This window comes from Haemorhous mexicanus, chromosome 5, assembly GCF_027477595.1.
Source record: "Haemorhous mexicanus isolate bHaeMex1 chromosome 5, bHaeMex1.pri, whole genome shotgun sequence".
Classification (NCBI taxonomy): Eukaryota; Metazoa; Chordata; class Aves; order Passeriformes; family Fringillidae; genus Haemorhous; species Haemorhous mexicanus.
Window position 1 is genome coordinate 32,469,878 of NC_082345.1, and position 72,089 is coordinate 32,541,966.

The 72,089-nt window shown below is 40.9% G+C and overlaps 1 protein-coding gene across 1 annotated transcript; it reads right to left on the reverse strand.

Moving 5' to 3' along the window:
- Positions 1-647: 647 nt before the first annotated feature.
- On the reverse strand, positions 648-30,101 carry PLEKHG7 (pleckstrin homology and RhoGEF domain containing G7). The gene is made up of 16 exons (XM_059847923.1): positions 29,298-30,101; positions 28,185-28,207; positions 22,748-22,875; positions 21,433-21,473; positions 19,769-19,864; positions 18,596-18,745; positions 16,554-16,649; positions 14,198-14,293; positions 12,803-12,916; positions 10,980-11,154; positions 9,475-9,590; positions 8,611-8,704; positions 8,065-8,144; positions 6,634-6,793; positions 2,661-2,758; positions 648-1,141 (listed from the first exon to the last, which is right to left on the reverse strand). Exons 1-16 carry the CDS (start codon positions 30,066-30,068, stop codon positions 1,034-1,036), a joined length of 2,346 nt encoding a protein of 781 aa, XP_059703906.1. The 5' UTR covers positions 30,069-30,101; the 3' UTR covers positions 648-1,033.
- Between the last annotated feature and the right edge of the window lie 41,988 nt (positions 30,102-72,089).

Here is a 72,089-nt window from a genome sequence, read left to right on the forward strand (position 1 = left end):
TACTTCCTTCCCCTGGCCTGTCCTCCTTGGAGACATGCTGGCCAGGAATGACTGCTTGTCTGGTAACATGAGTAGACCTGGCTAAAGGTTGTTCTGTTAAAAAGTATGCAAAGTGAAATACCCTCTCCCTTCTGCCAGCACACAAAGCACACACCTTAGTCTGTCAGGTGTGACTCCTCTGGGCCTGAAATAACTCTGTCCTGTCAGCACTGGTTTCAGGATGCTGTGAGGTTCTGGTGAGCCCTCGGTGTGATGCAGTGTGCAGCTGAGCATGGGATCAGGGAGATGGAGCACAGCTGTGTCAGCCAAGTTGTGGCAAGGCATTGGCAGCTCGTGTGATGCTCTGGTGCAGGTCTGTCTGCACTCTGCTCTGCCCTCCTGCTTCACACATTCAGCACTTGGCATGGAGCCTGATGGCTGTTCCTTTCCCAGGAAAAAAAAAAACTTGCCCATGATAGACACAGGGGAAGAGCAGGAATTTGTGTATCACAGTGACCAGGCTGTATCTGGAGAGCACTGGACCAGGTAAGTGCATACGTATGTGTACATATATACACACACTCAGTATTAATGCAAAAACCATCTTGGGATGGTTTTATAGGCTAGTGGATAGAGACACATAAATATCAGAAGCTATGCCTACACAATTTTAATTTAATGAAATTTATTAAAACAGTTTGAATGATGCAATAACCCTTCTAAACTTCTCTGGTGAATGAGTTGTCCTTACCAACATAGGGGTTTTTCTCCTGTCATGCTTTCTAGGAAATGACAAGCTCTATTAAAGCTTCCCTGGGTGGCAAGAACCTTCCCTAGGTGAAGCAAAGGAGCATCTAGGAGTGATACATTTGTTGCACAGCTTATTCCCCACCTCCAATTTATTCCTACGTGGTGTGGTCTATGCGCCAATTCTTTTGTCAAGTCAGAAATCTGTTAACTTCAGAGACCTAAGGTATTATATTTATATTATAAAATAACTATATTATCACCACAATAGTCTTCCACTGGCTCTGTCAGTGCAGTGCTGACATTATTAAATTTTAGAGGATTCAACAGGAAAGCAGAAGGCAGTGCTTTTCTTGGTTTCATGTTGTGTGGTGTAATTGGAGATTGCTGTTTCTATCTGTGACATCCATGCTTTCTGTAACAAAAAAAAATATTTGTAAACCAACACAACCAAAAACCTTTCCAGTAAGTTAGATGCATAAACATCCAGAGCCTTTAGTTTTATGTAGCCTCTCTTCAGGCTTGTGCTCATAATTGCTGAAGGAAACATGAATTATCCCACATCTGAGACTCTCCCAGTTGTTCAGGCCACTGCATGCTGATGGAATCTGTGTCTGGGGCCAGGGATTTCCAGCAAATGTTTCCTATTTTGATTGGAATGTAGGATTTTAATGCTCTGTTTGTAATGGTCAAGTTTGTTGCAGGCTATTTCACCCCTATCTGTGTGATGTTTATTCATTAGCTTAATGCTGTCCCTGCAGTTTGGGTTCCTCATTTTTCTGATTAAGGCAGCTCCAGTCCCATCAGCATCACAAGTTCTGTCCCCTCCAAGATCTGCCATGTGTTGCCAACTGAATTTCAGTTTCTGTTATCATGCTGACAGCATTCAGGTCTATGTTTGCTGTCATCCAGGTATGAGGACAGGGAGTGATGGAGAGATAATTTCAAATATGTAACTTCTTTCTCTCTGCTAGTCCAGATAGTCTGGTGCCAGAAGCTGACTTGTCTCTGAATTGCTATGATTAGACATTGGACTAACCCTAAGAGGATTTATCCTTTGGACTAAAACCTTTAAAGGTCCCTTTCAACCCAAACTATTCTATGATTCTATAATATTGAGAAGATGATAGCCCTGGTATGAAGGCAGTTTTGGAAAAGAAAGGTCATATTTCAGTAACAGGAGAAAGCAATGACTTTGTGAGTGGTTAGCTATTCAAAGTACCAGCCAGTGACTAGAAAATGGAAAGAATTCTCTCAGTGTTTCTATTAGAACAAGTCTACCACTATTTACTTGTAAGTATTAGTATTTGTGGTGATCAGATTTCTGTGCATTAAGTATTAGAGAGGGAAATTCAGCTTACATGAGAAATCAAAATACTGCGAAGTGCCTGACACACTTTCAGATGTTATACAGAGTGCTGTTACTAGGAATGTGACATGGTGTGAAAATGAGGGGTAAATTTATGTAACAGTGGAATTAATCATACCATCTGTTCAGTCTGAAATTGCAAAATGCATGTTTTGAATAGATGAGCATGAGACAGTTTTCTGATCTGAGTGAGTACTACTGCATGTGAGTTGGCTGTAGGGGGGGTTGTTTTGGTGTTGACTGCTCTGGAGGGGCTGACCATCTTCTGTGACACAAGAAATGGACATTTATTTTTTTTTTGCAATCAGAATTGAAAATGTTTCTCAACAAGAATCTGACCTGATAACCACCCTGATAGAAAATTGGAACGTGTTCAGCAGCAAAAATTCTCTAACAAATATGTGAGCCAGAGCACTGCGGTCTTATTTTGTTTTGTTTTAGTTCTGGTCAAGTATTACAACTGTAAGAGATTCTTATCACAGCATGACCACTTTTAGGCTGCCACCCTCCTTTAGGGAAGGCATAGTTGTGTAATTAGGGAAGAAAAAAAAGATCTGTTACCTACCTTGGCAGTCTCTGTCTGAGCTTGTAGCAAGAAGAGTGCTATGCACTGCCGATACCTGTTCTCATGCTGAATTAGAAAAGCATTTCGCAGGCTGAAGACTGTGGAAAAATGTAAAAAAGTGATATAAATGCACCTCATACAACTGTCAGTCCAATTTTATATCACATTGATTGTGGTCAAAGAAATCTTTTCCAATTTCTAAAAGGACAATTGCACCCTCATAGGGTGAGTTAATTTTTTTGTCTAGGAAGCTTTCTTATTTCAAAACTTTAATTCTACTTGCATTTGTTTTATTTTAATTGCTTCATCATGGTGCAGCTAAGATGCTTTTGAATCTGACTGAGGATCATTAAGAAATATTTCCCTTCAAAGTGGCCTAAATAATAACTGAAGTTAGAGAAAAACAAATATCCAAAATTAAAAAGAGAGGTCCAATTTTATTTAATTAAGTCTGTATGATGGCTGGCAGGTGGGGAAGTGGCTGCACTCAGGCTGGTGCTGGCTTTGGGTTCTCCCTGGGCATGTGCCTGAGCTGGTGCTCCTGGGCATGCCCTGGCTGGCTGCCAGCAGCCAGGCATGTTGCCTCCATTTCCTGCCAGAATTTTGTTCCTGAGGGTGACTGTGGGTATCATGTAGTGTGTTTCTCTGCAAGGGGACAAAGTGACACCAATGTCACACATCTGGAATAAAGGGGGAGCTTAAATGGGCTAGTGATTTTCTCAACAGAAAGTATGTTGCTGCTTACACCCTTCAGAGCTGGGTTCCTACTATTGTATTTACATGTAAAGTTATATCTCTTGTACAAGGTCATGGTGTTTGCAGGTAGTTCTGCTCGTAGGGTACCTTCCTGGTGTTATGAACACACCATTTTATCTTCTATCCCTTCACTAATGCATAGAAAGCTTTGGACAAAAATTATCCTACATAATTATCAGCCTCCTGCCTGCTACCAAAAGGGTATTTCTAGAATATTGCAACATATAGATTTTTTCTAGTGCATTGAGATTTGTTTATTTTCAAAGTGATGTCAACCCTCAGCAAACTAACAGAAGCAAAAGTACTTGCTAGATCAAAAATCAGGACTTCATTTTTGATTCATGTGATGGATCACATGACCTTTCTGAGAATATGCTAACTAATCTTTTAGTGCCACCAGTAATAAAAGTCTCTTTGAGAGTGCAGATATATTGGCAACATTGCCCAAGGTCACACATTCCAGACAATATTAAATATTTTTCTTTCTCCTGCAATGGGATATTTTCTGTTGACATTGGAATGTTTTCTTGTTGTTTTACACAGAATGGTGGGAATCTGAACTGCAATCTCCCTACAGTAATTTTTCTCACTGTTTTTATTGTAGCTCACCCCAAGGGGTCCTGTCTCAGGATGGGGCTTCCAAGCTGTTATGAGACTACGAGTGAGTAACAGGGACTGCCATGGCTACAGCTGTAATAAAGCTGGTAAGAATATATGGGAGAGAAGTCAAGCAATGAGGCCAAGGGTGCAGGGAAGAGTCATAACCAGTGGACAGAGCCTAGGCTGGAATGCAAAAAGCAGCTTTTTCTATTCTGATGATTGCAGCTGGATCACAGAGATAGAAGGACCCTGGTTAGGAATCTCTATGGGAAATGCTGGCTTGGAAAAAAAATCCCAGAAATATTATTTCCATCTCCATTATGGTTTTATGTCCAATCTGTTAGGTGCAAACTGGAGGGTGGCTGCACTGCCTTCTCTAGCACCCAGAAGCTGTTGGCCTTGCATTTGCATTCAGCCTGGGCTTACGTGGGATGTGGGGCTGCCCTCCCCTCAACCCTGCAGGCAAGAGGCAGCTGATACATTTGCTCCATTTCTACTGGTTTGGTAGGGGAACTAATTAGGCAGGCAGGCAGTGCCTGGAACCTGTTTTTAAAAAAGGTTATTATTCATTGTGTTCATCCCCTTTTCTTGTCTTTTGTAATTTGCCTTTTATTGCTTACCTCTATATCTTCTCAGCATTGATGCTGAATGCTAAGTAGTCTGGGTGCATGTATTTCAAAGTTATCATAAATTTTACAGACTCTAGGTTTTTTTCCTTATCTATTGCTTTCTCACAGAGCACTGTAGCTCCCTAAGCTTTTCCTCTCAATCTTTAGGATTAGGACAACCCTGGAGCCCAGAGATTTGTATTTCTTTTCATTCTCTTTGATGTAGGAGGCTCCTGTGATCTTGGCATTGTTAGACTGAATCAATGAATCCTTAAGGCTGGAAAAGACCTCCAAAATCATTGAGTCCAACCTTTGACTGAACACCACCATGTCAGCTAGACCACAGCACTAAGTGCCACCTCCAGTCATTTCTTGAACACTTCCAGGAGTGCTGACTCCACCACCTCCCTGGGCAGCCTGTTCCAATCCTTAACCACCCTTTCTGTGAAAATATTCTGGTGTCCATCCTGAGCCTCTCCTGCTGCAGCTCAAGGCCTTTTGTGCCATTGCTGCTTGCCTGGGAGCAGAGGCTGTCTCCCACCTGGCTACAGCCTCTTTTCAGGTGGTTGTAGGAAGTGATGATGTCACCCCTTTTCTCCAGGCTAAACATCCCCAGATTCCTCAGCCACTCCTTTTAGGACTTACTCTTGAGACCCTTTCCAAGCTTCACTGCTCCTCTCTGGACACACTCTGGATTTTCAATGTACTTTTTGCAGAGAGTGGCCTGGACCTGGACACAGGATTTGAGGTGTGGTCTCACCAGGGCCAAGTACAGATCTTTTCCCTTGTCCTGCTGGCAGTATTGTTCATACTGGCCAGGATGCCATTGGGCTGCTTGGCCACCTGGACACATGCTGGCTCATGTTCTGCTGGTGGTCAACCAGCACCCCCAAGTCCTTTTTCTCTGGACTGCTTTCCAGCCACTCTTCCCAGGCTCATAATGCTGCATGGTGGTGTTGTGACTGAATCTCCTGCACTTGGCCTCAGCCCATCAATGCAGCCTGTCTAGATCCCTCTGCAGAGCCCTCCTACCTCCCACTGGATCAACACCCAAATTAATGCCATCTGTGGCTTAGGGCTTCCCTCTCTCTTCTCATCCAGGTCTTATATGAAGGTGTTAAGCAGGACCAGTGCCAATACTGAGCCCTGGGGAATGTCATTAGTGACTGGCCACCAACTGAATGTGGCACCATTCACCACCAAGGTGAGGTGTGTGGGAGCCCGCTGCATCACAGGCTCAGGCCAAGGGGAGGCCTGATGGTGCATGCCTGCTCCCCGACCCAAAATCTGATTTTGGTGACTTCAGGAACCTTGTTTTGGCAGGGTAAGGCTGGCCACTCTCTGTGGCAGTCAGCTCTCCTTCACTTCACACCCAACAGCACAGCACCAGGGATAGGAGGCGTATTCCCCAGTGATGCATTTGGAGAACGAGGGAGCATTGATGTGTGCTGGGTGATTTCCATCCTCTCAAGAGCTGGTGGAGATGTGAGTAGGAGCAGTAGCAGGAGGTAAATCTCCTCTCCAGCCTCCTTGAGAATTGCTGCTGTGTATGTGGGAGCATACCCAGGAGAGCAATGTAGTGGTGCAGCTGAAAAAATGCTGCAAAGCTAGTATGGAATGAAAATGTGCTTGGGCTGAACTGAAAGATATCCGGGGTTTGAGAGCATATTAGGACAGCTAGGACAAAGGAACAATTGGCTTGTGAGAAAGAAGTCACTGGAGTCCTGATGCCTCCTTTGGGGCGAATGTATAGTATGTGACAGTCACTGGTGTGTGAGTCACTGCTGGCAGCAGGGGGCTGTGAAGTCTGAGGCAGCAGCTCATGCTTCCCAGCAGGAGCAGAGCTGTGTAGCCAGGCAGGGCTGAGGCACCAGTGTTTGCACTCCAGGCGTCTGGGGGTGGTTTGTGGGCAAACAGCAGCTTGTCCTTCTGCTAGCACACACACAGTGCATTGACATGGTGTTTATGAAGGCATTCATAACAGGCACGGTGTGCATGCAGGCACATACCTGTAACTTGGACGGGTTCAACATTTTTCAGTATGAGTCTGTCTAGTGGGATGGGCTGGTCTAGGACTGTGCAAAATCCCCCCTCTCTTATGAAGGACTGCAGCTCAGGAGTGAGGGAAGGACAAACGGGGATTAAGCTGGTGTCTGAGCCTCCATATTTCTGGGAATAGAGAATGAAGTTGGTTAGCAGGCTGTCTGCCATCGGCTCATGAGGTATAGGCACTAAACAACTCTAAATTCTGTGCTTTCTCTTATCAAAGATACACAGAGATCTTATTTGCCTGAGGAATCTTAGAAAAACTGACTGGTACCTGGAGCTCTCCTGCAAGGTCACATTTTGCATTAAAAAGCTACAAAAGAAACAATACAAGTCCACAAGCAGAAGACAGTCATAGGCATTCCAAAAGGATTTCCCCCCTTTCCCTCCTTATTTTAATAGCAGGTTTTTTTTCTCCTTTCCTTCCTTATCTCCCCTCATGCATATGGACAGAATTCCTGAAGCTCCAGATGAGTTGCAGCCCTTCACAGAAGGTTCACCAACACATGTCTGTGGGACAGCCCTCAAAGAGATTTGCCTGAGGGTACTGGGTCCCTTGAATTTCTGCTTCCTTCACCAACCCCCTTGGTAAGGGATGGTGCTGTGAATCTGGAGTCTCACTGCCTATCTCCTTTCTCTCTAAGGCAGAATACCTGCTTCTTAAAAAAACCCCAGAAAACCTAGGAGATTATCACAGGTTCCTTTAGACTCAGTTTACATCAGTTTCATAAAATTAATTAGCCAAATGCACTCCTACACTGAAGTTTTAGGAATTTCAGGTCATCCAGTTCTTCTGCTGATGTATAAATATATTTATCATCTATAGAACTCTATAGAATAATCATTCATCATGAAACATTTTCTTAAAAGGAGTTATTATATCTCAATTTTAAACTTGGGGAAATCAAGGCAAAAAGAGGACAACAAGCAATATAGCCAATCTTCCATCATTTTTGCCTTTCCCTGTCTTTTTTCCTTTTAATTTTTTTTCTTCTTTCCAGCAGTTCTGATATCTCTGGGATAAAAAATTCTCAGGTTGCAGAGACCATTAGAAAAAGTCTTACATTCCTAAAACTTTTCTGAGCTTTAGGAGTCCAGCACATCAGAACAACTTCAGGAAGATATTAAGGTCTTGTAATGTAAATTAAAGTAATTTACAGTAGTAGTGTAATAGTGCCAGTAATAGTGTTCCTGTACCATGCTGAGCCTAGAAGCAGGCTTTTGAATCAGTGTTATGGTTTGCTAGTCACATAGGGAAGTATCAGCTGTTCTTCATGCTGATTAGTCATCTTGTATTTTTATAATTAGATCAATCGTCCAATGTACATTCAAAAGACATCCAAAAGTTAAAAAATGTAACAACTGCAACCGTGTATATCTCTAGACATTATTACCTTTTTGTTACGTTTAATTTTGGTAATTAGTAGGAAATCATCAAATAAAAACAGGTAGACATCAAGGAGTCTTGTGCTGTCTGAGAAGGAAAACAAAAAATCAGTTTTATGGTGTGATTATTTTAAGGAATTGCTACTTTTAACATGAGGCACATCTATGAATCACCACACCTTCCAGAATCCTTTTAACCAAGAAGCCTTCTTTCCAGTATAGTTCACAACAACTCGTCCTCCAGTCTGCATTCTCAAATGCACTAAATCATATGTCTCAGTCATTTTGGCTACTAAGTTTGTACCTTGTAGCAGCTGCTTCATTCTGATAAAACAATACTTGCTAGCCAGGAGAAAGTCTATATTATTGCTTATTGTCCTATCATCCTGTTGGCAGCTTGGCTGTATCTCAGTCTCTCTCTGATAAACTATACAGTTGCTTTTTCTTTCCTGCACCTGCCCAAATGCTGTTGCAGAGGTTCATTCTAGACCTGCCACAACAATGTATAATTCTCTTAAGCTATCTCTGGACACCAGGAGATTCAGGGACTTTACCTGCTAGCATCAGCTTCCCTTCATGAAGGAGAAGTCTGTTCGCTGAAGACAAAATGTTTTCACTGCTGTTTTCTCTTAAGTTTTGCTTCAAACACTTGACCCAAAAAAAGAGATAAAGAGAATGGGGGAATCATGCATAATGGATGATGAACAGGGAAGCAACCAGCAGCTAAACAAGATGAGCATTTGTGTGTTCTTACCTCAGGCTAAGTACATCACACAGCTGATAACTGAGCATGCCTGTGTTTCTTCAGCAGTGGTATTGCTTAAATGTGTTTTTGCTTTTGAAATGTTAAGCTGGGTTTTACTTTTCCAAATTGAGTTTAATGGTGTTTGCAGCCCTGTATGTCAACAGACATAATCCTTGAGATGGGACCCACTTGGTAGTGTTACCATAGTGCTGCTTAAAGTCTGTCTGGGTAACAGGGTAGCTATGGCAAAAATGTGCACACCCAGGTATGCTGTGTAATTTTTTGTAATGCATTTTAAGTGTAAATGGGAAGTTCTTTGGCTCAGCTTGAGAAGTGAAAGGGGCAAATCATTTCTACTTTATTGAATGCTGGTAATGCATACATCTATCCCATTTCCTTCTGTCCCCTTGAAGCAAATATGGAAGAGTCCTCCTGGACTGTATCCCTGCCCTCTCTAGGATGCTGAGAACAACCCATGCTGCCATCCAAGGCGCTGTGTGTGTTCAGCACACTTGCAGTGCCCAGGCTGCAGCTGCTCCTGTTAGAGCAGAGCCATCCCCACTAGCTAGAATACAGACAACCAACCAACTTTAGATCACACTGTGAAGACAGATAGGAAATGAAACCCTCCTCTAGAAAAAAAAAAAAAAAAAATCCTTTAAAATCTCCTTACCTCTGGGACAAAGAACCTTTTGTCACGATCCCAGACCTGAGGCCAAATTATGACCTCTTGCAGCTGCCTGAACTTCTGAAAGTTGTCCAACCACTTGACTTTACCTTCCAGATCCCCTGAAATGTGTGAAACACCAGTTACTGCCAGGGCTGGCAAAAGCAGTCCTGTTTCTAGAAGATGCTGAATACTGATTTTCTCCAGTGAAAGCTGAAGTACCTCACATGTGAGGCCCCAGATGGAATCTTGATCTCATTGTAAAAAATGCCTAAACTCTACTTAGATCAGCAGGGACAGAATTTCAATTCATGCAGTCAAAGATGCTTAAATTCACTGCTAAATGAAAAGGTTGTGTTTACTAATCTGTCTGGGGAACAGGAAATCATATAAAACTCAATTAAACTATAATCTTAAAAATGTCTTCAAAAAAAGTCCTATAATTCTAAACTGTCTGGTATAGTGAGAGAAAAATAATTTTTATACCAGAGCCTGATAAAAAGACTGTTAAAATTACAGAGAATTAATTTCAGAGGAAGTGTTGCCAGAAGTGATTGAGGTGGAGGTCCCTCAAAATGTGAAAAATGGGGACTGTGTCTTTGCTGATTCAAGGCTGTTATGGGGAAAGCTTTAATGGACCTGCAACTAAAGTTTCAAGTCTTTGGGTGGAGTGATATTGCAGAAAATGGTTTCAGACACAGACCTCCCCACCAGAAGAGGAGTGCTTGGGCTACAACTGTTCATTATGTCACTGGTTCACTGATCAAAAAATGAAGACAGATCTTTGTCAGGTGTCTGTGAGTAAAGAGGGGTCTCCCTTCTATGTTTGGTTTCCTTCATCCAGAGGTGTCTGATTTCTGGAAGGACCTATTTATTCTGCCAGTAGTACTCTCTAGACGTCCTATGGTCATTTGGGGCCACACCTAAAACTGCTGTCCTTATATATGTTAAATATATAAATATTACATATTTTTTTTAAAAAATAAGGGAAAGAATTAATATCTAGACCAGCCTCTTGTGTTATGCAATGGCTAGAGAAAATCTGTAGCTGAGACAACTTTACGTAGTAGTATCCTGTCATTAGTGAAAGGTCGTGGACATAATATTCCCCTTGTGAGTGCAAATTTATCCTATTAAAGATCAGCCCTAAAAAAATCCTCCTTAGACATAAGTCCAACTGAAAGACTTCTTTGTTTGAGATCTTTCCTGATATGGTCCAATTTGAGATCTGCTTTTAAATTTGCCTGTCACTGCAGATGATTCTAAGAAAATACAAGTGACTCACTGATTTGGGAGTCCTGTGACATTGCTCAGAGAGGCTTTGACAGCACAAGGTGGCCCAAATCATTCCCTACAGCACGAGAGTCAGACTGTAGGAAGGCACACTCATCCTTTTTGCTTTTCTCCAGAGATGCTTGACCAATTCACACTTCAAAGGACATGCATGAAAAAGCCATGTAACTTTGGAATTTCTAACTCTGCATACTTGACTTCTAACCTTTTTGACTTACTTATAGACTTTTCCACCTTCTCTTTAAGTGACTGGATAAAACTTTTCTCTGTTTCATCAGTGCTCCTCTTCCAGATGTTGTTGAGCAGGAGGGGATATCGCGTCAGTCGATGCAGAGGAGCGACCAGGAGCTCTGGCAGATGCAACCTCTTGCACTGTTCATTTTGTTCACACCACTGCTGAAGACAAGGAAAATGTGCCTTAGGCTTCAGCTTCCTTCTGGCTAGGAGATAGCAAACAGTTTTCTGCATCATTAGGTGACTGTAACGAGACAGTCACTAATGAAAGATGACTTTCTCACTCAGTGAGAACAAGGACAGTATAAAGTCTCTTGTCATAGTTTAACCCAGCAAGGATCTAAACCACACAGCCACTCGTTCACTCTTCACTCCCTCCTGTGGGATGGGGGAAAGAAATGGGAAATAAAAAATAAAGTTTGTAGTTTGAGATAAAGGCAGTTTAAGAGAATAGAAACAGAAGGGAAAAAAAATAACAGAACATACAAATCAAGTGGTGCACAATGCTCACAACCCACTGGTCCATGCCCAGCCAGCCCCAGAGCAGAGGCATCTCCAGCCAGCTTTCCCTCTAGTTTATGTACTGAGCATTACACCATATGATATGGAATGGGTCACTTGGGGTCACCTGTTGTGGCTCTGTCCCCTCCCAACGTCTTGTGCCCACCAGTGTCCTCGCTGATGGGGGTGAGGGAAGAAAAGTCCTTGACTTAATGCAAACTGCTTAGCAACAAGTAAACATGAGTGTGTTATCAAGATTACTCTCCTCTTAAATGCAAACCACAACACTATACCAGCTATTAGGAACAAAATCAACAGTATCCCAGCCAAGCCAAGGACAGCTCTCCACAGGGGGAATTGCATTGCCCCTCCAGATTCACATTCTGCATTGTGCTTACCATTCCAGATGCTGTGGCCATGCTGTCATATCCAGTAGGGCTCTTATTTATCTGCTGTTTTAATTTTCTCAGGTTTTCCTGAGAAAATTAACATGAGTTAGGTTTGAAAGCCACCTTATATTTTGGGGTCACTGCTACTTGCCAGTGGGGAACATTTTTCCTATATGTGAACGTATGAAATCCTCATCAGGGAACAAGCAATGTGGAACTCCAAGGCCCAGAGACTACCTGCCACAAAAAGATGTCCTACCAGTTTTGAGCTGCCAGTGAGAAAAGCCCACTACTCAAGGTTTCTCTTTCTAAACCTGTAACATTGAAGATTAATCTTGAGTATTTACAGGATACACTAGTCTGCTAGTGATGTCAGAAAGAGCAGAGCCTGAGATCCCCACCACTGCACTGACTGGTGTCAGCAAAGACAAAACCTGCTGTAGTGTTGCAACTTGATAAAGAGTCCAGTGATTGCTCTTTCCAGCCTTAGAGGGAGGTAAATTCTTCCTTACTGGTAGTATTTTGTTGCCCAAGTAAGACATTTGAAATTGATTTTTCTGTTTTTTTTTTTTCTGTAACTACTTCACTTTGTTAAGGTGGAGGTGACTGAGTCAATAGATTATGTGCAAAACGAAAGAAAGAGGTTAGTAGTTTGTATTTTCTGCCTGCAAAAAGGCAGCCCAGCTCTTCCCCCCTTATCTATTCTAAATTACAGGTAGGGACTTTCACACATGCAGGTGAACATGCACTCAGGATGGTGACTTCCAATTGGTCATCGGCCCCTGCAGTTCAAAAAATCCATGTGAAATGCTGTCTGCACAGTTTTGCTTCTAATGAACATTGCTAGTTTGCTGTTAAAATCCTCTCATAAGGTAGGAAGGCTGAAGACATCATCAACCACAAAACCATCACTTTACCTTCAGGTAGATGCCAAAATCTTCTCTCTGTCTCAGTTTTTCCAAGTAGAAGATGGCAGAGGTATAATTAAGGCAATAAATCTGGTGTGTCTGGCAGAGGTCACCCTGGAAAAACTGCAGAAAAGGTTTTGAAATGTATCAATAAATAAAAATTTCATGACAAAGGGAGAAACAGGAGTTTTTGGGTCTGTAATGTGCATTTTATGTGAGATTTCCTTGTATCTAGGAAAATAGGAAAAGAGGCAATTAAAAAAAGTAAAGGGCAGTTAAAACAGCAATAAAACTGTAAAGCAGTAAAAATGCCACAACAATGCTTCAGTAATTCATTCAGTTTTAACAGATCTGCAGAGGTGTGACGTGTTCTTAGACTTTGTTCTCATTAGAAATAAATGATGTGAAATTCATATGGAATTTGAAGATCAAACCCACTGTTTCTGAAGCAGTTTTGATGACTTCATGTAGCATGGTATCTTATATCTGAGGATGCTCCTAGAAATAACAGGATAGCCTCATTTATGTTGGAGATGTTGAATGTCATGCACGACAAAATGCAGCTTTGCCTGGGATTTTGTCTGTTTACACAAACATTATCAATAAGAACACCTGGAGTCAGAGCTCACGGGGGCAAGAAACCAAGCTCTAGCCTGAATTTCTCTGTTGAAAAATCTTTACACTGAGGTAGGGTCTTCTGGTATTTCCCAGAAGTTTTCTAATGGCCTCTACTGCTAGGAAAGGTTCTGGTCAATCAATGGATTTTCTATCTTCATTAATATTTCCAACTTTACAGGCATTGGGAAGTTGAGCAGGAATTAGAGCTCCTGTAGACTGCTGTTCAGACAACTGCCTTGTTTGCCACACAGACTGACCAAGAGGGTGGCAGGGTAAGCAGGGCTTGGCAGTGGCAGGACAGCTGTGGCTGCATCTCTCTCTTGCTTAACAGACACAGGCCAAAGTGTAATTTCAGTGCCAGTGAGCTCTTAATTAAGCAATTATAAAAACTTGTGGGTCTGGTCCATGGAGCAAAGGAGGATTGGTGTGAAGGAGTGGAAGCAGGCACTGATGGGGCTGGGGTTTTGTTTCAGGGAAACATTTTCCATAGGGTGGGAAGCTTGCCTCTGCCAGTGGAAAAGTCTCCTCAGAGTCTGGGCTGCTGTTCCCCAGGAAGGGAAAATCTTTCCACGCTTGATTCCACATACAGAGCACCTTTCCATGACTGCTTCAAACATGCCACTGAGTAGAAACAAAACCATCCTTCTGATAGGAGCAACCTGTGAGACCAAACTGCCTGTGACAGCTGGCATGGGCTGGACAGACCTGGCTGCTCTGGAGACCTGTATGCCCTGATAAATGGTCTGCTGCTTGTGCTAAAAGCAAGAATAATTCTAATTATGTTACCGTTCTGAGCACAGAGCTGAAATCCATAGGAGAGGCTGACTTGCTGACGTGCTTCTTCACAGTTTCAAAAAACATTTTCAGAAAACTGAGACTTATCTAAGTAAGGGGAAAAAAATAAAGATAAATTAGCATCAGTGATCCGAACTTAAGATTAAAGCAGCTTTATTTCCCTTCCCTGGCCACTCTAAAGGCTCCAAGTGTAATGGGTGCCGACACCTATCTCTACCATTGCCAGAATTGTCTTCAGAATCATGCCCAGAATGCTTTAATTAGTCAGAAGCTAAGACAAATCTATATAAATACCCACTTATGTTGTGATAGTGCCTGATGACAAAAGCTTTGAAACAAGATTAGTTAGTCCATTAAACTTGTCTTAGGGTAGCAGCTGTATTTAACATGGATTGACATTAAAAATGACAGTGGGTGGATGGTATCTGCTGGAAAACAATGATGGTGTGTGACAGAGCTATGACAGTTAAGAAGCCTTCATGGTCTGTGAGGAAGACACCATCATTCATGGTTTGAGTTTGTTTCATTCAATTGAAGGTGAAGGAAGTATCCATAAAATACCAGAAAACCTCACCTATTCCCCATAAGTTAACTTCACATGTTTACACTGAACTCAAAATGCCTACCTTATCAGTCAGATGGGGCTGCAAGCCTGCTCTTAAGCCCAGACTTTCATCCTGAGCACACAAATTTCACTATTCACACTATTTTCACACAAATTCATAACTGGGCTAATAACTGGCCAAATGTTAGGCCAGAAGGGCACATCAGTCCACTGTGATACTGCTACAGACTGTAGCAGCTGCAGACTGCTGTGTTTGGTGTATTTATGGGGGCAAGGATGCTTATAGGATGATGCTCATTCTTTGATTTTGACCTTTACAATTTTACAGCATACATTTTTCCATGGATTCAGCCTGCTGTCAAGAGGATATGCATACTGTAAAATGCATGAAAAAAGGCATCAAAGGCATTGAGAGTAGCTTCATTCTCTATGTTTAATCAATATTTGAAGTATGCATAACAGATGATCATTAATTATCCTCATCAATAAGGACAACAAAATTAGAAATTAAAGCAGGACATTTCTTTAAGATAATTCTCTCAAGACATTATCAAGTTCCAGCCAAGCTCAAACCTAAGTGAAACACAGCAATATATCCCACTCTCTTCTCTGAACAAGGACAAGGCAATCAACAACCACACATCTGCTGAACTCTAGCATTTATCTGCATGTACAGTCTTAATCCACAATGAGCCAGAGGTGAAACCTGTCATCTAAAAATCTCTTTCTTTGTATCTCCAAACCTACTGGTTGGTCACTCAGCAGCTCACCAGGTGTGAGATCTGTGACTGAGCAGCAGTACCTTGCCCATGTGTTTGAGTTCTGGCTAATTGTCCCTGCTTTGAAGACCTTTCCCAGTTTCTTGTTTTGGCTAAAAAGGGAGAAATTCAGTATTAAGTCAAGGGAATTACAGTAAGGGAAATAAATGGAACCAAGCAGCTGATTTAGGGCATGTGATGTGATTGTGAGTAGTTTTTCAATTAAGGCAGCTGTAGAGTTCTTTCCAAAATTCTCTTTCCAATGAAGGGTGAAGTGTCCTGTAAAAGGGCCCTCAAGCTAAGAAAAATTGTTTTGTTTCCAAAGTAATGTAAGAGCTATTTTTGACTTAGGGGTTTTTAACTTTCAGGAGCTGAAAATGGTCTCCCAGACAGTGGCCAAAAGCAGCAAAGAGCTGGAGCACATCACAGCCAAGCCTTGTGGCCTCCCTCCTCCTGGATGGACAGTGCAGAGTAAGTAGAACGTGAACCCAGAGCATCCAGTCTCTGTGGGAGAGATCCTTACACACGTGCCAAGGGAAACCTCAGCTGGAGAGAGGGAATCAGCATTTTAATTAGTTTTAACTTGCCCTTTTGGAGTGGCATAATAGACAGCAAAGTCTTTGTGCCCATCTGCTGGCAAAAGGGGCCTTGTTATGTAGTTATTTTGCCATGCTTTCTGTTTTGGTGTAGGGATTGGGTAGTAGTTTCTCTTCATCTCTTTTAAAAGGTCGCTGCTTATGAGAATTAGCCTCAAACTTGTGTTTACTTCAGGAACAACTGCCAAAGGAGCTCTCCCCCATGTTTAAAATGCCATGGATCTTTGGCTAGAGATACAAGAGAATGATTTGCTCTGGGGGTGTTTGACTCTCACTGATATACCTCATAAAAAAAAGGAAAAGGTGGATTGTTTGAACAAAGTTCCAAATGTGAGCACTGAAACTAAATAGAAGCTTTTGGTTTGTTGTATTCTTTTACTGGCCACATTGATTTCTGATCTAAGTAACATTTCTCTTTTTCCACTCACCTTGTTTAACTCCTCTAAGTTTGCAAAAAGTCTCCACAAATCCACATCCAAGAGAAATTCATTGCTCTGGAGGTATTTGAGAGTGTTCATAAATATCTTTAAAACCAAAACAGATCCATGTTAATTACTGTTTGTGCCAATTCAATAATTTTTTCCACCCGAAAATAACATTTTACTGAAATTAATGAAAGTATTATTAGATTTAGGGAGAGGAGAAGATGGCATTGTGAGAAAAGTTTCCTGATCTGCCTGAAGGTTAAATATTGAGTTTTGAGCAGAAGAGGGTGTGAATGATGTCTCTGGGGTTTCTCTGTGGTTACTATGGAGGCAGCTGCATCCCTGCTGTGCCCTTGGGCAGAAGAGGGGCAAATGAGCCCCCTACAGATCCCTGTGTGAAGGACTCAGTAACATCAGAGCCACAGTTACAGATTCCTCTGACCTTTCTAAATGCTTTCCTTCCTACCCCACGCAACTGCTGCTATCTGAATTGTTTAAAGTTACTATAAGGAAAAAATATATTCTTGGATTAAGGTAAGTAGCAGTCCTGTGGAGGCTTTTCATCTCTTTGGATTGTTTTATTAGCCTGTATTCACTGAAAACTGCATGTGTATTTATTGGCTGTTTAAGATTTTATATTTTTAAAGCTGATTAAGCTGTACTGAATCTGTCCTAAATCTGAAAAAGTCTTAAAATTTATAGGCTACTGAGTAGATTTTTTTTTGCTTATGTGTATAAAGCATAATGAAAAAACCTGTCACCCAGGTGCCAAGACTGAATAACTAGTGAGAGTGTTTGCTTAGCCTTGTGTAATTCTTTAGTTACCATGACCTGGTTGTCCTGAGGGCTTAAAGGGGATTTATGGTGGTCTTAAAACTCCCTGTGGAGATTAACTGAAATCAGTGGAATATTTCTATACTTGGAAGTAACCAGGTATCTTTAAAACTGGTTACCCAAATGCAATGGGTTCTTTCTTTAGCAGGAGAGTTTGGGAAGGTGGCATGGACAGAATAGTTCATCATTCATGGGCCATGCAGGGCTGGCTAAGGCTTGCCTGTGGGTTCCTACATCAGACTGACAAGGAGCCTGCATGCCTGCTGTTATCAGCATTCTTCCCAGTATTCACCCCTTTTTAAGCTTTTCAGATTTCTAAACAAAGTGTATAGAAAGGAGGATGCTCTTCTCCTTCCTTGAACCAATCCCGTTTTCTGTCCCTTCCTGTTCTGCCCCACCAAGGAGGAGTTCAGCCCACTCCTTTATGTATTTCCTTTCCTCTGCAGTAGTTCTGGTATTGTCCAGGACAACTTTCCAGCAACATGGAAAATGTTTTACTAATCTCTTTTCTTCGACTTAATAAGAAATCAGGAATTGTCTGTGCCAAGTGAGAGAAACATGATAAGAAAATGTTTGTGGAAGCTTCCATCCTTTTGAATGGATACATTAACTTTTGATGTGTGGTGAATATAAATAGTGCAGCTATTCTTGTAACAGTCTGTAATGTTCCTGTCCATCTTTCAAGCTCTTATAATTCACTGTATTGGAGGTGATATAGAGTTTTTGGGAGAGGAGTTGTTTTTAGTATCCTTGTTTTCATGTAGTATTAAAACTGCAGGTCTGCTGAATTCTGAGGTTTTTATGCTCCAGTCAGGATAATCTAACCACAGCTCTCTATGAAGTTAAATGACAAATATAATGTTGCACACTAGCAACATTAGCAATTGGAATAGTCCAGTACAGAAATAGCCAGTTGCAGTATGGCTTCAGTGCAGTGTTTGCAAGAGGACTAATGGAATATCAGTTGAATATCCTGGAAGGCTCTGCAGTCAGATGGTAATTGCAAAGCACTAGATTGCATCATTCAAAAGTCAGGTTTAGAAGAGATACCAGAAAAGGGAAACAGGATGAGCAGGCAAGGTGGGAGGAAAAACCAGGTGCTTAAGTCATGCCCCCAGAGACCTCTAATGAGAAGTTTGAGGAGGCTTTGTGTCCATCACAGCAGAACAAATAATGTTTCATTATTTTTGCAAAGGGAAATCTGACGTTACCATCTTGAGAACCAGCAAATGGTCCAGAAAGTAAGTGCATTCACTTGTGAAAAGTTCCCACACTGCTGCTTCTTTTTTCACTTCTAACTGGCTGTTGACATCTTTCTGCTCAGTCTGTTGCTCATTTATAAATTCATGCCAAGATTTACTCTATTGATTGAAGAAGAAAGAAAAAAATTGTTGCATCAGCTGCTTCAGACCTTATGAAAAGAATCTATGTCCTATTTACTGTGTAATTTTCATCTACCAGTATTAGCTATTTTTCTTCTGAAAGCTTAAAAGTTCCTTTAAAATATTTTAAACCCCACCATTCTCCTCTAAAATGCTTACAATATAAACACCCTGAATTTGAAAGCAACACAATGTGATAGTCTATGTTTAGGAAGGTTGTATCAAAAATTAGTGGGCAGCTTGCAAATGCTAAGGAATTTGATCTGTTGTGCTGCTCTTGGGTGGATCATATCTTCTTATTTTCTGGATGATAAAATCAAAGTACTAAAGGACTAGGTCTTTATAGTCACTTGGAAATTGTGGTGGCCATGATCACATTATGGACTGCTCCAAAGTCAGATGTCCATATATAAATTAGGCACTGGCAGAAGCCCTCAGCAACTGTGTGTGGGGAGCTGCAGGTAGCAGCCTGCTGTGAGAAGCAAAAGGTTTGCTTCAGAGAGGGGATGGTGTTAGGGGCCAGAAGCCTCGTTTGTCTGGCAGACAGGCTCTGGTGCCTTTTCTGGAGCCAAACCTTGGTGTTGGCACTGGCCTGCATGTGGCTCCCTCTGAACACAGCGATGGGGTGGCTGTGTCCCATTTGACATCTCTCTGATGCTGTAGATTTTTTCCTCTGCTTTTCTAGCACCTGTAGGTGCTGCTGAGAGGGTTGTTCTGAGACCTTTTTCTGAAGGTGGTACCTCCCTGATATAGGGCAGTCTGGAACCCTGGCAAAATCCAGATGATTTTGAGGTCCCTTGCTGACCTACTCTGACCCTCAGTTTCCCACTTGCCCCTCCCTTTGTCATTTTGACTAAAATATACCATATACTTATGCACTAATTTGACAGAAGGGTCTCATATCCAGATTAATGAACTGAAAAATGTTAGCTTATAAAGAACACAGAATTCCTCCTTCCATCCTTAGGTGTCCTTGATACAGTATACTGAGCATTTTGATACCTTAAAGCAGAAAAATTCATCTGTGCAGTGGTCTGTGATCTTAAGAGTAGAAAGACAACTTTCCAGATCAGATGCTTGCTTCTGTTTGTCTTTACCCTGTTGAATGACAAGAAACCACCCCTGATTCACAGAGTGTTTTAAAGCCTGTTGAGAAGTTTACCCCTCTTGCCCTAATCCTTAAGGAGTTTGCCCTTAAATCAGTGATTTCTCTGTATTTGCAGGCTCTTCTACACAGAGACAAGGCAGTGATGGCAGGTTTCTTTGCAGCTGTGGGTGAGGTGTGTAAATGCCTCAGGTTTGGATGTGTAAGATCCTATTTATGTAACACACGAGTCTTTGACAGGGCAAATCCTTGGCATGGCAGCAGGCAATGGGCTACCCTTGGAAGGCAGAACAAAGGAAATGCTGTGCTTCCCTTAGCACTGTCAGACATGGGGGACAACAGATTCACAGTTGCAATCCTGCCATAGGTATACAAATTTATGTGTTCATTTATTTATTTTTAATTTTTTTGAGCTACATATGGAAAAAGGTCCCTTGGTCATCTGCAGAGTAGTGTCTGTAAAATGAGCTTTCAGAAAGTTAAAAGAGCAGCAGGAGTTTGTGTGAGGGACCATGAAATAAAAACAATTGCTTTTGTTTCAGCTTTGTTTATTCAGGCCTTGTAAAAAAATTTAAGCATTATCAACTCTAATTTAGTGCTGTGGGCACAGACTTATAGGGTGTTTGCCTAAGTTTTATCTGTTCTCTGGAAGTATATTCCCACCTCATGTGTTTTCATTGTCTGAACTTTAGGCACTGAACTCAGGCCAATTTTGAAATATGTGTTTGATTATAATATTTGAAACTTAGGGTTTAAGTTTGGCTCCTAATTTTGAAAGATGGACTGAAATGGGGCAGAAAAAACAATGCAGTTAACATATATGCACATTGAACCAGTGTAACAGCAAATGAATCTTCATGAATTAAATTTTATGGCATTTGATAGTCTTAGAAACCACTTTTGTCTAAATATAAAATGCTTTTTATTGCAGATTTAAAATATTTTGCTGAATTTAAAAATCCTCAGGTTTAGGTCATGCTCCTTCAAATGCTATGAAACTGCTATGAAATGAAGAGGCAGTTCTTGTACATATAAACCTGAGTACTTGCATTGGTTCTGTATTCACAAACTATTCTTTGATAAAATGCAAAAATACTGGGAAGGGTCTGTTCTTAGTTAAGTGCTTAGGGAGAAAACGTTGTCAAGACACTTGTAAACAATTTTTTGAATGCTGAACTGTACACAGAAAGGAAATTCAGATATCTTAGTAAGTAAAAGTTTTCATAAATGGAAAAGACAAGGAATAGTGTTAGACAAGGAAAAATGCACTGAGTTGTGCTTGTGCCTTTCCTGCCACCAGGCACAGGGAAGGGAGGCAGTGGCACTGACTGTGTTTTCATGTGCCTCACATGCAATGGCTGCACTGGAGCCACCCAGCCAACCTTCATTGCAGGTTAATGTGCAAGCAGTCCCAGGGAGGGCTGAGACACCTCTGAGTTCAGCTCACCTGCTGGCTGCCTTTCTCCAAGGGCAAGAAAGTAAAGAAGCTATTTTTACCCAGGTTAGTTGTGGGAAAAGGCAAGTCAGTGCAGGGAAAAACAAAATGGTAAAAAATACTCACGACTCCTCTTTTGGCAAATGGCCACCTTGACTTTTTGGACTCTGATGGGTAAAACAAATGTTCTCAGTAAGGAAACAAGCAGATAAAAAAGAAAACCATTTTTTTTATATATGCAGCTTGATAGACTGTACTCTACTTGGCTCAGATTTAATACCTGAGTTTAGGCAGTTTGTGCACCAGACTTAAAACCCAATAAGCTTGTTGGGTTCCACCCAGCAAGAATTATGACTATCTGTGGTGGGATCTTGGATGGTGCTGAATGCTCCTACTTGTTGCAGGTGATCACTGTGTGATTGCTATGATCACTAGGTGATTCTTTTACCTGGGAAAGCCATCATACCTCAAGCCAATGTTGTTTTAAAGCAAGAACTAGTCTATGCCTTCTTGTCATGATAAGCTGGAGTTGTGCAGGTATTTAAATCTCCAGTAAACAAACAATCCTATGAGCCCTAAGCCTCAGATCTGTCATGAGGCTGGCACAGTGAGGCAGAGTTTAATTTGTGGTCCTTGGTGAGGCACAGGGAAATCTGGGGATCCAGATTTAGGAGTGCACTGGAGACTTGTGAGGAGCTACTGTGCCCAGCAAGAAATCTGAAAAGTTTTCTTTATGTGGCACCCATCTTATGGTGTGTCAGGGAATCACAGTCCAAACTTTGTGTTTCTGTATTTTGCAGGCTCTAGCCATTTTGGGAGTGGCTGGCTTATTTGCTGTCATGAAAATGCTGGTTGTCACCTTGGCTGACTTGCTTTTTGAGAAACTTTTGATCTCTGGCCACCAGGATCTCCATCAATCACGCCATACTATATTCTACAGTAGTTATTTGTGGAAATTGCTTACAGGTTTGCATTTCAGTTTTGGAATTTCTTGTGAGCAGCCTCTAGCTATGAGCTGGGTTTGCTACCCTTGTGATCAGAACACCACTGCAAAGGGCAACGTGGGCCGCTTTTCTCTCTGCTTGAAGCTGTGGAGGTAGGAAATTGTACCTCAGCTGCTTCCAGATGGACAACCTGGCCTGGGCTCTGGCTGCTTCCAGCCTGTGGAGGAGCAGTGTGATCTGTGCCTACCTTCTCAGCTACTTGCATTTTGCATTCAACAGTAAAATGCAGGGGAAAAAAAACAGAAAAAAAAAAAAAAAAGAAGAATTTTAAAACTGGCCATGAAGTCAGTAGGTCAGTTTGGTGTGGGGTACCAGGATCTCCACAAAGGCAGCACCACCTCAGGGTCTCACTGCATACATCCTCCCTCCCATGCCACACGCACGCGTGTTCCAGTCCCGCTTTTGCTGGGCTCAGAGGAGCAAACCCCCTGTCTGACCTGCGGTGAGCAGGAAGGATGAGTGGGGCAGGTAGTCCATGGCACTGTCTGACACCAGCAGGTCTCCAGGGAACACCTCGAGGCCCGGCAGGCTCACTACCAGGGAGCTGCGCCGGCGCTCGGCTGATCTGTGAGACGCAACAACAGCACACATCATCTCTGTCCCTGGAGGCTGCAGGGAAACTCCTGAAGGGCTCCCTGCTCATCCAAGGGGGATCAGCTAAAAAACCAAATCACAGCAGCTGTGACATCATGTGTTAAAAGAACAACGAGCAGAGAATTTCGGTGACTGGCAGCCCAGTTGTCTTCCAAGCTCCGCATTGTTGCTGAGATCAAGGTTCTTATGGTCATGGCTTGCCTCAGATGATCAGTAATTGCAGCACTTAAATATTAAAAATTCCTTGTTTTTTCTGAGGTTAGACAAAAAGTGAGTGGGGATTTTAGAATCTACGTTTTGGCAATGGAGTTTATTGGAGCAATTAAATACTGTTTTTAGCTGACATGTGTCTTGTTACTTTTAGCCTTCCTGGAGCTCAGGTGATTTCAAGAAAACACAGCACACTAGTGAAACAGTTAAAATGTTGAGTTTTAAAAAAAATTATTTAACCTTTGGGCTAGTTTGTACTATTTTCTTTCTAAGTATTTTTGGCATTTTTTCCTGCTATGTAAAATATTTTGAATGTAATGTGACTCAGTGGCCCTACTGATTGAAAAATGTCTCTTTCCAACTGTTGTTGTTCCTAATGGAGAATATTGTCTGGGATCTAGATCCCTGAAGAAAAGTGACACAGGCATTCTGTATCCAGCAGCATCTTTGTGCCACAGGCTGCTTGCATTCCCATACAGAAACTGTTGGTGCATGTTAAAAACCTTCTGTATTTTGCCAATGACTCACACTGATACCTAATGAATTGTGTTAGTATATGCTGCAGAGGGACTGCTGCCTGCAGCTGCTGTTGTGTTGCCTTCAGTACATGAATACTGCTTTAGGGCTCAAAGGGTCAGTAATTCAGGAGCTGAGGGAGGAAGCACAAAGTGCATGTACATTTATAAAAAACTCTATTTTTCAGTCACCACTTATGGTGCATGGTTTTTTTGGTCAGTTTTGCATGATTCTTACTGAGATCTTTTTTCTTTTTTTGTCTAGGCAGATATCTTACTGCGAATTTCTAGCCATTTGCCTCACTTGGTGTGAAACCTGGCAGGTATATTTTTTCCTTTAAGTGCATGAATAGTCACTTGACAGCTTATCAACTGACAGATGAGCTCTGAGGTGGAGAACTGGGATTTGATATGTATGGTAAGACCTGAAGATTGTGCTTTCCTATGACCTGACAGTGACCCTGCTTGCAGTTGCCTGAGCTAAGCAATTGAATGGTCTAGATGAAAGCTGCTCCTAACAAGAGAGAGGTCTGCAGGCTATCAGACGGGCCAGGCCTGGGACTTTAACAGTTGAGCCATGGACATATCAGGGCTTAAAAACATCTTGAGGAGGTTGCACTGTGCAGTGCAGGCGTTCTCGGAAAGCTTTTCTGTTAGTCCTACTGAAAGGAGAACATAGGATTTATTTATTTGGCTTTAGGGTTTACAATGAATCTCTGCTTTCTCATGACATGGAACCCTCAGAATGTGGTTTGAGAGCTTTAATGGGTGTGGGGTCTGTTCCCTGGCTGTCTGCAAGCCCATAACCACTGCAAGGGAGAGGAGTGCTCCTCTCAGGAGTGTCTTCATGAGACCTGCACTGAGTGCTGCCCAGTGCAAATTTTCAGTGCTGGTAATGATTGTATTAAGATGCCACTGAACCCTCTAGTGATTCCATGGTGCAATCTTTTGGGCAGCTGGGCTATTATACAAGTCAGGTACTGCAATACAGTACAAGGATAATCCTCAAAGGTGTTATTACTGTACTAGGAAATTCAGGAGATTTATTTCAGGTTGGCTTCACAGTAAAATTTTGCCAGTGTATTATTGATTTTTAAAGCATCTAGCCTACTACTATTTTCACAATATATTTGAAGCTGCAGGCCAGTGGCTTATGAAGACTAATAATGGAAGCACAGAGTCACTATAACTGAGTTAAATGACATTTTTTACCCAGATCAAAAAGGATTGAACTTCAGGCACACATGTGGCTAAACAAGCTCTTCACAGGTGCACAAGCCTGTGAAATGTGGGGGCATGGCAGGACCATTTGAGTGTCTGTCTACAATATACCCTTTCAATCTGATGAGCCAGGGCTGCTTAATGGCTTACATGTCTAAACTATATACTCCTGCTTCAGAGATGGAAGCACAGGTATCTGTGCTTTCCTGGCCTGCTGCCTGTAGACATATTAGATACATCAGACGCTTCTGTTGTTTTTTCTGGAGAAATTAAATTACTGAAGCTCTATGTAGTAAAATTTACTAGGTTTTAAGTCTGCAATATCTTAGCATCTTCTCATGACTTCAGACTCTGTAGCTTTGCCTTTTTCTTTATTTTTTGTTTGTTTCACTTACTGGGGGCAGAGGACTGCAGTGATGGAATGAAAGAAATGCTTATGCTTTAGGGACAATCTCAGGCATCTGAGAAGATATTGTCTGTAATAATTCATTCTTGAAATCCACTTGTTTCTTGAAACATGATAATGTCATAGATTTTTATGGCAAAGTTATGGAAAATTATTAAAGACATTGAAGCAGGTAATGGTCTGGCAAAATAAATATCTTGTGTATATATTTAATTTTAAGGCATAGAAAGTGTCTTCATACGTCCCTAATCTTAGCTTAACTAGTTATCCCAGGGAACAGACATCTGTATAGATCACCTCACTTAAACAGCAGATATATTACTTAGAGGACTATCCACTAGATGTGAATAAAAGCCACAGAGGATGTTACTGAGGTAAATATTATAGGGTGCTCACAGTACTGAGATTACTGCCAGACAGTGACACTCTTTCCCAAGCTGCTCAGGGAGAGTGTTTGGACTCCCTGATTCAAAAAGTTGGCATGGAAAATGTCCTATTGCCAAAAGTAAACTATTTCTGTGATTGCCTAAGGAGTCAGGTTTAGTGCAATTGATACTCCTCCTCCTCCTGTGCAGTGTGCTCCAGGATGACACTGCTTGAGCAGAGAGGTTGTAACAGAGAAGCCACTGTGGTCCTTCCCAACCTCACCACTCTGTGATTCTGTGATGCTGTGACACTTTAGAGCTGTGTGAGTCATTGAAAGAGGAATGGGAGTTTTTCAAGGTAGATGAGCCCAGCTCCTTCAAGGCATTGAACATGATCTGTCTTGGCAGTGACTGTGAAGGCTCTTCATTAGCTGATTTGCTGTAGGTAACAGTGCAGTGCAATTTTCCACCCTGCCTCTGATGATGCTGAATGGTGCAAGGAGAAGAAGAGATCAGAGTAAACTTAGGGTTTTGTTTTATCAATGTTTTCTTCCATGGCACAGTTGGTTTGGCATCTCACCTTCTCTCCACCACATATACCTCTATCTGTGCTGCCCCTCTTGCCCTTTTTGTTTATTTATTTTGGATGATTCTTTAAAAATAGCATCAGTTCAGCAAGTTGCCATGCTAACAGGGTTGTGCTGGCATTCTTGACTGAGGACTGTGTGGGAGAAGGCTGTTCAAAATGAGAATGAGTGCAATAAAGATGTTTTTTGAAAGCACAGCTTGGCAGCGTGGAGAAGAGATGTTCATAAAAACTGAAGGACAGAGGTATGATTTTACCCAGGACAATATGTAAGTCAGTCTTGTAGAAGAGGTGCCAACTCTCCTAGTGTGCTTCTAGATGGAGAAAATAATCTGACATGTGAACAGTTTTTGCTGGCTGTGATAAGAAGGGATTAGCTGTTAAGAAGTTAGACTAATGATCTTAATGAAGGAGGAGCTGAATACAGGCTTAACCCAGACCTTGGACCAAATTAGATTTGACAAAAAATGTTTAAAGCAGAAACTGGTACATTTTAAAATATATTTTTTGCACATTCTAATATTTATCTAGATAGAATTCATTATACATCATCCCAACCATCTTTTGACAATTTTTCCAGCTGGTGCCTATGGAAAAAAATCTTGATTTGTTTCCTTGGGTTGTGGTTTTTTGATTTTAAAAGGTGTCTGGATAGAAGTCCACAGCCAATATCCTAGCTGGCATATAGTTACTTCCCTTCTGAAGCCACTATAGGCAAGCAGCACCAAGAGAAGGTGTGTACACTAAATGTTCAGTGTTCTCCTGTTAAACCATTGGCAGATGGTTTCAGTATCTTCAATTTCCCCCCTGAAGTTTGTTACATATCATGAAAATCTTCATGCTGACAGTGAGATATGTTTATGTATTCCTGTTTTGAGTTGGATCAGACCAGACTTTTCCCACAAAAGGTATAGATTACTTGTTTTCACATCCAGACAAAAAGATGTTTCACTCCCCTTCTCTCTCCATCTCCATTGTAAATTCAAAATGCTAAAGGGGGCGTTGGAAATTGCAGCAGTTCAGAATATCCAGGAGGCCTCTTCTTCAGTGAACATGTAATTCCAAATGCATGCACACATCTCTTGAATCTCCTCCAGGGAACTGCATTGTGTAAGGACTCCTAGACTATATCAGACTGCTCCAAAGCACCCACTCCCAAAGATCTTTGAGGGGACCATGCAGTAAAGTGAGCACTACTCCCTCAGTGAGAGAAAATACCTCATTAATAACGACCTATCTCCTGCTTCCTTGTTGTGTGGGGAGAAAACATAACTTCCCTTCCCTTCTGTAAACATTTGAACATTTTAAAGAAACTTATCTTAATCAAAATTATTTCTAATAGCATTTTTGCTTTCTGATAATTGTTTTGAATTGTTTGTTTCAATTGTTTTGGATTGTTTTGAATTGACACAATTCACTGCACAGGTATATGGTATGCAACACTCTATCTTGTCTGCCCTAATTTATAAAATCCACATATTCTATGTACTCTTCTTAGTTTGTAGGATTAATAATCCCACTCTCCAGTAGGAGTCCTAGATATTCTTTGCTTATGTACAAGAAAAATATTGAGCTGTTCTGCTAGCTCCTTTGCTCCCTTTTCCCTTCCACAAACTTTTGAAGAATGTCACTCAAGATTATGAGATATTTCACATTCTTCCAGCTGAAGTTTGACCCTGCTAAGCCAAAGGACCGGACCTTTTGGCAGTTGGTTCCTAGTGCAAAGCTCCCCGACGATCCGGATGAAACAGTGTGTGAAATGTAGCTAAACGTGCTAGGGAGAGGGCCACCTTTGAAAGAAAATCTCATTAGAAAGTTTAGGGAGCTGGTGACAAGCATTTCACACAGCAAATCTACAAATTAAGGTTCATTTATGTATACATGACTCAATGTTCAGTTTTGTCTTAGAGTGAAGCAAATTCATTAAAAATATAGGAGAGTCAAGCTTAGAATCAGATAAAATAAATATGTGCATACCTTTGCCTGGGCAGTCCACTCTCCTGAAAGAAAGTGAATATTCTTAGTTAGTTGGTCAGAAAGCAAGCAAGCAATCTGACTTTTTGTGAAAAAAGGTCTCGTTTCTAAAGGCAATTGTACAAATAACAGTGTAATAGGCTTGGGCATGGGCTAATTAATTTCACTTGTGGAGCAAGAAAAACTCATTTGACATCCAGATTGTTTTCCATTTTTGAAGGGGGTGGGGGGAGAAGGAAAATAACTTTTGGTTTGTAGTGCAAAGCTAACTGGCTAGTGGAGAACTCTACACCTATTTGACAGCATCTACCCTCTGCAAAATGTGTGTGTAGGCGGTTTGCATAAGGAGAGAGAGAGTGTGAGTTTAACTGCCTCTGCACACAGGGAGAGAGCAGATCTATAGCAAACCTGGCTTGTACAAAGGCCTCTCCTTTTGTCCTTGTGGAGAGCTGAATTGTAGTTTCCTGCCCTTGAAAGATGCAGGGTTGGCTCCTACCTTGCTTATTTTTCTTTACTGATTCTGACACTCACTGGACCAGGCTTTCTTTTTCTTTGGAAGAGATTGCACAATTGGCTCTTTGTTTATGAAGCTGGACACAAAAATGAGGGGTGCCAGTGAGTGGCAGAGGTAGGTAAGTTGAAATAAATAAAGGGAATTGTACCTCTTCTTTTGGTAGTAGCAGACCTTAAATTTGACTCAACCAGCTTAATTCTTGGTTTTATTAGGGTTAGTAATGCCATTCAGTAAAACAGAATAGAGAACTTCCCTGTCTTAGGAATAATCCTGCTGAAGGGTTAAAGAGGGGGTTGAGACAATATAGTCTTCTAAAACCCAATCAGGTTTCAGGATCAATTACTTAGTCATATTCTTCCATATCCCCACCAGCAGTTGTACTGGCCCACCAGGGCGAATGGACAGAGATGGGAAAGAGTGGCCCTGTACAGGAGTGGACTAAGCTAACCTGGTCACCAAGAGGGAAGGCTGGAACTGCTGTCTCTTGCTGATCTGGAAAGAAAAATCTCCTTTCCTGTTAAGTGTAGAAGCTGGTCAGCTGTATTAAAGGATCATAGCCCAACATGGAGTTCAGGTTAAGAACTGGGGTTTTATTTGTGCACTGGTTCATGATGGACCAACACTGAATATGAAAGACTAAAAAAGAGGCTGCATCCTCCTATTCCGCTTACCTGGACACCTCCCCAAAGTGTAGGGATGGGGCGGGGGAGTCTCGTAGGAAGCGTAGCAGAGTTGGCTCTCCAAGAGTTTCTGGGTGGCTCATTGGGACTGTCATTGCTGAGGGGATCCTCTCTGCTTGGAAGCTTTGAACTGGGTAGGTCAGACTCTGGAACTGCTGCAGTTCTCTCAGACTTGGCTTTGGATGACAATAATTTTGCATGGACACAAGAAGGCAGCGACAGTGAAGAAATTGTAATGCACCGAGGTGGACTCTTACAAATGTGTTGGAGAGAGCCAGTGTATTCCTTTTGATTTCCCAGCTGAGCTGTGTCAGAACAGTCCCGAAATGACAGTGCTTGTGAGGCAGAGGCCATCCTTAGGCGCCTTAAAGTTGGAGAAGTGGAAATTCTGGCCCGAGCATGGCGGTCGAACTGGAAAGGCGCATGGTGGATCCCAATGCACTCCTCCGTAGGAAGCCTCAGAAGTGAAGACTCTGTGTAACCTTGCTGGAGAATGTAGGCCCCAGGAGGCAAGGTGGTGTCCATACAAACTGCCACTGTCTGCATTTCAGAGGAACTGAAGACATCTTGTGGGCTGCTCTCAGACCAAGCAGCATTTTCCTGATGGAGATCAGCTTCCCTGTCTAGAGGTTCCACACTGGCACAGGCTTCTTTGAGCAGGTCTGGAGAATAATCAGAGCTTGGTTGTTGCATTCTCAATTTGCAGCCTGAAGATTTATATCTATGTGTACCTAGGAAACATGATCAGAAACACTTCTTACAAACTTGCTATATGAATTTTTAAGTGGGAAAATATGCAAATGGAAAAAATATCCAAACAAAACAAGGCAGATATGTGCGCTGGCACAGAAATGATTACCTTTGCATTGAATCCTGCTTAAATGCAGGTTTCGAGAGGTTCAGGACGCAATTTTGGCAAGCTGTTTAAGCAGCTGCTGACTTGGAGTGTGCCAGCAGGGTCAGCATCAATCTGTAGAACGCATTAGATGGTAAAGAGCAACTGAGTTTAGCAGCTCTGCTATCTGGCACTGCAGCTGCCTGGTTTCTGGCTGCCACTCCCCCGTCGATAAACGGGATCATAGCGCTGCTGTAGGCGGGATAAAAATGAAGTCACTCGCTCTCGGGACTTGCTGCAAATTTCTTTGTGTACAAATACTAATTTCTTGCTGAATTCTTAGGCAAATACAAATTTAACACTTAGGTAAGGTATGTTGCATCACTCTTGCTTTCTTTTCAGCCTAAAAGTACTTCGTAGTAAATATACATTATGTATATGTTGTAATCAAATAGTGAAGAAAATTATTTATATTAGTAACTTATCTGTTGATTCATCAGAAATAGTCTTATGTTCTTTGATTCATGAAGCTTTGTTTTAACATATTTTGATGTTTAGTCTTCCTAAAAGTGGACTGACATTTCAAGTAATAAGGTTATGAATTCAACCTCTTTAATTTAGCTTCTTAGCTAAGTGGAATCTTAATTATGTTCATGATTGCTAGCTTATTTGGGGAACTGTCATTTATGAGAATTAGTTTATTCAAACCTATGTTGACTTCTTTCTTGAATTATTGAAAATATCACACATTGAATATCTTTTTTAAAATCTATTTTTATGGTCCCACCTATTTTTATGGTCCCATCAGATTGATTTACAAAGTGATCAGAAAGAAGTTGATTTATCAAGTTTGCCAGTTCAAAGTATTGCTTTTTCCAAAACCTTCAGATGATCATTCAGATTCTTACAGAGAGAAAAGCATATCTTCATAATAGAAATGGTTTCTTTCACAACTGTAGAGAATAACCACAAATATATGAGCATCTATTAATTTTTCTCTAATGGATAAGAATTAATTATCCTTATTAAAAAAACTCATTTAATATATTGCAGAATGATAAAGAGAAATTACTACTATTTTCCCTTTTTGAATGAATATATTACATATCATTGCTCTGGGATTTGCTGTTTTTGCTTTTTAATATTTCAAGACATTTGTTTTGTGATGTGTAATCTTGTCAGTTGTTTGGCCAGTCATTCTCATTGGTTTTTTAAATTTATTTTTTTTTCTTGGTAATCCTCTCTTCTCCAGGCAGAATTTTGCAACTTGGCATGCAGTTTCCAGATATTCATAGGGATAGTGATCTGTTCCACAAGTAGAAAAGTTCTTTTTGTGGAAGTCTTATATTAAAAATAGGACCATTTTTGATTTTCAGTTTAGCAAGCTTTTTTTTCCAAGAAGTAAAAATTTACACATTTCTTTTTGGGTATTTCTGTGTTCCTGTCATGAATAGAATTTCTCAGCAGAAAAATATTTGTAAAGACAATACACTGTTAAAAAAAGTGCAGAAATACACCACACACATGCAGAAAAATTATATGATCAAGCTTGCCAAGGTAGCCAATTGAATATATCACATCCTTTTAAATCAAATTTTCAACAAGTCCTTGATTAATTGATGGCTGGTCTTAGCTGTAGCATTTTCTCTCTTACAGCCTCCTTACTGAACACTGGCATAGGGAACAACTTTTTCTTGTAGATTTGTTTCTGGGGGATTTGTTTATGAGGTCAGATGGAAGCGGCTTCAGGACCAATGCCCCTAAACATAGGTAACATGATCCATTGGATTAAATGTCCTGCCTTTTATATTTCTGGGCTTTTCACATTGAGAAAAGTTGGGAAGACAGATCTCATGCAAGCATAAAAAAATTTGCAAGAGCAGATAAAATGCACCCACTACTCCAAAAATCTTTCCCCCCCCCCCCTTGATTCATTCAGCTGGATCTAACTATGCATTGTTCATCTTTCATAGAAGTATAATAGTTGTCTATCCCTTGTTTATATTATTTATGATTAGTTTTTAATGTAACAAGTGTGGTAACTGGTTAAGTAATTTTGAACACAGATTTTAGTACCAATATATTTGAGAATTCATCCAAACACTGGTAATTCATTGTTTTGTTTTATTGAAGAACTGATTGAAAAATACCAGAATTGATTAAGGCATTTTTTGGTTATATGAATTGAAAGTGAAACCTGGGAAAAGATTTGATAGATAACTTGTGAGGAAGCACTAATGTCTACAAATATTCAACTCTCTTGAGTAATTTTAAGAGGGCTTAGTGAACTTGAAAATGTTTCCTTGAAAATGCAGACAACCTTTGCAGTACAACGCTTTCATTTTCTGTAAAGCTTTTTTGGTCAAAACTCATCCACAAACCAAATCAAGATATCTCTAAACTGGTGTAAGTGCCTTTAATTTTGCATACCACTGCATGTGACTGTGGATTGAGGGAGGATTTATTCTGAGAGAAAGAAGTGAGAAAGCAAACTAAGATTTTATTTACAAAACCATGGCAGCGTTACATCATTTTTATTATTATTTATCCAGTTTGGTTTCTAGGAAGAAGAGGTGTGCTCACCCTGTCTGATAGTTGATAGTACAAATGTATTTGCTTTAAGAAACACTTTTAGGAATGTAAAAATTTTCTCTTTTTTTTTTTTTTTTAATTGGAGTGGGTAGGGTGGGATGGGGTGTGTGCATGTGTTTGTGGTGTTTCCTTTGTTATTCTTTGGTTTTTGTTTTGTTTTGATTCCTTATGATGGTCTAGAGGTGATATTAGTCTCAGGACCAGACTCAATGGAGCAGACCTTGTTGCCTGATGAAATATGCAAATGTCTGCAGATTTTACAGTGTTCAAAGCTGTCCTTTCCTACCCTCAGGACAGAGCTGGGCAGCCTGAGGTGGTGAGGATCTCCAAGAAGTACACACTCAGAGCAAAGGGGTCAGACAGACAGCAAGCCAAGCCATACCCTTCCTATAGAGGGCAAAACCTAGCTCTTAGCTGGGGACAGTAAGCAAATGAAAATGTGATCTATAGAAGAAAAACAAATTGGAGCCAAAAATGCTCCCTAATAATTGCTATTAAAATAAAATATTTCTAAAATACTATGAAGTTTTCCACGGAAAGATAATTGCCTTTGAAAGGACTTAGGAACATTTGCTCAGCTAATGATACTGGATGGAGCAAAGCCCACAAATTCACAGTCAAAAAGGTACCTCATTTTGAAGAAAAAGAAAAGCTAAAAATTAAAGATTGGAACTGATATAGAAATAGCCCTTCCTGGACTGCAGGGCACCATATTGTTTTGCAAATTGATTTTAGTTGATAAAACTATGAGCATTTGGAAAGCATGTTATTAAGGGGGAAAAAAGCTTCTCTTTTGAAAGAAATAGTCAATGCTTGCATGGAGTAAACCAAGCTCCCTGAACCCAAAACCAATTGCAAACTGGATAGCATTTAATTAAAAAAAAATGCTAGTCCAGGGAGTAATGAAAGATGTTATTCACAATTCACTTAAATATTACTTTAAAGGCAGCTTTGTTACAGAGGAATAGAGTGAAGTGATAGAATTGGACTAATGTTGAGTCAAACACCAACAACATTTCATGGTGTCTGTGTAATTATTGTCTAAGCAGCAGAGCTTCAAAGCAGAAGGGTTTAGGCTTTTGAAAGGTTATGCTCAACAGAGAATCACAAACAAACAGTAAATCCAAGGGAAATCAAATACAAAGGCTGACATTAACTACTAAACACCAGGAAATGCCACAGTTCAGTCTGGCTGTGTCATTGTGCTGCTGCTTTTTCCTGTGCATTATCTCACAGGCTGAAGTGAGATGCCTGAAATCCCTCAAGCAGAATCTGTCAGATGTAATGACCTCACACAGATACAAACCAATGGATGTGTTCCCTATTTCTCACCACTATGGCTGTAGCCAGTGACAAATTTGTGGTTGTCAGGTGGAAATAAGAATGCATTCAAATGATGACTAAGAGGACTGGTAAAATAATAGTCATATCTCCATCATCTCAAGAGCCACGAAGAACTCTGTAAGGGCATCTCAGATCTGGAGTGGAGACTGAATGCTCATGTGGAGGAACATAAAAAGTATGTCTGGAGACTGCAATTTAACACATTGCTTTTCCTTGAAATATGAAATCCAAGTGGATTGTGATATGGAACCATGAAGTCCTGCCTCAAATGGAGACCAGCAGTTGAGATTTCAGAGCTGGCCTCCAGCTGGGACCCCTTGAGATTTACAGGTAATGTTCACCTGTGACAGAGTCTCTCAAGTCTTGCAGCCATTGTTGACACTTCCTTCTATGATGGTCTGTTGCTGTTACATTCATTTTTGGCAGGCTGCACAAGGTCCCCTAAGCTGAATCTCTCATCTTTCCTGTTTCTCTGACAAGCCCTGCCATAACCTGAGCACCAAGACTCAGGTAACTATGGCAGAAACATTCTGAGTGTATATGTGCCTATGTATGGAAGGGAAAAAATACAGAAGAGAAAATTCCAGAAAAGGACAGCTCTCTGGGAGACCAAAGGATCATCTCAGGGATACAAAAGGGGAAAATGAGAAATAAGTCAGTTAATTTCCAGAGATAGAAGGGATAACTGTCATCTTCCTATGGATTTACAGGTGAAGGGACAGGTATGCCCCATTTCTAAAATGGATTTTGGATCCAGACAGAAAGTTCTGCTTTACTTGCAGCCTTATACTGTTTCCTGACTAAAGAATGGGGCAGAACAGCTGCTATGTTTTAATCAGCAGCTGGAGTGTCCCAGTATGAGATATGATTTCTAGCTCTGCTTTCTATCTATACTATCTAAATTCCTTTTGGAGCCTAGAAACTGTCCATAGCACCATCCATTGTGCTGTTTCTCTCTCTTCTCATTCTAGACAGATCAGAATGGATGGGATTTTCAGGGGTTTTCTTGAGATTCATGGTGTGTTATGGGGTCTGGCACGGGGAAGGGGCTTTCTAAGATATAGTGGTGGCAGTCACAAGCTTTCTGCTCTCCTTGGCCTTGTCCCTCGTAGCTAGGTCTGCATGAAGCATACTTGAGGAGCAGAGAGGACTCATGTATGCCACAGCACCTGGGAGAGGGTAGGGGGAGATAGCTGAGCTGTTGTGTAGGGCAGCTGTAGTGAGAAGGCAGGGGTGAGAACACCTGCAGATAGACTGGGAACTAAGAGAAACAGGAACTCCTAGGAGCAGTAGCTGTGCTAATCATCCACGTTCTGAAAAAAGTGCCTGCAGGAAAATCCATCCTTCAGCCATGTACTCATTTTATCTTTTTTTCTGAATTTTCTTATTGTCAGAGCGTCTTTGATGGAGCGAGGGCTGGGGGGACATAGGAGCTGGACATAGGGACAGGGCTGTGGAAAGAAACACTCACTTTTCCTCTGATATGATAATTCTGTGTAAGCTGCAAAAAACTGGATAGCTTCATACCCTGTGACTTCTCATGAAACACTTGTCAAGTTTCATATATGGCTTAGCATAAATTTCTGCATGTGGTACTGCAGCCAGAATTTACATTTTTCTAATTGGTTTCAGCATAAACTAGCAGGAATAAACAGCTGAATGAAACTTTTTGAAGCAGTGTAGAAGTACCTTACTGAAATTTGGATGAAAACTTTCATTGGCACAATTCTTTCTGCCTTCTAGCTTGTGACAGTACAAAGTGTTTGATTGAAGAGTTTGTCTGTGAGATATTCTGTGTGCTCAGAGTAAAAAGTTGGATGAGAAAAAAAAAAAATCAATGTTTCGTGTGAAGGCAGGTGTTTGGTTCAATGGGGAACTTGTAAAGATTGTTTGGAGAAATTCCAGGAATTTGGAGTTGTGTCGGTGTGCCCTACCTCCCTCCTTGTCATCCTTTCTCACTACCTCATAGGACTCTACATTTTCCTAGAAGACTGCCACGTCTTTCTTCCAGCCCACCCAAGGAACACCAGTTGACGGGGTCTCTCTCTCTAGCTGGTCAGAGTGACCCCGAGAAAAGTTCAAAAGTTTTTTTTCCCAGGCCGGTGCTTGAAGAAGGAGTCAGAGCTCTTCATTTCTCGGTCTCAAGGTTGTTTATTGCATCTTATCTATAAAATTCTTTCTCCCTGTCCAGCCGAGATCCGTTCGGCAGGACAGTCAGAGGCACTCCGCCTGCCCCCAGGGTGGGGTTATCTTTTTATACTGCAAACTACGTGTACAATATTTACAGTTATTTTCCAATACCTATCATCTATATTAGACAGTGGGTTTCTACTCTAGACCAATCTAAAAGTGCCAACATCACCAGACAAGGTGGTGGAGGAGGAGAAGGAGGAGTAGAAGAAGTAGAAGAAGTAGAAGAAGTAAGTAGAAGAAGAAGAAAGAAGAAGAAGAGCTAGACACACCTAAATCCCTCCATCTTGTCCCCAGAAACCCCTATACCAAAAATCCTAAAACCTACATTTTCACTCTGTAATTGTTTTATTCTTACACTATTTATACTATTGTGGCTTTTATCTCTTTCTATAAAGGTGACAATTTGCTCCGTGGTAATAGAACCCACTGGTGTTCTGGGCTGTGTGCCAGGGTCTCCGAGCCCCCTGGCAAGGGTCCCAGGAAACTCCGGACTCCCAGAGGGATGTCCTGAGTTCTGACAGAAGACTGGTTTTGATCTCAATTATTTGGTTTGCCAGCTGTATTTCCAGTTTCCTCCTGTCAGAGAGACAGATTTAGAGAGAGTGGGTTGTAGTTACTCTCACTAGAGAGAATTGTGGGTCTGGTTGATGCAATCAGTATAAAAATGCAGTCAAGGGCTGGGAGCATTCACAGATGGAGTGGTGCAGATGAGAGATTTGCTTTGTTGTGGATGGAGGCAGCATGCAGAGGAGTATCAGAGCCAGAAGTACCATCCTTCATTGCTGCAAATCTTCCCCACACTGTTTGGTGGTAAGGTGCTCTCCAGCAGCTCTATTCTTGTTCCTGGACAGAATAGGGAATGCTTCTTCTCAAAAGACATAGGACATTCACTTCACCAGATCCTTTTTTTTCAGCAAATCAGTAGTTAGGGGGTCTGGGGGCAAGTAAGTTGCCTGGGAGGTTAGGGGAATTTGGCACACTACTCAGCAGAGGATGTACCAGGCCCAAGGGAACTGTTTATACCTTGGTTTATCTTGGTAAGCTAGAGGGAAATGCTCTTTCAAACATGTTAAAATTCACTAAAGCTTTAGTGAGTAAAACAGGGTCTGGATAACCAGATGTTTGGACTGGGTAAACAGGGTAAAGTCTGGCAGTTAGTAATTAGCTGTTATAGGACAGGAACAGACAGTCTGATCACAATAGAAATAATAATATGCCAATCTTTTCTGTTTTTCTGTGTCCCACCCTTCTATGACTGCCTGCTTGTTCCCCAGAGATATCAAACCTTGACCACAGCAGTTAGAAATGTGGTTTAAACAGCTGTCATTTTGCATCCTGCTGGCTGTTTAGCTCCCTTTCATCTTCTGTCCCAGATGCAGGACTCCTTTCATGAATGATGTACTTGCATAGCCCCTCTGCTTGAAATACTGACTGTCCTTCCTGAGCAAGTTCTTTTTCAGTGTTATGTGAGACAAAAAACCCACTGCTGACCCAATAGTAGTTAAATATATTGTCAAACACTTTTGTTTGTTTATTGTTAAATACTGGCAGCTGAGCAGCCATTGTCCATGATAGTGTGGTGAATCTAAACAGACACAATAGGCTGCTCTGTGACCATACATCTTCTCTTGTGTTTTCTTTTTCACTGGCAAGTTAAAACAATATAGAGCCAAATCAGTCCCAAACCTTAAGTAAAGGATTAAGAATTTAACAAAGAAATACTTCTAACTCTTGTAAGGAAAAGCAGCTGAACATCATTCTTGTAATTAAATGAATGACTTGTCATAGAATAATACAATTGTCTGAATTGGAAGAGACTTTAAAGATCACCTAGTTCCAACCCCCTGCTATGGACAGGGACACCTTCCACTAGACCAGGGTGCTTGGGATCCCATCCAGCCTGGCCTTGAACGCTCCCAGAGATGGGGCATTCACAGCTTCTCTGAGCAACCTGTTCCAGTACCTCACCACCCTCACACTAAAGCATTTCTTCTTAGTGTCCAAGCTAACCCTACTGTCTTTCAGTTGTTCCCCTTCTAACTTTCTGGATTTACAGACAGAAGTAGGATAAAATACTAGTCTACTAGAAGTTTTACTGATGGCTACCATCAAAAAAGTCTGATTCAAAGACCTCCCAAGGCATGGCTCCTATGCCAGACCTTCCAGACAGGCTTTTCCAACTGAACACCTTCAAGGCTGTGGCACAGTCAAAGGTTTGCTGGGATCAGATGGCAGCAGTCAGATTTCTCATGGATTTATAGTCCAAATCCATACTGCACCACCTTGATATTGATGGGTATTTCACCTGTGGGTATGGGTGAGTTTTCTCCCTGCAGTGTGAAAGGAAATCTTCAGTTTTAACAACTGTTTTCAGTAGGTTTTATTATGCCCATGTCCTGCATGGCATCTGGATGAGCACTGCTAGCTTGATAGTGCTGCCACTGAAGAGACCAGCTCAATTACTTCTCCTTTACACTAAAGGATATTTAATTGAATGCATCTTTAATGTCTTCCCGTAGTAGTCTTTTTTTCAGGATCTAGAATGAGGCCATTGAGCATTTCTGTGAAGGTACACATGGAGTGGGTTCTTCAGAGTAGGAGAGATTCAAACAAACATGTTTCCTTATTACTAATTTAGGAGTCCCAAAATCAACTGAAACTTAGAGAGTGGCAATGGAAGATGTCCTGAGAAACAAAGTCTGATAATCTCTCTCTGACTGTTGTCTTTCTTGCTTAGATACAAGAGGGGTATCAGACTTAGGTGATTTTAGCACTTTTTTGGTTTAAAAAGGCATATGTCTTGTTTTTTGTTTTTGTAACAAAAGGGGAGGATAAAGAGCAGAGTGGAACAATAAAGAAAGGAAATTCAACTAAATGAAGGAAGGAAAGGCCAGTAACAAATACAGCAGGAGTAAAAGGGGAGCTGCCTTTCAACCTCTCCTTATCCAGCAGAAATCTTAACATGTTCCCATGACTGCCTTAATCACAGATTTTCCTTGTTAGGTATAATAGTAGAAGATAAAATTTTCTTATGAGCAAAGAGTTAATAGGTTAGTGGGAAGTCATTAGAGACCTCAAAAGTGAAGTGATAATTCATGTTATACATATTTAGTTATTATTGGTTGATTTAAACTTTTTTTTTTTTTTTAATTGCTGCAGCAGCACGGTGACAAACCCTGCACACAGTGCCTTGAGGACAGGCTGCATGACTGAAGTCAATGGAGCCTTGAGAGAAGCGTTGTGCCTCTGTCAAGTACATTAATCTGGCTCATTTTTATGACTTTGGGTAGCAACCACCAAAAATGTCTGAAAAGAGTCTTTACCATGCTCAGGTAGGGAAGTAACTAGTTCATCCATTTATCATACTAGATGAGGCTCTACAGCTTCCATTCTGTTGTGCTGGTAATGCAGGGACAGCAGACACTGACTTGGGAGGTGGAACTGGCACACCTTTGGTCCACCACCATTTCATAATGCTCATATGAACTGTTTGATGATGGAATTAATGGAACCACTTCTCACCAATCAATATTACCACCCCAGGATACTTTCCAATTTTACTGAAGACTTGTCTGATGATCATGTTATCTACTGTATTAAAGAAATCCAAGGCCATGATAGCATGGCAGCCTCGAAAAGCCTCAAGAAGTTTATAACTTGCTTGGCACCATAATAAGCAGTTAAGGTGATAGAAACATTTTACTGATTTCAACAGGTCTGAAGAAAAAAAAATGTGTTGTCTTAAAAAATGTTGTGATTTGAGTGGTGCCCAAAATTTTGAGATCGAGTCTGAACCTTAATTCAGTGATTGCCTACCTCCTTCAGTTTATGGACCTTTAAACTTTGACCCATGGAGAAATAAAACCTTTTGAAAACTTTAAATAAAGAATTGATTACAAAAGAGGTATGCTTTTTAAAAAATGTGCTCTTTAAGAAATCTGGTTTTGTGGGCACCTTGGAAAAAGTTTACAGAACTTGGAGAGATCTGTGAACCAGAAGCTGGAAGTTCAAAGCCATGGGTTTAAAACATAAAGAATGTTGCTCTGTGAGCCAGCAGAGGAGGGACATAATCTAGTAATGAGGAATAGAGATCAAACATTTTGTGATGGTAGCATCTCTAGTATATACTAATTAATTATTTTCTTTTAACATCATTCTGCAAGGTCAAATATTTGCTGCAGAAGGGTTTGCCATCTTTTTTCTTGGCCTGTGTTTGTGCTGCTGTGCAGTGATTGCTTCACAAGGAAAGGTAATGTCTGTGGAGCCACCAGAGGACAGATTTTTCTCTAAGCATTGATTTTGTACATTGTTCAAGAGCAAGACCAATCCTGACATTGTATATGATTTATTCAGTGGGTGGGAAAGTTGTCTGCAGCAGGTGGAGTTATTCCAAACTCTAAGAAGCTACAGAACTGTAGGAATGTTTCATTGCTTGGATGTGTTTAAAAGGCATTTGCAATATTTAATTAGTAGCCCAAGAGTAGGATAAGAATCTCCCTGGCTTCTCAAGAAATCCCATTCTTCATGGTATAGCTGTAAAATTTGCTGCTAGCTGGTGAGGACAAATTTCAAGTGAAAATACTCATTTTCTTCTCCTTGTGAACTCTTAAACCATTTGTGAAATATTACATATGTATTCACATATTCACACACACCTTCCTGAAGGTTTTTGTCCTTGCTTATTTTCTGTATAATGTTTTATTTTATTGCTGTTGTTGTTTAAATGTCTGTGAGATATGAGCTATTCTTGCTTTTTGCTCAACACAAGGTGGCAGTAAGACATTGTCCGCTATCCTACAATGGCTTGGGCTGCTTGCTTTCCCTCCTGTTTACTTAGCCTTCAGATAACAGAAGCCCTCCTGATGAATGAGCATTGAAAGCAAAAGAGGGTGTAATAACAACGATTTAAAAGCTGCACAGATAAAGCAAATGCTCCAGATAAGATCCCAACTGATTTGTTGCATTGTAGTAAGCTGTATTGTATCATACTGTGGGCAGTTTCACAAAATGCCATTCTGCTTTCTTTTTTCCCCTCTGTTATTGCTTTCTTAAAATTTACACATTAAATAAAGGCTGCTACTGCAGAAGGTGGAAATTCATGTGTTTTTCAAGTTGTAACTTAAAAGTAACCCAATATTGGTTGAGATTCTACATGTTGGAAGGGACTAAGGTTTCTACCTCAGTTCTTGATTGTCTGGAAAACACTCCAGTGTTGTTGCATTGAGTTGTAGCTGCAGTGATGAACTCCTTTTCAAAATGAAGTGAGAGGGAGAAAAAAAGGGCAATGTGCCAGAGTATTCCAGGGGCAATATTCAGAGAGGTTTTTTCCTTGCTTTGGTTGGGTATAGGTCATGCTGACAATCCTGAGTGCAGACCAGCAAGTTGCAACTGTGGCTGCTGTTTCTCTTATTACTGGTAGTCATATTCCAGCAGGCTCAAAGCAGATTCAAAGCATGGCTGGGATAGTGGATTTGCTAATATGATTAAAATTCATCCATGTGGAACAAGTTCTGGTATTTCAGGTCCATATTACTCCCAGCTTCCCAGAATACTCTGAAGCATTTGTGCATTATGTTTCTGACTAGATGTTTGCCTGAGATGGAGTTCCGGCAGCATGACCCCAATGTCTCAGAGCTGCTGGGTTTGTCTGTAGCCTCTGTACACAGCAGCACATTGCTGGGGACAAAACAGAAATCACAGATCCTCTGTACACAGCAGCACATTGCTGGGGACAAAACAGAAATCACAGATCCTCTGTACACAGCAGCACATTGCTGGGGACAAAACAGAAATCATAGACAAACTGATGGAATGGAAACTCTGCCTCCTCGTTTCACACGTTATGCACGTGTGGTTTATTTTCCAAGAACTGGTTGGCAGAGGTTGTGTTGTTTTGTTTTCCATCAGAATGATTCACTTATAGCTTCTAAAAGCCAATCCCTTGTTGATACTGTGAACTCCTGTGCACATGAATCACTCACACACAACCTGGAATATGCATCCTTTAGTATCTATCAAAAACCTATTACCTTTCTGATGTTATGAAATAATAAATACTGTTATAAATACTGATAAATAGCAATGTAGGCCCACTTCTTCTCCTGCTTACCCCTTCCAGTTTTGCCCTTGAATACTTGCCATCTGGAGATGAATTATGGACTTTGAGACTACACAAAATAATGCAGTTTTCAGGAAGAAAATTCCCAACTGTATAATCTTGATTTTATGCTAATGGCTCTCATAATGAAGAATAACCCCTACAGAGCACCTTTAAAGTGGTGTTTGCACTATTCTCAATGTGTGATTTATGTATGACCACAGGGTTTGGTGTAATAAAATGATTTGCTGTAAAACTTATCATATTCTTTGGCTATGTATGACTACTCGAGATAATCAAATTGAGGGTCACAGGGACTCTTCTGGGAGTCTTCTTAGGATTCAACTGTTGTCCAAGGACTGTTAGCTAAATGTTTTCTGTGAGTTTCATGATTCTGATCAAAGAAGTGTTGGAATATTGTTATTATGTGCTGTGCTGGTAGTTGGGTGTCTTTTTGTAGGACTAAAGATAAAAAATGCTGTAATACTTTGCTACTAGGTTATAATGATTTGCAGAGAATAGGGCCTTCTGCTTCAATATATATCTGTGACTTTCTTGGATGGAAGTCCAACAAATCTGATACTGCTCAAAATGTGACTCTTCTAAACATAAAACAGAGACTCCACTATAAAGGAATCTTCTCTGAAAATCTCTGGCTACTCCTAAGGTCTTTCTAAGAGATTTTTAGTATCTGGTAACATTCCTTTGAAGTTTTTTATATTACCTTTATTTTAATCATATGCCACCAACCACGCCATCGATTTAAGTTTGTAAGCCTGAAATAACAGTGTGTTTTTGACACCCCCATATTACCCTGGAATGGCTGAGGCTCTAGTAAACAGAGCTATTACATTGAATGCCCAGGGGAGGGACATGGAAAAAAAAAAACTTAGTAGCATGTTCCAAGAAAGAAATCTGAGGTCAAACAGTTTTCATGGGAGACAAACTACATGGCTGGGATTATCCTGGCTAATTGTGGGTTACGAAATATCTCTTGAGAGTTTATCATGGCCAATTGCTGTATTAGCTTTCCTTTTCTACATCTGTTTGTGGGTGTGGACAGCACTCAGAAGTGACCCTTTCCTTGAAGGCTTTTTGTACAAGGAGCAGGGGTGAGATGCTAGGACAGGCTGTCTGAAGGGACTTGCTGTGCTGTTCCTAGCCTTGCTGGCCACGCTCACATAGGCAACAGCCAGGCTCTCTGCCTTTGGGGCTTCTCCACACACTGGGCAGTTCTCTGGCATGAACCACGTATGCACATGAGGAACAACATGCATTCTCATTCTCTGCTGAGAAGCAGTATAACTTCAGGTTGATGAATTTGAAAGCAAGTAAAGTTGATAAACATGGACATCCTGTCAGGGAAGTGTTTTTTACTTTCTGCTTCCAATTAATACACACAGTCCCATATTTTTTCATACAAACATGTGATTTCCAGCTCTTTTCCCAATCCTATTAAAACTGATACAACAACCAGTGGTTTTAGCTGGATTAGGACTTGAGCATCTGTAGTTAAGACTTGTTGAGCAGTTTTAAGGCAAACCAGTCTGAAAAGCTTTATATCTTAAATACTAGTAATTTTGGGGACCGTATGAAAATTATACCTCTTTCTTTTCTGAGCATCCAGTTAAATAGCTCATGTGGTACAAAGTCTGGACTAGAGTATGCCTGTTATATTTATTGTGACATTCTCTTCTTGTATACAGAGGTAAGATTTCTCTTTCAGAAGGCAGAATTGTGAGCAACAAGCAGATTCAAACTTTAGTCAGAGGTTATCCATGCCTTCAAGCAGAGAAAAGAGCAAAATTTTTGAGTGCATCCTAAATGAAAGTTGAAGAGACTGTGATGAGTTTTTTCTTCTTGCAGTAGGTCAAGAAGCCAAATATAGCCTAAGCAAGTGGAGAAAGACAGATTTTGGGGCAGTGCAGATCCTGGTATTTAATCAATCCAGGATTACAAAAGAGAATTTGTAGGTGAATTGTAAAAATTTAGCTCACTATGAGCTACATTCTCCTCTTATATCATCAGCTGTTCATAAGCTCATTACTCATCCCTGAACGCTGGACTAATTTTTCCTGCAGTCTTTCTCCTATTTTGTGAGCAGCAAAGTAAATGGTTTCACAGTAGAAGAATCTGAGATCAGCACTGAGTGCCATTTGTACCTTGTCACTGAGAGCCAGCTTGACTCTGGGCATAAAATATGAGAATTAGACTCCTGTTTCTTTGATTTTAAAAAGAAACACTTTTAAGGTTTGATTGTGTCTTATCCTATGAAATCTTTGTTTTTATTCTTAAATGCAGAATTATTCTTGTACAAGTGTGTTGGTAGTGCTGTCTAGCAAATACCCATTTCAGAACCACAGAACAGATGCTCAGAGACTCACAAGTGTGGAATGTGAAATGGTGACACTTCCACCCTCTCTATCCCTTGTTTGGCCCCTGGACTGGCACCAACAGCTCTAACTTAGAAATCAGTAATTGCTATACACAAAAGTGGAGATTCAGGTGTGCTCAACTGTTTGAGATGTTTTTTGTCTGAGACAAAGTGAGACTTGGCATTTGATTTCATGTAACAATCAAGAGTTGCATGAAAAGTTGGCATGACACAGAGGGCAGAAGAAATTTGGTTTGGGGCTGGGCTAAAGAGATGATATTTCCTCAGCTTTTCCTGCCTTTGATTCTTAGGTAGAAAATCAGGCATATGAGGAGAACAGCTTGTTTGTGATAGGAAGAATAATTAATACTAGACTGGACTGTGATCACCACTGATATTTTATATGGGGGCCAATATTTTATATGAGGTGCCCAAATCTGGGGCTTAAATTTCTGTTCTACCAAACAAATCAGTCTATGAGCTACTTCATTTAGCAGCTCATTGTTTGTTCAGGTGAGCATTTTCCCATATTTCGGTCCTTCACCAGAAACTATTGACTGCCATAGATTTGTTTTCTGTCCATGTACTAGAGGCTCCATACAATGTTTGGTTCTCTTTTTTTTTACTAGGCAGAAGTCATAAAGTTTGCTCTTTTGTAATGCAGCGTTGTTAAAGAGTTTTTGTTGGCTTTGCATAAAGGTCATACCCATAAGTTGAAAGTTGTGGTTTTAAATAAAGAAAGAAAACAGAGGGAAAGGACTAAGGCATCCTAAAACACCACACCCACTCAAACTGGTAATTTTCCAGGTACATGTGGTCTGTACATCCATACTAGTAGCATGGGTCCTTGTCTCCCCTGCTACTGCTGTTCCAAAACTCTACCTTTAATTCTGGTTCTTTTACAGTGATTAAAAAAAGACATTAAAAAGCTGGCCAAAGCAGAAATTGTAAGTTTTCTAAAGCTTCAAAGTTGTTTTTATATTATTGAGGCTTCAGTAGTGGTAGCACACAGGATTTTGCAATTATTACTGGTGCTAGAGAGACCACAGAAACACCATATGAGTCCTTGGCATTACTCATAATGGGTCATTGCAACAAAACTTGCCTGTAGTAGGCTTCATCAGGCAACATGAATGAGTGGGTTTGTTGACAATCCTCAGAATAATTTGACGTCCTGGTTCAAAAGTTCACCCCTTTCTTGGCTGGAAGGAATGACAAAAGCCTTCCCTAGGGAAGTGAAGCTACTCAGCTAAAAATACTTATTTATCTTATTTGATACATTAAAAACAAACAGAAAGTGAATCTATGCCAGATTTAAAGTGTAAGTTTCAAAGTAGTAATGAATGTGATTTCAGGGGTACGTGATTCCCAGTTGCCTACATCTGTCACTATGCAGAAGTGTAACCAGCAAGTCTCTCCTTACCTTATATTGGTGATGTGAACAGTAAATTGTGGGTTCCAGATCCACAGAGGAGACCCACCAGATTTTGGAAAATGTAGCTGTTGTAGTCTCTAGCTTGTCCATCTGCGTTGACAGAATAGGAAAAGGGTTTCTGCTCCTGAGCTTCCCTGTTTCCCCAGCCTTTGGTACTCTGGGTATGGTACAGTGGGGACTCCTGCAAACAAAGTCCTCATGGGGTGCTGTGGCAGGAGAAGGGAGTGACAGCCATTCTCTAGCTTCAGCTTCCAGGCCAAAGATTCAAAGATTCAGGCACTGCATCTTGCTCTGCAACTGCAGGCACAAAGGACTGACTAGTGGAAATCTCTTCCCCATAGGGTTACTTGTGCATTATGGCAAGATTGCCTCTAATTTCTCCTTTGAAGGATTTCAATGTGATTTGCTTACCAGTCTCTCTGCGAGAAGATTTTTTCTTGGGACCAGGCTCTTTTTGTAACCCTCTTTTGGATTCAACATCTTAAAAATATCTAAAGGACAGAGCAGATAAGAATACATTAATTCTGATTTTGTCTTTTTGATTTGGGTGTGTGAATCCTCGCAACACCAGAACCTGTGATCCAATAGCAGCTGGAATATACTTGTATGTGTCAACTCTGCCCCATTGGTCTGGATCTGCAGAAGCTGGTTAATGCTTGAAGGATGAGGCGAAAATGTTTGTGAGGTTAAAATGCTCGAAGAGACCCTTGTACTAACAGCTTTGAGGGATGTATCCACATATAATTAAACAATAGCACTTTCTACTAAACAGCTCTCTTCTGTTAAATAACATTGTTCTCCAGCATGTTCTGATAGAAAGGATTAAGTATAATCTCAAGAGTTTGTGACTGAATTTTCTTTAGGCATCTCTAAGTTGCAGCAATTGCAGCAATCAAACAGACTGATTCAGACTCTTGCAATTGTGAGATTAATAAAGAAATCTCTATTAAATGCAATACTGCCTTCCTAAGAGTTTCCTTGAGACTTCAGGCCAGGAAGCAGCTACCTTTCTTTCTTCAGTTTGGATGGGAATTCAATTCAGATTCAGGCAAGCACGTCTGCAGCCACCTGAAGATGGGATTGTTGTGCCCCATGTGAAGCTTCAGGAGGGGACTGAATGCATCCATGTGCTCAGGAAGACAACAGCTCAGCACCCACTACTCTGAACCACAGCTCCTGTGAAATCTTTCACTGTCTGAGCCTGGTGGTACAGCTGAGAACTGACATCTCCGGGAGAGGAAGGGGAATAAGGGAAACAACTGTGAAAGAAGAAAGGCTGGTTGTATCATGGCTTAGTGAGCTGAGCTGCCTTGCTGGGACAGTGCTGAGCGCCAGAGCACGCTGAAAAGAAGAAGGGCTACCCAAAGTGGAGATCTGGGAGGCAGAGCCACACCCTTGACAGCAGCAAGCTGGTAGACTGGAAGCTCTCTTTCATTTTTGACTCTCTGCTTTGTCACCTACCAGGTCACTTCCTTCCCTGTTGTAGCACACTCTGTCTCATCTCAATTTGCTTTTTGCCTCCTCTGTCTCCAGTCATGCTTCCTTACCATCTCCTCCTCTCTTCCAGTTCCTGTGGCCCATATATGCCAACACAAAAAACATGGTACCTTCAGCTGAGGATAGTCTAGCTTCAGCTTCAGCAGAAATTGTGGAAAATAGCAGGTGGATTTGGCAAGAACATTACCATTCTTCCAGTAACTCAAAGATATTTCTCTGCTGTGATCTACAGTGGCCTGAATAACCTTTCCTGATCATTGCTGTGCTGCATCACTTTAGATCTCTGATTGCCAAAGACCTCTTGCTCCTGAGAGATGTGGGTTTCAGTAGTTGTGGTTGTGTGAAAGTCAGCACTCAAATTCCTCATGCTTGTGCAGTGTCCCGTGTCACGGCCACAGAATAATTGCAGGTGTGCCCTGTCTCCTCCCCAGGGGAATGCTTTGCTATTAAAAGTGTCACCACTTTGACTTCCTCTGGGTCAGCTGTTCTGACACAAAGGCTGCAGTGATCTGGCAATCAGCTCACTGGGGCTGAAGCTTCAGGGCCAAAGCTCCCTATTCTAGGCTATTTGTAAGAATTCAAAATAAATAAGAAGTAGATGATGATTTCAGCTCTGGCAGTTTACATCGATTTCACAAGAGAGGATGAGCCAACAGAACTAAATTTGCAATTACCCTTTTAAGTTTAGTCCATCTCTTGGCATATCTCTTCTTGTTCATATCACACACACATGTTTTTGTTCATCATGCACAGAAAAGTGAGCAGTGTTTTATGCTGCCAAATACTCTTCTGTGCAGGGTGCCTCCTCAAATACAGAATCTCCTGTGAAGAACAAAAGCTGGTCAGTGGCAGCAATTCTGTGCCACAGGAGGTACATCATAAGTACCCAGTGGTCAGTAGCTGTGACTCTCCCACTGCTCTGTGCCCTTCAGTGAGGCACCCAGCCTGTCTTCAACTGACCTCATCACATCATAAGCAGAGACAATAACCCTTAGACCCAGTGAAAATAGGGTGATGATTAATGGATGAAAAATATATGAAATGACATTATATTGCTTTTCCTCTCAAGGATTACAAAGCATTCTTCACATCACAGCACAGACACCACTAAAAGCTGCAATTTTTAATGGCTCAATTTAAAACCTTTAAGTACAACACTCGTACGTGTGACCTATTACTGCAGTCACTGACTTTTGGGAAAGTTCTCTCTTCTTTTAATATGTGGTTCTGGAAATTTGCTTTCTTCAGATGTAAAGTCTCCTAGAGAGTCAATTTTTCCTGTAACAATCCTCCCAGCATTAAAAAGAGCAACACCAACCAAAACAAAAGCATGGATTCAGCGACCAGATACTCTGACTGGTTTCAAAATTCAAGAACACGTCAGAAGCAGAGGTGATGTCACAGCACCACTGCAAGAGAAAGGTTCTTCAGTTGCAAAGCAGAGGAAACAAGCAGAAAATATGCCAATCTAAAAGAATATCTTTCCTATGTCTAAAGTTTCAGCTCCATACATTAGAAAGTGTTTTGGCAAATATTCTCAAACTTCAGGTATGTCTCTTCAAAGATTATCTGAAAGTTCTCTCTTACCTACTAATTCAGGATACATATTTTTCATGGTAAAACGATGACGTGTGTAATAAGCACTCCCTCCCTACCTGCTGAATGGAAAAAGCCTTGTGTCTGCTGGATCAGAGCCCTTGGTCCAACACCAGGAAAATGTTGCACCATTTCTTTCAGTTTATGAAACACATCTGTTCAAAAGCCTGGTTCAAGTTTTCTGAGACTGCCTCTTCCTTCTTTTTCTCCCGTAAAAATGTGTGAGTAGGAAAAACATTGGGCACAAGAGTCACTTTTCCTTAGCTTATACATTTTCCTATGCTTCCATATGCTTACTTTCATGTGATAAAGATTGTCAAGTTTTAGTAGCTACCTCCTAACAAAAGAACTCTTTACGTGGGAGTGTACCAGAGCAGTCATTGTATTATTTGCCTTTGAGCCCATGCTGGTCTCTATAAAACTCCAAACCAGGGTCAGAAACACAGCCATATAATGAGGTGAAAAGGCACTCGGTGCAAACAGAAAACCTTAAATAAATAGCTTGTTTTCAACTCATAGACTGACCTGTTTAATAGATCTTGTGAAAACTGCCTGGCAATAATATGTTATTACAACCTTGTAGAAGCATTACCACATGAGAAAGGCAATATATGTTTAATATTTTATTTTAGTAATTGGCAATGAGATCCCATGGTAACTGTTGTCTCAGAGGCAGAAGACCAAAGAATGAAAGAGAATAAGGTTGATGAGTAAGATGTCCAGTTTTCCAGTGTACTGAGGAGTGGTTTTAATTCATTTTCCCAAGTGTTAGTCTGTTGACAAATCTGATCTTTTTATAAACTTGCTCTAGACCTGCTGATTGCTCTGTAAGAGCACAGCCCTTCTCTGAGATCAGTCACTCTGTTTCTTGTAGTCCTGAGAGCCAGGCTGTGGCAGTGCCTGGCGCTGCCGCGTGTGCCCGGATGCTCCTCGTGGGGAGCTGCTGGCACCTGTGAACCCTGTCACTTGTGCTGCCACCTGTGCCCTTCAGCTTGGTCTCCTCTGCCAAGTCACAAACATCCTTCTCCATTATATCTGTGCACCTTTCTTCTCACACTCACCTCACAGCCACCTTTATCCAGCCCTGGTTACCATGGGTAGGGAGTCTTGGAAAGGTTTGAAGGAAGCCACTGAAAGATTGAGAGGAGATCACAAAATACTGGAAGGCGTGGAGTTAGTTGGCAGCAGTGTGGTGCTTTGCTGGGTGAGGAAATGAATGCTTATGCTCACATCCAGTAATGACAGACTGTTCTTCCTTTCCTGACCTGAGGGAACTGAGCCTCTGCCAGCTCAGGGGGAGCACAGGGACAGAAGGAGGTTCACAGGAAAGCATCTGAGTCAGAAAAAGAAGAACCAAAAATCTGGGAAAGGGTGGGCACTCTTTCAGAAATTTTGGGAAAGGTGGCATGAAGTTTAGAATGCTTTTATGCATCCCAGACTATTGGAAATTCCCTCACTGCTTATGTATTTTTCCAAACTAGGAAAACTCTCACAAATGAGAAACAACAGTATTAATCAGAAATAGTTTTCTAGCCATCATCTGATTTCCTTAATGCACCTGATTTTTTTTCTGCTTGATAAAATCAAGTGCAGTATGGCAGGGTCCAGAGGCTGTAATCAAATAGCCCTCATAAATCTAATAATTAGAACTATTAAGCAAATAAAAACCAATGAATTAACGAAGTAAAAGTCATGTCTGTGATCTTGAATCATATGATTATGACCTCACGATTTGACTTGCTGTGTTCACCTGTAGTCACTCACAAATCCTGGGCTATTTGGGGAAGTTTATAAATTTGGTGATGGGGCAATGACTGTCTCCCACTCCTGGCATGAATCCATACAATACTCTCACAGGAGGAAATGTAGAACACTTGCCAATCTTCTGCTTCTGCTGCTGCCTACAACAGGATTTCCAGAGCTTTATGCAGCATTTTTAAGCATCTGATTTCAAGATAAGTCCTGAAATGCTATTCATCTTCCCCTTAACTGTACTATTTATATTTTTATATTATAAACAATAATGGAGGTAAATATTGGCACAGACAACTGCATCTACAGATGAAGTTCACATCATCTTTCTTGATTTTGATGGCACTTTTTCCTCCTTTTCCCTTTTTTAGTAGTATATTTGGATAACCTATATTTATTCTTTGAGTTGTGACAAATACCAGCCAGCTAATACTGGTTAAAAAAGAATGACTATTAATCATGTAATTTGAACGTGTGTTCATTATAAATTAACAGTTATTTTACTGGTAGAATGAGAAAATGAAAAAAGGGCAAAACCAGCAATGCATTCTAGTGATAGAGGTGTGTATTGAAACAGGAGTTTGAAACCCACTATACTCATGGGAAAAGAAGACTTTAAACTGGATTGCAGGTTGTGCAGCACAGTAGCAGGAAACACTGAAAAAGGAGAAAAATTGTATGGACTGTGAATCGAAATTGGGTAATATTCAAGAAATAAATGATTACTCTGAACTGGAAACCCTGATTTCAGAAGTCTGGAGAAAATGTTGATCTCCATTCAACTGTTGGGAGCCTATACCTCCTAAGATCTTCAGTTCAGCAGTGAAATAAATTCTTATTGTCCAAATTAAGGACCAAATGAAATAAAGTAAACTTGTCAAAAAAATCAAGAAAATGTTATAATATTAGCTCAGTATCCACAGTAAATCTAATGTATCTAAGTGAAATTATTGAATTTAAGTTATAACTGTACATAGACCCCTGTCTCTGGATAAACAAAAGAAAAACTTGAAGGCCACATTTTCCAGAAGTGAACAGAAAAGATTGCTTTGTTCCTTCCTTGTGTACTTTTCAGTAGTCCAGACTGCTCTGGCATCATTTGAGTTTGGGTTGATTGAGTTTATACTGTCAGTACCCAACTTAGCAATAGCCAAAATAATAGAGTTTATTGCAAATACTTGTGCAAACATTCCTGGCAATTTTTCTTTTACACTAAAGAGAGTGCTTGGAGCTGGAATGAAGACAAACAGAAAAGGCACTCCTTTGTTGGAAATTAAAAGGAAGAGAGCTACCTCAGAAAGATAAACTCTCATTGTTATTATATTGCCTTCTTCAAAAACTTATTAACTTAATAAATACTTGAGTGATGGGAGTAAATCTGTATTTCCACAGTATCTGCAGCTTATGAATCAGTGAGAATATTGCTTTCCCAGCTGTGATTTCATCAGAGGCAAAACAGAGGTAAAAACACCTCGCTGCAGATCCCCTGCTGATCCATTAGCAGCAAAAGTGCATTTACCTCACTCCCTTCCAGCTTTCACATCTTTTCACTGCCAAGAGTTTGTAGTGTTTTTCCACTGCCTGGTGAATAGAACCCAGGTATTGATTGTGGCCATGCACATTGGTGTCTGTCTCTCTGCCCATGGGGACTCCTTGCTGCTACAGCATTCTTGGCTTATGCCTAGTGGGTGAGGCAAGACCATTCTTGCTGCTCTGCCTGGCTGGCTGAAGGAATAGTGTCTGGAGTATCTTGCTTCTCTGGGAAGTCTGCTTCCAGCACTCTCCCAGGAGCTCAGCTCCACCCTGGAGACAGATTCCTCCTTTTTGGGTTGTGGCCAGGGAAAGGAGGCAGGATGCACGCCCAGCTCTGTGCACGCAGTAACACCTAAAGATCCCACGTGTGCACCTGGACCCTCTTGGACAGGCACTGCAGGGATGGAGGCTGATGTCTGCATTGCAGATCAGAGTTTGAGGCAGCTGTAAATCATCACCTCTCCATACTTGCTAGGAGCAGCTGTAGCAGGAGCAGGCTCAGCCCTTGCAGGACCTGCATTTCCTCCCAGCTCACGTGCTGGGGGCTGGATTTCTGTCTGTGCATTGCACATGGTGGCTTGTTTCCATTTGAAGCTGATGGCAGTGACAGCATGCAAGTCAAGGTGAAGGTGACAGAAGTAGGCTCAGTAAAGCTGAAAGCACAAATAGATGAAGTTTTAGAAACAAAACCAAAAAATAACATAAAATGACCCAGCTGCTGTTTTATAGACTGATAGGCAGTAACAAGGAAGGATGTTGTTCATTACAAACTATAAGCTGGCTTTCTCTTAGGCAGCTGTTTACAGACATGCTCCCAAAGTTGTGAAACATTGCACATGAATATCCAAACCCACTGCTTTGAGGTTTTTACAAGTCGTCCTGCCTTCAAACTTCAGTTCCTCTGTCCCTCCTTATTGCCACAGCTGCAGGATCCTATTGTGAGGAGCATGCTGGATCTTTTTCATTTGCTTTCTCTCATAATTTCCTGCTTACTTCCTATCTTTGTTCATTTTCATAAAGTATCTTTCATCTGAATGGAAAGCTGTGGACTAAGAACTACAGATTGTAGTTTTATTTGTGGCATTAATTCTCTTGAGGTAATGCTTGCAGGAATAGTTATGAGAGGAGTGCGTAAGTTGGACCAAGCCTTGAATAGAACAGGAGAATTAAACCATATTGGATTTATTCAGTAAGTGTATGTAACTAAAATTTTAAAATAAATATAGCCTGTCTTGTAACCAGAAAAATTAGGATGTTTTCTTTCCCTGAGAGAACCTTTCAATTAGTTCATTTTTCAAAGCTCATGTTTTACATTTCCAGAATGACTTTGGTTAATTCAAAGAGTTTTTGTCTAAGCCTGGAATTGTTTAAGGAATTGAATTTTTTTTTTTTTTTTAAAGGAAGCTCTTGTCCTTACCATGATGGGAGAGGATTTTGTTCCTGACTTCATCCATGAAGTTCCAGTCAAATCAATCTGCCCATCATGATCTGTCTGGTGCAGCTAAAGGACAAATTCCCCACGCTGGCATTTATTGGTCAAAATATCTTTGTTACATTGGCATCTTGATTCCAGTGTGACATATGGTGAGGAGGGAAAGTAAAGCCATCTTCAGATGTTACAGAGCAGAATGGAAAACCTCCAGATGAGAAAATCTTCAGACCACTTGAAGAATACAAATGGTGAAGCTCGAGTGCCAGGCTGTGTCTTTGTTTGGCTGTGGATCTAATCCAAGAACTGCCTGAGGCAGGAAGGCAATCCACTTACCAAGCACTGAGAGAGAAGGCACTTCTAGGACACACAATATTTTCTCCTGGGAGCAAGGGAGAAGGTTTAAATTAGAGATGGGTGAATCTGGTGATGTGAGGTTTTGCAAACTTCTCCAGCATATCTATTTTTTGCTTCCCAACCATAGCCTGTGTTTCAAATTCTTCTATTGTGTAATTTAAGCCCAAGGCCAATTCTACCTAGCAAAACAGGCTGCTTTTCCTTCTCTCTTTTGACAAGTGTGGAACCTGTGCCATTATATACTCTGAGAGCAGCAAAACTCAGTGTCTGGTAGATGTCAGAAGTGGATTGAACTTAGATTCAGTTCCATTTTCCTTTCTTCTCTGTCCTTTTGAGATGAGGTTCCCTATTGCTTCTTTTAGAGATGTAGCTTAGAATAAGAGACCCAGGATGAAACTGCATCTGTGTGACAGCAGTACAGAGTCACACCACTGGGATGCCAGCTCAGGCAGGCTCCTCTGTGAGTGTGAAGGCAGCTGTGGGAGTGTCTCTAGATACAGCAGTCCTTTGTAGGGCTAGCTCAGGGCTGTGACTATTCCATGCCCTCCTGCTCTAGGGCTCAGCCTTGACTCACTGACAGGAGGCCTGCAGCAGCCTAGCAAAGTGCTTTTACAGCCAACTCCTTTTACCACCTCAGCCACAACAAACAGACCTGAGCCTGTTTTACTCTGCTCCCATGCGTACCTGTGCTGAAGAAATCAGCTTGAGGGGAAGAAGGAGAGTGGAAGAAAGAGGAGTTAAATTTTACTTGCTTCTTTCTTTACCTTCCCAGTGTGTGAACCAGAAAGTGAGCCCACCCACCCACTGCTATCTTGAGCTTCACTCACAGTAAAAGCAAACGGGAAAGGATTTTGTTTTCTAACATGTACTAGAAAACTGTTAACTAAGATTTACTGGGCTCTGTGGAAGGGTTTCTTGGGTTAGGAAGCACCCACATTCTCAACAGTAGTTTCTTCACCATTTATCATTGGGTTCAGTGTTCTTTTATAATATCATTGCCCAATGCTTAGAAACAAATTGCCACAAATGTGAAATGGTTGGATTAGAAAAATGTCAATGTTTGTTGGGTATATTTTATAAACTAACTTGGAAAATCCTGTTCATTGATTTGGGGGCACATGGGGAGAATAGGAAGGGTAAAGTCAAGGAATGAACTGATCTCTGTATTAGGTGTTGTAGTTCCAGCTGCCAAAGCTGTAAATGATATACTTGTAAAGCAGTAATCAGCTGTATTAATGCTAAACTTCATTTCAAGTAGGGATGCATGGTAAAAAGAATCTAGAAAGGATTAGAGTCCTGTATTTCTCTGCAGTTTCTGGTTGTCATGAGATAATTCAAAACTCATTTAGAATTGCTTTCCCAAGAGAAATATTATGTTTTTCTGACTAAAGTACTTGACATTTTGGTTGATGATGAAACATATGATCCCTAGGGCTGAACTCTCTCAAACTTAGATTCCTGAATATTGGTGTTCCTCTCTGCTTTTCACTTTGCTCCCTTCACCTTTGGTATTATTTCTAAATATTATAAGTATTTATTTCATTTATGCCCTCACAGTAACTTTCTTAAGGCTCTGAACTGACCAAAAACCCCAGCTGGTCTGTGACATTGTCACTGCAGTGAGCAGGCTGTGGATTTTGCCCCAGCTCAGCCCTCTGCAGCACTTGCTGGCTCCCAGTGACACTGCAACCTGCCCTTCAGGGCTTGGCTCCAGGGGTCCTTGCCCCTTCATTCTGCCCAGAGACATGGAAGCTCCTAAATAACCCCTTTTCACCCTAGTCCTTAATTTTAGATGGTAAGGATTTTCAAGCAGAATAAACAGTCTGGAATTCATCTTGTAGTGGTTTTCAAAGCTGCTGTCTGGCAAGTCTGATCTAATTTGGATCATTTCCTATAGCAAGGTGATGAACACTTCACTGTTAGCCCTGAGGACTCAGAGAAGCTCTCTGTGTTTGCAACGTGGTTGCATTTTGATGCAGGACATCTCAGTCCACACCATTTCTTCTGATCATACCAACTACCACTCCTTGCTGTTTGTGGCACCTGTGTTCCATAATCTCTACTTTCAGAAAAAAGTTAGGAAAGCTACACCATGAAGCTAACCCACCAGGACGTGGAAGTTTTCCCCTGATTCAAGGCTATTTGTCTCTTTGAGGTACTTTCAGATCTCTTTCCTAGGTGGCCACAGGAGGCACTTCCCTGGGTGAAGTGACTCAGTTCCAAGGAGCAGAGGGATGTCTGAGAGCATCCAGCCCAGCAGGGCATCCAGGACATGAGACAAGCTCTGAAGCAGAACCACACAGAACACTCCATGCTGGGATGATCCAGAGTGTTCCTTCTGCTGAGCCAAGAGCCTGTGCTCACCACAGGAACAGTGCAGTGCTTTAGGGTGTTGCCATTCCTTTTCCAGCCTTGGCTCCCTCTTTTTCATGAGCTGATGTGCCACAAAACCACTGTGCTGTGAACCCGTGCAAACCAGACCTTGCTTTTTGTCTTACCTGCTGTGCATTTCTCTCAGATGGAGAGACAGAGCAGAGAGCTGGAGACTGCTGATGTGCTAATCCACTGCACTTGGCTCCTTCAGAACAAGAGCACTTTCTGCTCTTCAGGGTAGTTTATATTAGTTTGAAAAGAATTAATAACCAAAGATAGCACTGTAATACTAGATTCTTTCTTGTTTCAGGGAACAAAATTTACATTTTCTGTATGGATATATCTTTCTGGTGTGAACCTTGCTTGCTTTAGATTTTAAGAAGTGCCAGGGTCCTTTTCATTAAAGGGAATGTTAACAAGTGAAACAGAAAGAGTCCTTTATGGCAGTCATTTTAGCTAGAAGAACCTTTTCCCTTATTCCCAAAGTTATTTCTGTCACTTATCTCCCTCCCATCCTCTTTCTATCCTCACTTGCAAATCTAATTTCCTCAGAGCTTCTTTACATCTGAGGGCACTTTACGAAGCTCTGAACTCCTTGTAGAGAAAACCTCTAGTTCAAGGCTTCTTAGAAACATCCCTTGTTGCAGCTAAGAAAGGCTCCATTAATGAGGTGTACATACTGATAAAGAGCCTAAGACAATAAATGATCTTCTGACTCCTTCCACTCTCTGAAGACAAATGCACACAGGGCATTCTTATATAGAAGGTATTTTTTACATTAATATCTCCAGCATGTGGGAAATTATTTCCTCTTAAGGGAATACTGAACTGACAGCCTTATACATTTTTAGTGACAGTCTCCTGTGATAAATTTTGAAATTGAGGAGATTCAGTAAAGCTGTAGCACCATCCTGAAGGTCTTGGGTCTGTTTCAGTTTTTGTTACAAATTTTCATGATTCATTGCAGTCTGACTTTTCTGTCTCTAGACTACCTCAGGTTTTGAAAAATGGTTTTATCAGAATCACTCCACCTGCTGGAATGGGCTTTTTTTTTTGGAGTATTTCTTATTTTTCTTCTTTGCTCATGAAGGGAGTCAGATATGATACATATAGATTTAGATGTCTAAATCTAAATAAATTGTTTTTATTCTGTACATATGGCATGTCAAAAATATGCATTGTATGTTTATTTACAAAGCTGTTTGTGACTGGACAGATATCTTTATGCACACCTAGGCAAGCCTCATGAGCCCGTGTGTGCTCGTGTAGATGGTGACTCTGTACCTTACACAGCCCTCATGGCTTTAATCCTGAGACCTTCTGACTGAAACCAAAGCCCCCATTATATTTTCAGTAAGAGAAATTCCTTGCTCAGAGCACTTTACGGTCTAAATGAGCAGAGAATAGAAGATTATGCAGAAGCTGTAACAGTTAAAATGAGACCTGGTCAACATGTAAGTCTTGGACACTTGGACATGCAGCTGGTGGTTAATTTTTGGCTGATAAAGCTTTTACTTCAAGTCCTCAGCATACTCATAAAACTCCCAAAATAAACAACTGAGTTTGTGGGAGAAAATATGAGTTAAAATGCAGGGAGAGGTGGGCAGAGGCCAAGCACAGTGCCCCCTCTACAAGGGAGTTCCCTCAATATAATTTGAGTCTGTTAATTATTCAGAGTCCTCTTGAGTCCTATTTATGTCTTCATGCAATACTGCTGAAGAAGTCTGCAAGAAAGTCAGCACTGTGAAAATATGGGGATATTGGTAACTGGAGGAAAGACAAATTAAATAGGGAAGCTTAAATAAGGCAATGAATAGTTGGATGTTCAGAAATTGAAATCTAATATATAATTCTATTTCTAAAATCATTACAGCTTTTCAGCTTCTCACCCTAGTTTCTGTTTGGGCTTTTTTGCACATTCCACAATACAAGTATCAGTTTTTAGGTTTTCAGGCACACATGATCTCAAAAAGAGTTATATAAAGTATTTTCAAATATCCCAGGAATTTGCATATGTAATTATTTATTTGTAATAAACTTCAGTCATCACCTTTCGGGTGTCTGTTAGAGCAGCTATTAAAACTGACAACCAGGAACTTCTTTATTTCATTACAAAACATTGCAGTGTACATCCTCCATTAGCAGATAGCAACATTCCAGAGTGACAGTGTTTTTCAAACTTCATCAGAATTCAAGTAAAATTGGGTGGTGCTACTGGTGTGACTGAAAACTGTCATGACTTTGCAGATCATTTACAAGCAGTCAATGTTTGGACATTCACTGTGACTCCATGATGTGTGTGGTGTCTCAACAGAGACCTTTATAACTTGAGCATTGAAGTGCTGGTGATCCAGGAGAGGTTGTCCCTGGTAAATTCTTCAGGCTGGGAATTACCTTGGTCGTCTCAGAAGTGAAACTCTTCTTCTTACAAAGACCTGTAATTATCCTTAAAGAAAACTCAGATTAAAAAGAAAAAAAAGAGGAAAGAAAAAAAGAAAAGCTCAGCCTGTGTATTGGGGTAATGCTGTTAAACACTAAAGTGGACTCTGTTGAGCTGCATAGCACCCACAGCCTTAGCTGGGTCCTAGAGCTTCCTTCCTTTTCCCACCTTAATGAAGAAAGAACCAACCAGAGCATCTAAAACCAGCCATGGCTGGTCACTTAGCTGCTTGTGAGCAGCTCTTTTGTGGCTGACATTCACATAAGCCTTGGAAGATTTACTGGGAGAGGAATTCAATAAGCAGAGTATGGCAGATTCTGAAGTTGCTTTTCAGATATACAGGAACCCATTCTTCCCGAATTTTGGGATTCTTGGATTTAAAGGAATGAATAATTATTTTTGCTAGAAAAAAAAAGCTTTTTCTATTTTCCTCTTCTTTTCTAAGTTTCTAGGTTTTATATTGGTTATTGTGCAGTAATAGAAAAATAATTTATTTTCAAATATTTATCATGAATGATAAACATGGAAGCTTGAGTGATTTCAGATGATCATATTCATTTTGTCCACTCTGGTTATTCCTGATAACTGGAACACTTTTTTTCCTGAACAATATGAGTTACACCTCTCTGTTGCTTCTTTGTAACTCCCTTGTGCCATCACTCCATTTTCAACAAATCTTGAATTGTGAGTTGAGATTGAAAAGGTTTAGATCAAAACAAATATATTTGTTATGTGAATTCAAGAGGTTTTTATTTTCTACTTTGTTCAACACGTTTCAAAACTGAATATCCTTTGCTTTGTAATTTTTTTCTGGAGTTATGCCAGCCTTCAAAGACCATTGTTTTGACTATTTGTTTGGTATTTGACTCGATTGTGCTCCCAGATAGGAATAAGCTTTATTTATTTTTGGTTTAATTGTTCACACAGAGCAGCTCCCTATTAATGGAAAAGTGTGCAGAACACCTACCTTTCCTCTCCATGGAAAAAAAAAGCCTTTTTCATGTTCAAAAGGCAAATGTGAAGGCAAACCTACAAAAGAAAGCAGGTCTGCATCTGGTTGCAGTGCCATGACCTCTATAACTTCTCAAATAAAAAAAGAATCCTGCTGGACTAGCCATACTTTCACACTTATTGCTCATGTGTAATAATCTACATTCCTTTGCTGTAGGTAACTGCATCTTAGGTGGAATTGCATTACTGCCTTAAGAAATAAAAAAAAACAACCCTCATATTTGCCTCTGGAATGCAAGGCTAATACTAAGAGTAATACAAATGGCATTAAAATGTTCAATTGCAAGCTATAAAAAGATAAATTTTTATTTGCTAAAAATATTTTTTTTTCTGTTCATTTCAGTATTGGGGTAAATACTGTAACAATTACTGAAGTCAATGACTTATATTCTACCTTCACCAAACCAGGCAATTTTATTCATTTTAAATGGCTATGCCAAGTAATAAATAATAAAATATATGATTTGTCAGCAAGTTACTTAATGCATCACTCTAAGTAGTCCCAGAAATTTCTGAACAGTCTGATTCTTACTGCATGTTCAACATTGAATTTGATGGCATATTGAGATTGCATTGATTGATTGTTTTATCCTTTTTATGCTTTCTTAGGTCTGTCATTCTGTGTCCATCAGGCCCTAAAAGCATTGCCAAGCCTGTCTGCCACCTGCAATAGACAAGGATGAAAAGCCAAAGAGAAAGAATTCAGTCTCTTTTTTGTTTTCCTGAGAGAGGTGTTGATGCAGTCCTTGGTAGCAAGGACCAGGGGGAATTCAGCACTAACCCTGATGTTTCCAAGGCTTCTGTATATCCAGAGGAACCCTCTCAAGGAGAAGCAGTTGTCTGTCTCCAAGTTATTTTGATGATGCCTATTGATGGAGGGCAGTCTCCTTCTGGTCAAAGTTCTTCTTTAATAGAAGTTTTTAGGACTCTCTTGATGAGCAATTAGAGGAGCTTGTTAGGAAGGCCAGTTTAATTTGGAAATGAAGACAGTAGCTTGTCCTGTAACCTGGCTCTTAGGTGCTTGAGGTGTATGGAGATCAACTTCAGTCTCCCTTTATGTGTTGTCAAACACTGACACAAGTGAAATCACAATTTTTCTTGAGCCATTGCTAAGATTTAAACCTCCATTCATTCCATTACAGCTTAAAATTGCTGAGTTTCTCTTTTATTTTGCAAGAAGGAGGAAGGAAAGTGATTTCTTCTCTCTCACTCAGACTATATTTCTGTTGACCTAGATGGATACTCTGGGCTTTGGTAAAGACAAGCTGTACCTAGGACCATATTTCATGATGACTTCTGATGGTGAGTTCATTATGGATACATTTAGAATTCCAGTCCCTATATTCTTAAGTCAGTAAAATCCAGTGAACTGGAACATTCTGGGGAGTTTGCCTAAAAAATCTAGCTTTGTCACCCTTGTAGAGTTTTATGTGCCTTCAAATCTCTGTCCTTTCTGTTGATTTACAAGGTTATATTTCTTCCATGAAAAATATTTTAACCCTGCCCATTTCTCCAGTACCCCATGAGTCGAATGGGAGATGCCTCATGAGGGAGAAAGTCTGTCCTGCCACCTGTCAGCCAGCAAGGCACTGTCAGAATTAAGTTATGTCCATTGGTCTGTCTGAAATGTAAAGCTATATCCTATATACACAGTAAGGAGAAAGCCCTACAGATGGACTGCAGGAAGCCCCTACCCCCTACTAGAATTACTGAATTCCAGTGAATATAACAATATCTTGATAGGAAGGGCAGGGAGAAGGAAATTTTTTCTCTAAACCTGCAGACAGTCTTGCAATATTTAAGTTAATACTAAGAAAAGATATCATGGCATACATAAAACATGAAATGCTAAACAGGAAGCCTTCTGATATTGCAGTAGCTTTGCAAAGACAGATGGTGTAGCACAGACAAGACACAATATTTCATAGGCATTTGGTAGCTTACAGTCCTTCCCTAAACAATAGAGTCAGTTTAAAATCTACTAAAAACAAAGGAAATTCTGACTGCCTCCTGCCCAGGTTGGAAGGAACCAGCTGCTTCTTTTAAAAATGCCTTGCAGCTTATCCTGTGCAAGATATCTTAATGCCCTCATTTCACGAGAGTCAGACATCAGATTTGCCTCCAAACAAGCACCTTTTCTCAAGCAGTCAAGCAGTCCTCATGATCAGCATTTCAGATGCCTGAAGGAATTTAGTATCTGGATGGATCTTTCAAAGAAAATTCTTTAAAATTAAGCATATTGAACCATATGTTCAAGGCTACTTTAGAAAACCCCTCCAAAAACCAAGTCTAATGCTAACATATGAAACTTTTCTACACAGGAGTTTAACATGTTTGTGGCATTTAAAAATATTGTTTTCCTTGTGGGATGGGGCAGTCAGTTCAAACCTTAGCCTTTTCCTTTGTCTTGCAAATAAAATGACTGTTCCTGAAATTTGGAGATATCCAAACATTTTCCAGATGGATATTATAGCCTATATAAAACCTGTCAGCATTTATCCTGATGACTGTAAACAGTCAAGTGATAACTTTTTCCATTAACTCAGTCTGAAAAAATGTAAACCAGTTTTTTATATTTCTGTATTTTCCATCCTAAGGTGTTGGTAGATGTTCCTCTACTTGCTTGTACATTTCTTTAACACAGTGTTTTATAAGGGAAGGTTGGGCCTGAAGTTTCAAATTCCTGCAAACACAAGAGCATTAAGACATAGCTGGAAAGAATGTTCTAGAGAAGGATGATTAGGGATCAGCTCTGATAATACTCACTGTCACAGAACCTTCCTGATCTATATGTGTTACATGGAAAAATTGTTCCCTAATGGCACCACCGTGGCTCTCTCTTTCCTCATCGCTGCCTGCTCAGGGTGTGAATGGCCAGATGAGACCCCTGTTCACTGACATCCTGCCAGAGGAAACGACTTAAGGAAAGAAGCTTTCAGCAATTCTGCATTTCTGAAGCACAAGGGAGAGATGGGGAGGGCTGTGCTGAGGTTGCTCAGGTCTGGTTTAGCAGAGTGAGCTGTTAAGAGAGCAGCTGGGCCCCAGCTCCACAGCTAAAAGTGGTTCAGCAGAGCTCTGTGCCTCTCTGATGTGATTGCCCCTTGGGAGCTGAGCTGCTTAAGCTCCTGGCAGCTGGCTCCTTTCCACCTCTGTCACTCTCAGATCTTGATCCAGCCTCCCTCCCTGTAAGGGCTGCTGGTGGTTTCAAAGTGTGCTTTTGGCAGTGGGTGCAAGCAAAAGCAATTAATTTTTTCTAGAAAAAAAAGACTTGGGGACTAATGCTCAGCTGCTCTGAATGACAGCAGGCTTACAGCTTTGATGGCAGCCTGTGTGTGCAGGTAGACAGCTGAGCCCTCAGTTAACATCAGGCTGTGAAAAAGTAGCAAACCCTCTGGCATGCTGGCTGGTGGAAGAGCAGCAAAGCCAAGGCTATGGTTGAGTATTTCTGATGAACAGCTTCCCTGCTGACATGGCCAAGCCTCCTGAGCCACAGCTCTCCTGCATTTGCTGCAAGGCTCAGCAGCTCTCTCAGGAATGGCTGTCTCGTGTCCCCAGGGCATTGGGCATCTCTTGCTGGTCACCTCCTCAAAGGAGAGCCACTTTGCATTGCAGAAATGCAATGTAGGAGAAATAAAATTCTGCTGGTACTAGGAACTACAACTGCAGGTGCACCTCTGCTTCATTCCTGTCTGGATTAGATATTGTGATACCTCCATAAGCATTGAGCCTTTCCTAAAGATATCAATCTACTACTTCCCATCCCCTGCCTCCCTCTGGGCAAAGAGAGAAGCCCACCACCAGCACGGCCAGCCCTCAGCCCAAGGCCACATGCTTCACTAGTGTGAAAAGTGCAGGGAAGAGTGGCAACTTAAGAAGACTTATTTGCACTTAAATATGCTTTTAATTATGTAATATGTTTTCATAAACCTCTTTAAAGAGTCCCAGTCTTTTATTTTTCTTCCCATTGTCACTGAACAATTACCCATACATTTGTTCATAAATGGAGGTGTTATCCTTTCTCTAATTAGGGAATGCTATAATTATAAAGGCCTCCAGTTCTGACCAGCCTTGGGCAGCACCCTCTGAGATCAGCCTTTGCATATGCAGCTGTACAAAAACCTCAGCACTGTGATGCTAAGAGGCATCTTTTCTAGTCTTTAATAAAGTCAACTCATTTTGATTTTGTCATTCTTGGTAAGACAAGATCTGTTATGTATGGAATGTGGGTGAGGTGATCCTGGGTTTATTTAGTGAAGCTTTGCACATCATCTCTGTTCCTCCTGTTACATGATGCAAAAACTGACTGGGAGAGGGAAATGAGATCAGAGAGATGTGGGTTCTGCTCTTAACTCTGTCACAGATTTATGGAATTATTTTGCACCATCAAATCACCTCTGTGGCACTGTCTGCATGACAAGGATAAAGATTTTTATTGCTTTTATGAAATGCTTTAAGCACTTTGCCTGAAAATATATAACTTTTAATACTGGATATGGATCACTGAGGAATAACAGGCCAATTAGTAGCAAGTGCTGGTATTAATTCATAGTTGCTAACTTCAGCAAGAAAAGCAAAATATTAAGAAAAAGAATGATAATATTTTTACTTGCTGAAACTTTATATTCTGTTTCCTTAAGTGTGGCTGAAATACTTATAACACTGAGTAAAATTTTGCAATTTGTCTGATTTGTTCCAAGATATTAAGAAGTAGAATATCTCCATCTTTGCCATAAGATAGTATGATAGTTCTTTTTCCTGATGAACTTTCCTGCTATTTATCAGTGTGAAACAATTTTAATAAATGAAAGAAATAGGAAAGGAGGAAATAAAAGAGGAAATAAAACTTTCCAATAATGACTGTGAGAAATTTTTCACTTATCAGTCACTTCAAATGAATATGACATTGAAAAGTGTATTCTTCCAAATAAAAGCATTAGAGAGAAATGAGTGAAACCAATTTTTGTAAAGAAACACTAAAATGCAATCTCTTCCTATTCTCTCTTGAGTCTCTGTGTGTCTCTGATACAAGGGTAAATTTCACCTATAGAAGGATTAGCTTAGAAAGCCTTTTGTACAGGAAGATTTTGTCTGGTGAGTTAGGCTGAAAAATTTCTGTTTCGGTACAATAACAGTATCCAAGTTGAAACCTTTATTGCAGACTAAAAATCCACTCTAATGTGTGTTCCTAAGTCTGATTTGTATCTGTCAGTCAAATGAAAGGTGAAGGTGCAACCTATGACACCCTGGGTGGGGGAGGATGTGGGCATTGCATTGGAGGACTTGCTGAGGCTAAGTAAAAATATCTGAGGGTGGGAGTGGGAGTAGCTATTCTTGTGTGTCTAATGCCCTAACTCTTTGTCTTACACCAGCATCATGTGTGCTTAGGAATTAAGTCTGACCTAAAAGTATATTATGGACTAGTAAAACATTAACTTTTGCATTTTGCCATAAAAGGCCAACAAAATAAATTTTGAAGTGTTTTCCTACATTTAAGCCTGTAGATAACTCACCCACAGGACTCTAGGAGTTTGTCTGTGATGAGGATTGCATGTCAGTGCATTGGGGAGTGAAGTGGCCCCTTCACTTCCCTGCTCTCTGGTGTGTGACACAGACACTGAGACACCAAAGAAGGTGTCTTTAACCAACCTTGCTGTATTTAGTGGAGTGAACACATCTTAGATGAAGGAGCATTTGGATTGCACTGTCCATGAGCTGGGGTCCTGTCAAGCACTGAGTTGGGAGATGGGACAAGTTTTAGACTGCCTGTGGCAAATAGATATTGATAAGACATAGGTAACATGAAGCTGTGGGTGCAGCACTGAGTGACCTGTTTGGCAGAAGTGTGAAGTGGCCATCTGTTGATCAGCTGTTCAGACCAGTTAAACTTTCTGGAAACATTTGGAACCAGGAGTGGGCAGGAAAAGCTGATCCTGTAGTGGGCTGTTGCAGTGTGCCCATTAGGCTGCAGGGTGCTGACCTCTCACAGACTGCAGGCAAGTCTCCACGAGTCAAGATTTAGTTCATTTACCAGACACACTCTGTCTCCCAGCCACAGAGGTTCCAGCAGACCTGTTGGTCATGTGTAGCACTGCTCAGGTCTGTCTGTAGAGTGTAAAGGAAATAAAGTGAGCAGGTGTGAGAGCCAGGCTGTGCTCCCTCAGGCTGGAGCAGGTCCATGAGCCACTTGCTCCTGCACAAGCTGACAGAGGTCCTGCCCACGCCTTGCTACAGGCACAGCTCCCAGCACTGCTCCCAGCATCACTGGGGATGGCCTCTAGCTGGAGGCACAGCTCAGGGCTTGGCACACAGAAATCAGGGGCTAGGCTGGATCCTGATTCAGGAGAAAGTGAGGTAGAAGGGGCTGTGGTTCTTACACCCCTCAAATACTTTGTAGTCAGCTCAGCTAGTTAGGAAACCTACACAGTTTGTGGGGATACACAGGTTATCTACTTGTCACAGGGATTTTTGATGTTTAAAGAGAAAGAAATACATATGTGGAATCTTCTTTCTGAAACTATTGACCAAGTTTCATTATATTCAGAAGAAATGTTATAAGAAACATTTCTTTTACTCAAAGTTTAGGTTTTCACTAAAAAACTCATTATTAAGGGCTTCTCTCAATTTTCTTTTCTTGTCCATTCTTACTGTAAGAAAATACTTTGTTCTCTCTTTCTAGCAATGACCTCATGGGCCTACTGTAAAATAAAATAGTTTAAAAGGCATTTATCTCTCTATGTGAAGGTTGACTTGGAACCACTGAAAAATGACCACATTGGAAACATTTGCTGACTTTCACTTTAACAGAACTAGTTGCTGATACTACCCTGCATAGGCACTGAAAAAAATTCCCTCTTAGACCAGACAAGAAAATTATCTGAGCTTTATGTATAGATCTAGCTCCAGGATAAATGGTTTTTTTAAGTGGGCTTGCTTTGTTTTTCATAAGATGTAAGTTTGGACAGAGGTACTTCAGTCTTGTGAGCTAGATAATTTACTTCTGACCTTGGAAGATTTCAGTAATGTGCATTTCCACAGCAAAGGGGTAAGAAAGGAAATATGGCCTTGCAGCAGTTTTTGTGGGTCATGATAACATATTGTCTCAGGAGTAAGAAAACAGAGAATGTTCAACATTATTCTCCAGTGGCTTCAAAACAGGTAAACTGAATTCTAATTACAGAATTTCTCTAATAATATTTGTTCATTTCAAAACTTCTGACACCGTAGGGAGAGGACTGAATCTTGCAGCATACCCTGAAATCAACCATTTTGATTCAGAATAGTAAGGATAAAACTACTTAGGCCTAACAAAAAGTTAAGTGTCTTCCACATGTGAGCAAGCTTTCTCTGCCTTCACAGCCTATTCTGGGCTGGAGAAGAGGCTCTTGTGCTTAAGTGTTGCTGTGTCAGGTCTTTGTATGAATAGACCAGCTCCTTGCACGCTCACCAGCCCCTGGCACAAAGTTACTGCAGTTTGCTCTCATCATGTTCTCTGTGAAATGTGGCTCAAGAAGTGGGCAGTGGCTGAGTGCAGCAGCTTCCCTGAGTGAAGGCTGTAGAAAGTGCTTTTCTTGGGGGTTAAATCTTGGGTGACTCTTGAATACACTGCATCTGAAATGATGAATCAAAATCAGTGCTGGTCAGAAATTCCACCTCACAGCATTTGTGCTTGAGAATGCTGACTCCAAGTGCTGATGTGGTCCAGGGACATGGCTTTATTTCAGCTTTAGGAAGCAAAAATCTTGATATGCATCTACTCATACCAGCAACCAGCTTCTGCTCCAATGAATTATTATCCTCAGATCATTTGCAGCAGTGCCTGGTTTCTTTCTAGGAAAAGGTCCAAGGAAGCATTTTAAAAAGCTTAAAATTTGCTGTGGTCATTAAGTAGTATGTGGCTTTGGAACATTTTATACACCAAAAAAATACAAGCTTTTAAAAAGCCACTGGCTATTGTAATGGCTTTTCATCCACTGCTGTTAAAAGGACTTTCTTAGATTCTTTTTGAGGGGAATTTAAATAGGAAGGCAAGATTATGAGCATTTTTTAATCAAATAACTTGGAGCAGAAGCACACACATTTTACACAAAAGTATGCCATTTTCTTTTAGCTTGAAACCTGCACAAAATTCGTACAATGGAACTTTTTACAGCTGATTTGTTTTTCTCAATACAGCTGCAGAAGTGATCTTCTTACATAAAAACTGAGAAGGGCATTTAAGTAAGGGTGACAGAATAGATGCTTTTCCAGAGGTTAAAATACTGAACTGGATGGGATTGTCCCCTACCCATGTTAGGGATGCTTACATTAGACTTGGCCAACAGTCACACTTTTCTGCTGTTGAATTTGGCATGATTGCAAAGTGCTAGCAGTGTGTTTCTTACAAGCTGTGTTTATGATGGCCTGAACTTTTCCAAAATCTCCTCGAGTCTTCCTGGTGTTTCTCTAATGTCAACAACGAGCCACAACTGTCATAAATTTGCACGTGGCCAGTGTTATCATGTAACTGTAGCCTTGCCAGTATCCTTGAGTGTTAGAGCAAAGCAAGCCCAAGCCCCTGACCTGCCTCCTTTGACACTGCACCCCATTCATGTCTCTGTCACCAAATGCAAAGTGACAGGCACTTCTTCCCAACACACTGGCTGTATGGACAAGTGTTGTAGCACGGGCTGAAAGACACAGCCTGGTGCCACCATGCCCAGCTGTTTCTTCCCCAGTTGCCATTGTGCTGCCTCTCTTTTCAGGCTGGCAAGTGTGTTTCTAAGTAGCCTCACATTTTGTCTCCAGGGTAGTCTATCTTTGGTGCTGCTTGCCAGTACAATAGATGAGCCTCTTTCCCAATGCTGAATGTGATGCTTTTGTGCAGACTTAATCTTTGGTGAAACAGGTTCATCCCTGCTGCTTACAAAATTTGCAGAACTCAGTGCCAAGAAGTGCATCTGCTGTTGGCCCTGTCACTTTGCTCTACTGAAACAACACTCATTTTGTTTCTGGGCTCTGCTGTCCTGATTTACTAGATGCAGTTTGAGGAGAATAGTTCATTTTAATGATTTTTCATTTTTATGCTCTGTTTGCTGACTTGTTGAATTTTCCCTACACAAAAAACCAACTTGATGTCCTGCTACAGAACCCTTCCTAACACAGAGTTATATTGCCAGCCTTGGTCAAAACAGTGTGTCCTTTGCATGCAGTGACATGGCCAGGATTTAAGATCTGATTTTTGATATTGTTTTTCCTTTATTTACCCTTGGCACCTGTGTCTGCCATGCCTTGCATGGCAAATGTGTTCCTAAAACCAGCCCCAAATATCTTTGTTTCCTTATGGATTCAAGCTATGTACAAATCATTTTTGATCCTGTGGGATTTGGGTAGTGGGTATAACACTCCCAGAAAATATAATCTGCACAAGCTCAGGCAGGAGATGCCATTACACATGTGCAGTAACCCCATGCCTGGAATCAAGTCCATTCCTAGTGGAACAGCTGGCAAATTTGATTTTGTGCCTATCACGAAGCAACTTCTAAAAAGTTACCATTCATGTGGGGTGAATGCTTTCCTTTTTCGTCAATGTTAGTTTCCATTAGACATGGTAACCAAGTGAACTGATTATTTGTAATTAATTAATTAATTACCACACTTGGATTTAATTTCCCCAATATTTTCAGTCCATGATTTTCCTGACACTACCTTTCCACTGGCATGAAACATGCTAAAGAAGGTCCATTTGTAGCCACCTTTAGAAGCTCTTACAAGAACTCTGCATAGCTCTTTCTAATTCAAAGTTTAACCTTTTTGCAAGCATTAACTAGCTAAGAGCTCTCCCTTATCTTTAACACGTTCAGTTCTAAAAATCAAGAAAGGCTGAGGCTGATGTCAAACGTTATGAAGCAGAGGTGATAATGAGAGGAGAGGATATTTTTTTGTGGTGAGCTCCTCCTAATCTAGGCCCTGAGTATCCAGCCCTGTGTTTCAGCTATAAACGAGACTATCCATGTGTTGGCTGAGCCTCAGTCTTTGCCAAGGACAGCAGTCTGAGAGCAGCAGATTACTGTCCTAAAATAACAGAAGGCAAAGAGGGAAAAGGTTGCTTGTCAAGCCCAAACACTGCAGAGTCGTCTCCCCTCCATGCTGCCTGGTGCTTTGTGCAGACTGCTTTTTAAAGTCTCTGGCTCTTGCTAAGTCTCTTGAGAGACAAATCTTTGCTTTAAGAACCTCAGCTGACAACCATCCTGAGGAATGACTCCTTGCTCAGCTGTTATAATACTTCCCCTCTCTTCGGCTGTAAATGCTTGGAGGGAAAGCGCATCACGTTGCAGGTTTAAGAAGAAAGTGGGATAAACTGCTCCTTACAGAGTAACAGGCACCAGAGTTGCAACCTCCATTGAAGACCTGGTATTTAATAGAATTTTATGTCTCATCCCTCACAGTGCAACTGAAGGAAATTTTTGCTTTGCTGATTCCTATGACCACAGTATCCCAGAGCAGCAGCAGAGCATGATGCAAGACTAACAGGTCCCCTGGGATACACTTCTGAAATAATTGCTGCAGAACTGCTCATTTGCTTGGTTTCTGAGAGGACCAAACTTTGGGGGTTTTTTTACTGTGTCTGGCTGCAATAAAAGAAAGCCTGCATCAGCTCCTATTTTAAACCTTACCTTGTGAAAAGCTGAATCTGAGGGCAGAGCCACAAACATGATTATGTAGGCTGCCACCCACTGTCTTCTGCTAATCTCCTCATTGCTGCCCTGGAAGTGCTGGGAGTGCTGAGTCCTCTGTAATGCTGTCCTGGGACTGAACTTGAAACCACGTTCTCCCACTCCAGTAAATACCCCTTGGTCTCTATTGGCATGCATAGAACAGTGCCATATTTATACTAACTAAAGTGAGATCAGAACAACCTTTGGTAAAGTTTTAATTCGTTTAATAGAAGTAATGAAAACGCTGCTTTCTCTTGTGATAATGAGTAATTGCCAAGGAGTGAATATCCATATTTTATCTGTTTTTTTTCCCTATCAATCAGCTACATCTGTAAGTATACAAATATGTTCTTCCATTCCTTTTTTTAGATTCCCTCTGTAGACAGTGAGAAATGACAGATACCAGCACAGATGTGCCATCCCAGCTGTTTTACACATCTCAGTGAGGGTGGGCAGACTCACCTCTTTAGAGATGGATTTCTCTTTGCATTGAATAGCACATTTTCAAATGTTTGAGACCAGGCTCCAAATTCTAGTATCACTCTCTAGATCCCTATTTGTGATCTACCAGTTAAGCTAGCTCTGAGCAAGTGGGAGCTCTCTTGATTCTTGAGTCATCAGTAACTCATTTTGGGTAGGAATTTAGTAAGAGGCTGAGTTTTTAATGTTGAGTGCTGTGTTCTGTTGCATGCAGTGATGGAACAGGATGATTAATGGAACAGAGTGGGGCAGTGAAATACTCTAATAAAAGGTGCTCCTGGTTGGGGTGTAAGCTAAGATTAAAAACTGCCCACTCTCCAACCTATTCCAGTTCTTTTATTCATCCTCCTAACCTGGCAGCTTGATGTGTTTTGTCTGTGGTTGTCAGTGAGGTGTGATGTCTAATAAAGGCCCTTGTGCTCCACAGACCTGCTTAGACACCTTGATGGACTTTTAGCATCTGAACCTCAAATATATCCAACTGTCTAGGAAGGCAGATGCGCTTTCTAATCCTGTGGCTCACATTCTACTGGCAATGTCCTGTTGACCTCATTAAAGAGGATCTCCCATTGAACTCAGACTAGTAATGCAATCAGGATTAAGGGTTTGGCCCTAACAATTCATTAGTCAGCCATTTGACAAAAAATATAACATTGATTTCTATCTCATGCAGATTTACTTG

What these genes read in the sequence shown, in the direction of transcription:
- PLEKHG7 (XM_059847923.1), bottom strand. Translation starts at nt 30,068, where the DNA reads ATGCAACAACCAAGCTCTGATTATTCTCCAGACCTGCTCAAAGAAGCC. An exon ending in CATTTGCCAAAAGAGGAGTC is followed by an intron (nt 19,865 to 21,432) that starts GTGAGTATTTTT and finishes GTCATTCAACAG; the next exon opens with GGTAAAGACAAACAGAAGCA. An exon ending in AAAGGTTCTTTGTCCCAGAG is followed by an intron (nt 8,705 to 9,474) that starts GTAAGGAGATTT and finishes TTTTGGGTCAAG; the next exon opens with TGTTTGAAGCAAAACTTAAG.